Source organism: Chelonia mydas, chromosome 4 (assembly GCF_015237465.2).
Source record: "Chelonia mydas isolate rCheMyd1 chromosome 4, rCheMyd1.pri.v2, whole genome shotgun sequence".
Taxonomy (NCBI): Eukaryota; Metazoa; Chordata; order Testudines; family Cheloniidae; genus Chelonia; species Chelonia mydas.
In genome coordinates, this window is record NC_057852.1 from 112,631,027 (window position 1) to 112,703,115 (window position 72,089).

Below are 72,089 nucleotides of genomic sequence, written 5' to 3' on the forward strand. Positions count from 1 at the left end.
GGAGGTGATACGGAGGTTGAGCAGGTAGTTAAAATGCTGCTCCTGTCTCTAGCAAGAAGCCTGACTACATACAGGTAGGAGCACTATTTTCTTCCCAGGCCTTACTAGAGCTGTGATGAATGCATATTCTGGAGATATTTCTGCTTATGTGAAAGGCCTGAATATCATTAAAATTATTAGTAATGCAATGTATTTACCACCACGCTTTATTTCAAAGAGGAGAGGAAAGACACAGGCTAGTGCTCTGATCCTGCTTTAAGTCAGAAAACCGACAAAATGTTCCTTGCTCTTAGCATGAATTACACATTTCAGAAGCATTTTTCTTCTTTGCAAGAAAGTGGCCTTTGCACAGAATGTTAAAAATATATTGGGATATTATATTTGAGTTGTATTTGTATCCTTGTGTATTGACTCAAAGCAAAATGCATTTCTTCACTTCAGGGTATTGTGTTGGCTAAATAATGTGTTAGTGCACTCAAGGATACAGTATTTTTCATCTCAAGTGTTTTGAGATGATATTCATTCAAACAACATTCAGTAAAAAAATTGCCTAAGTCTGAACAGGCAAAATATATATCGCTGACCACATATTTATCATTTGTAGGTAAGGCTGGGACGTTGTAATCTTTTAGATTAGCTTCCTGTACCTATTATTTGGGAGCTTTTTTCGTTTTCAGCATCCAGATTTCATATCAGTAAGAGGTAATTACCTCGCACAGAAAATTCTCTCTGTTCCTGATTGAGGCCATGTCAGTGCAGCAGTAATGTTACTCAGCAACCACTAGGCATCCTTGGTGGTGACATCTGTTTAGTTGTCTGTTGAGGGCTCAAGTCCCATAGGTGTTGAGAAGTTTTGGCTTCCTGACAGAAGGTTGGAATAGCCAAAGCAATGGTTTAAAAATCAGCCTGTTTGTTTCTAGCACCAGTGAAAACATCCTGATGGCTGCAGCCCAACATTCTTGGCAGTAATGTACGAACTAGGAAAAAGTCTTTGTGTGAAGAATATAAGTGCAGAAAAGAATCACACTCTGCAAAACAGTTTACCTTTCCCACTTGTGACTCAGAAAATGACTAACTCACTGTGGCTTCATTATTATTGAGTTATATCTCTTATCTTTTCTAGAGTTGCTAAATGGATTACAATATTGCCTAGGACTTAGAGAAAGATAAGACAGAGCTACAGTGCTTGAGATTCCATTGTTCTCAGATGGTATATAAAAGGCGAGGATCAAAATGCTAAAAAATAAGAGGAACAAGGATTCAGCAACACTAACTCATGGGAGCAATGCTTCATCGGATGCAGTGAGCTGTAGTTCACAAAAGCTTATGCTCAAATAAATTGGTTAGTCTCTAAGGTGCCACAAGTACTCCTTTTCTTTTTGCGGATACAGACTAACACGGCTGCTACTCTGAAACCTGTCATAATAACAGCATGTCAAAAAAGATCAGAATGTGACAGAGATCAGCCAAAAAGCAGATTCATATTTAATTCCACGTAACATTTGCAAGTGATTATGATGGGGATTAAAGAAAAGGCATAGCCGTTCACGTGAGGTATGTGTGATGTTTGCCCAAACACAAATTGCAAAATAGATCATTCAACCTAAATGACTTCTATTTTAGGTTATGGAAAATAACACAGAGAGAACCAACCTGGAGCCTGATTCTCCTTTTGCTCACATCAGTTTTACGCCAGTGTAACTCCACTGACCTCTGTGGAGGTACCTATTATTTACATCAGGGCAAGCAAGAGGAAAACTCGACTGAGAGAAGGCACAGTGATACCCTCTGCAACATTCTAATACTGAGCTGAAATCCAAAATGGCAGCTGCCCTACAGCTGTCCTTGCAGTACGTATGGAGGGATACTCCTCTACATGTAAAGGTGCAGGGCCCAGAAGAGTGAATGACCACATTTACTATGGATTGCTTAGCTACATACACCATTGCAAGAAATATTTATAGGAAAATAAACCTTGTAGTATATTGCTGAATAGTCGATGATCAAAAACATTAACATTATTTAATAAAATATAAGTAGAGTAGCATTTTAGTAAAAACTGTTTTGCTAAATTATACAGCACAATCTGCTTACACAAATGGAAATTTGCTAGCAAATATCACAGTAGCTGCAGAAAGTGTATATTTTGTCAACAGCAAGATACACCTACTTTGGGCCAAATTTTGTCAGTTCCACCTGTGCCCTTCTATTGATTTCAGTGGGAGTGAGTAAAGAATTGCCTAATGAGCGAGTAAAGAATTACTGTAGAAATGGCACTCATCTACTGTGGTGTCCAGCTATTATAGCGACTGGACCTGAGATACTACAGTGATATGCACCATAGAAATACCAAACCTAAGACAGATAGCAGAAATGGCATGTTTAGAGCTGAACACATTTAGGACCTATTAGGATCCCTTTGAAGATTTGGAATATTCAGAGGTCTATAGGAATGGCTGATGTTTTCTTACTTGCCTGTTTTTAGGAACAACATGCACACTACCATGTCTTTTCATTCCATCTCTGGAAGCACAGCCCATAAAAATACTACCATACTTCAGGGAACCAGAAAGACTGATTAACTGGTCCTTTAATGCCATTTCTGGAGGTATTTCTGGCTAAGGCAGTATATATTATCAGATGGAAATATCATTGAATGACCATAGACATTACAGGAACTTTGAATTTGTGGTATGTCATTGTACACTGGTGTAACTGGCATGACAAGCAAGCTGATTTTTATGTGACACTATTAGGAGTTTGTATTTTGATGCCCTTTGGTTTTTTTCCTTTCAGTGTTCATCTAAAAAATATTTCAGGGAAGCTGAGATTCATTATTTCCTTGGGCCTTTGTTTGTTAGCTATTTACCAAGTCATTCCCCCTACTTGTAAGCCCTCTCCCACAATCAATCTTTGGTTCATTTATCATTTTGGCCTGTTAATTTTTGAAATAATGCAACTTCTCCGATGACATATTTCCTTAGTGTAGATTACTTCTTGGATACCTTTCACATTTTTTGTAGTGTTAATTCATGATCATGTTATCTCTGAGGTCTTTTGAGACTGTGATAGAAACCAGCTGCACTATGTTGCTTGAGACTATCTTTATTTTTCCTTTTGTTTTGGGGATTTTCTATTTGCCTCTTTTTTTCATGTAAATTTTAGGATTGCTATTTTGGGTAGCATCAGAGTTAATTATACAGCAGGAGTATGATTATAAAAAATGACAGGTTCACTAGCCCATACCTTACAAAGAGAATTTGCCAAGGTGAGAGATGAGTTAAGTGATGTTGGTAAATAAGATGTAAGTCACTGTACAGTGGGGTAACCCTCATACTGAAGAAATGAATCCAACAAGAGGAATTAAGAAGGTATATGAAATATGTGAAATCTGCCATTCTGAATAACTTGAGTATGTTTGGTTAAATGTCTTATTCTGCACATAACCAAGAGAGATCCTTTTTTGCATCCCAGGATGTCTGCCTGATGCACTTGGACTTATCTGATATGCGCATTTCACTATAAATCTGGTCCTGTAAAGCTTCTACATATGGAAATACCCTTTGTTTGCTGCTGCTCTCTTCTTTCCAGCTTCAGAGAATTTTTGAAACCCTCTCTCCCTCCATGATTCTGGTATAGATTATGGAATGAGAGGATTTGGTATTGCAAAAGCAAAGTCATTGCTTGCCTGTGCTATAGTGAACGTTGCTGTGTGAAACATGACTGCCATACCTGATGATAGCTTTATCTAAAGCACAGTGTTTTTATGTTGTTTAATTCTAGTGGCTTTATTGATTATAAAATTAGAAGCTAATACTAGCTAAATGGAGAGTGCTTAATAAACCAATGTCACTTGCTTCTACCTGGATGTTTATGAATCAAAAGGTACTTGAGTTATTGGGCGTGATTCTTCTCTCTCTGACATTTGTGCAGATCAGGAGTAACTCCAGTGAAGTCAGTGAAATTAATATACACCCAATCTCTCTCTCTATATATTGTCAGTTCTTCCTGCCTCTTTGAATTCAGTACGTCACTACCAGTTTGAGGCAACCCTATTCTAGAATGACCACCACTAACAGGGAGAAGCGCGCTCTCTCTCTGTCTCTTTCAGGCATTTCATCTTAGGAAAAATACTGTGAAGTGCAGCATAAACGAGAGAGGATGGTCTCAGGGCACACAATATTTGGGTTCTATTCCCAGCTCGGCCACAGTCTTCCCATGTTACATTGGGCAAGTTACTTTAATCATTCTGGCCAAAAGGATTTCCTCTGCTTCTGCAAATGGCCGGGAGCATGAACGAGCTGATCTCTCTTGGAATGCTGCCTCTGTAGCACCTTTCCCTGTTCTGTAGGGACTGAGTTTTGAGGATTAATGCCCTGGAGCTGCTTTCCTCAGCATTCTCCCCACCAAGGGTTCTCCAAAATTGCCTTGATGTGAACAATATGATTTTAATAGAGTTTCTCTTTGGTCATTTCCTGTCCTCTTCATGATCATATTCATAGTAACCCTCTCCTGTAGCATATCTTTAATGTCCCCTTATCATAGAATCATGGAATATCAGGGTTGGAAGGGACCTCAGGAGGTCATCTAGTCCAACCCCCTGCTCAAAGAAGGACCCCTTGTCCTCTTGTGCCCCCTCCCCTGCTCCCCTTCACCTGGTTCCATGTCTCCTGCTTTTCTGGACACTTCAACACTTGGAATCATGTGATTTATGTGAGAATCTCAACTCCCCCCCCCCCCTTTTTTTTTTTAAATTTCTAGTCCTCATGGTTGCAGAAAAAAGCTGGAAAACATGACTCTAAAATTTCAAAAGCCAGAAGGCAAATAAAAAGAATCTAAAATTTATTATTTTAAAAAATCGCATAATTTTAAGCCAGTCTCATGATATTTTTGGGCTCGATTCATGATTTTTGAATGGTTGGGGTTGGCAACACTGTAATATACCCTCTGAACCCATCTCAACTGAGCGTCAACCTTGAAGGATTTCTTAGTACAGTAGTCTTTTACTCCCTCTCAGTGGGACAATCTAACTCTAAATTTTCCCCATCTGTAAAGAGGAGTGAATATTTGTTTACTTCACAAGCATCTTCTGAGCTTTACTTCATCAATATTTGAACAGTGGTTTAAGATTCTAAGACTGAAAATGCCTTCATAAGTGCAAAGGTGATATTATCATGATTAGGTTTTGCTTTTTATCTTTCAGCTACAAAGCATAATATTTCTTTTTTTTAAATATAGAAATCTGGAGAGCATTTCCACCAGATTAGCACAATGATAAAGTAGGTCAGGTTTGGGGTTTAAATGGTATGCCACTGTCCCTTTTGGTTTCAGTAATAGTTTGTCGGTGGGATTGCAGAGATGTTTATAGGTTGCTGTTATTTTTTCCATAGTGAGATAGCTTCCAAGATGCCATACAGTTTTCCATTTTAGTGATATGTTGGAAGAATGAGTTCTACAACTGCTAAAGCTATTGTTTTCCTGGATGTGGATTTACATTTCTTTTGCTGTCTGTAAGAAAGCAGGCACGTAAGGAGATATCATCACTCAATGTGTATGAGTGGCTAGTTTTAACCATGAAATCAGTGCTTATCACTAGAACAGTTTGTTATAGTTCTTAAGTAGATAAATACTTAATAGGATTGTCAGCTATCCTTTCAAATTCCACAAATGAAAAATATCTGCTTATTATCTCCTTTCATGAATCTGGCCCTTTGTATTACATTCTTGAACCAGCAATACGGTGTTCAAGAGAGGTAATTGTGTACTTCTCAAGTTTAATAATGTTCTTCTCCTTGATTGTACAAGTGTTTTTATTTTGTTCCAGATTTCACCAAGGCCAATATATGTATATAGAGAGAAAGGAAGTTGTCAGTCTGCAGAGAGGTATCTCTGCAGACGTAGGCAGGAGGGTATGCTATTTATATGGGTATTTGGAGCATGATATGAGATAATTGCTGGGTGATATTGAAATTTTATTTCTAGTCCTCTTTATTTCACAGCTTTGCTGAAGTGGTTTAATTAGCAGCTATTAGAGGTGATAATTCATGCATCAAATCTGAAGATCACTTATGAAAAAAGAGTCTCAGTGTGCCATCAAGGCTAGAAAGAAATATTGTACTTGCTATTTGTATTTCTTAAACATGTTTTACCATGGCCAGTAAGTCATTTTGTAATGCCACATCCTCCACCCCAACCCCGTTGTTATGCTATGTTATTTTCTGTGGCCTGGGCTGTGGGTACAGTATATGGTGCTGCCAGTGGACCTGCAGTGGCAGACAGTGTCATGGCTGCTGGGGGCTTTGGTGACTCAGGACTGTCACCTAGCCTGAGGGTGTGTGGGCACTAGAGCATTCCTCAGGGTACAGGGCAGCATGAGGATTGTGGTGTTGAGGCCTTGGATGAGGGAACATTGACAAGACTTTCAGAGACTTTGAGGCAACACACTACTGATTAAAAAAATGTAGACAGAGCAGCTGGAGGGCGTTGCTACTAGCATTGCCCTCAGACCCTGCCAAGAATGAAGTGCACCAGCATCTGAAGACGTTCACATTGCTCCAAAGAGTTTCACCATGATCAGGAGCACGTAGGCTGTCCAGCTGCAGCTCTGGGGTATTGCTGAGACTCATCCAAGGATCATTTGTCTCCTAGTGGACTGGGAAAACATTTTGGGGACAACAAGCCCTAGTGAAAGTCCCTTTCCCAGGCCATATGGACAGGGGGAGGAAGAGCGGAGCTTTTGGGGTAGCTTTAACTTATTCTCCAAGTCCATTCAGCCACCATGGAGGTATACTACTTAGCTATGGAACCTGTTGCTTGTGATCCTTCATAACGGTATCATTCATGTGCTGTCAGATTGTGGGTTTGTAGATGTTCCTTCCAGTGTGATGACCAGAGCTCTGATGTGCAAGCATGTGAAGACAGTTTTCATTGGCTTCTTGCAGCGTGTGGCGTGTCACTGTTCTCCCATGTGGTACACACATCTCCGTGTGTGACTATGCATTCTGCCATCAATGTGGTCTTGATCTCCTGCTTTTTCTCTTGTTGGCTTGCATCTACGAGCATGGAGACATGTCCTGGGATTATGACCTGATTACATTCTGCTCCAGTCTTGACCGTATGTCCTTTTCTATCTGTGCTTCTTAGCATTTTGTTTCCATGTTACCAAAGTGTTACAGGGTAGCTCGCGTCTTAAGAGCAAAAGGGCTAGGGCTAGCCAACCTTGATTATGGAAAAAAATCAGGGTGATTGCCCTATAAAGAGCAGCAGAAGGGAAGGAGAGGTAATATCTGGCGCTGTCAAGAAAGCTGAGGTGTTTAATACCTGTTTTGCTTCAGTATTCACGAAAAAGGTTAATGGTGACCAGTTGGAAGTGATAGAAGAGAAGAAAGACCTGGGTGAGTTGGTTGATCACAGGATGACTATGAGTCACCAATGTGATGTGGCCATGAAAAAGGCTAATACAGTCCGAGGATGCATCAGGCGAGGTGTTTCCAGTAGAGATAGGGAAGTGTTAGTACCATTAAACAAGGTACTGGTGAGACCTCCTCTGGAATACTGTGTGCAATTCTGGCTTCCCATGTTTAAGAAAGATGAATTCAAGCTGGAACAAGTGCAGAGAAGGTCTCTTAGGCTGATCAGAAGAACAGAAAACCTACCTTATGAGAGGAGTCTCAAAGAGCTTGGCTTGTTCAGAGTAACCGAATGAAAGCTGAGGGGAGATACAGTTGCTCTCTATGAACACATCAGAGGAATAAATAGCTGGGAAGGAGAGGAGTTATTTAAGTTAAGCACCCAGGTGGGCACAAGAACAGATGGATATAAACTGTCCATCAACAAGTGTAGGCTTGAAATTAGACAGAGGTTTCTAACCATCAGAGGAGTGAAGTCCTGGAACAGCCTTCCAAAGGGAGCAGTGAGGTTAAAAAACCTAACTGGTTTCAAGACTGAGCTTGATAAGTTTATGAAGGGGGTGGTATGATGAAACTGCCGACAATGGCATGTAGCTGATCTGCAACTGCCAGCAGCAAATATCTCCAATAGTCAATGATGGGACACTAGAGGGGGAGGGCTCTGAGTTACTACAGAGAATTCTTTCCCGAGTATCTGCCTGGTGGATCTTGCCCACATGCTCAGGGTCTACCTGCTAGCCATATTTGGGGTTGGGAAGGAATTTTCCCCCAAGTCAGATTGGCAGAGACCGGGGGTGAGGGGGGAGTGGTTTGCCCTCCTCTGCAGCATGGGACATGGGTCACTTGCAGGTTTAAACTAGTATAATTGGTGGATTCTCTGTAATTTACAGTCTTTAAATCATGATGTGAGGACTTCAGTAACTCAGCCAGAGGTTAGGGGTCTATTACAGGAGTGGGTGGGTGAGGTTCTGTGACCTGCAATCTGCCGGCGGGCAGACTAGATGGTCATGATGGTCCCTTCTGGCCTTAAAGTCTATGAAATGCTCTACAAAATTAACATTAACAACAAGGGAGAAGAAATACAAGCCAAAATAGGAAAAGAGCCGGTTAAAGACTATTTAGATAAGCTACATGTATTCAAGTCGGCAAGACCTGATGAAATCTATCCTAGGGTACTTAAGGAACTAGCTGAAGCAATCTTGGAACCGTTAGCATTATCTTTGAGAACTCTTGGACCAAGGTCCCAAAAAACTGGAGAAGGGCAGCACCAATCTTTAAAAAGGAGAACAAAGAGCACCCAATGAATTGTAGACCAGTCAGCCTAATGTTGATACCTGGAAAGACACTGGAACGAATTATTGAACAATCAGTTTGTAAGCACCTGGAGGATAATAGGATTATAAGGAATAGCCAGCATGGATTTGTCAAGGACAAATCATATGAAACCAACCTAATTTCCTTCTTTGACAGGGTTACTGGCCTACTGGATAGAGGAGAAGCATTAAATGTGATATATCTTGATTATAATAAGGCTTTTGACACAGTCACACATAATATTCTCATAAGAAAATTAGGGAAATATGGTCTAGATGAAATAACAATAAGATGGGTGCAAATCTGGTTGAATGTCTGTACTTAGAGTACTTATCAGTGGTTTGCTGGGAGGATGTATCTAGTGTCTCTCAGGAGTGGCGAGTGTATTTATAAAATTTTCAGATGACACCATGCTGCGCGGGGTTGCAGGCACTTTCAAGGATAGGGTTAGAATTCAAAATGACCTTGACAAATTGGAGAATTTGTTTGAATTCAGCAAGATGACATTTAAAAAGACAAGTGCAAAGTACTACACTTAGGAAGGAAAAATCAAATGTACAGCTACAAAATGGAGAAAAACTGTCTTTGTGGTAGTAAACTGAAAAGGATCTGGGATTATAGTGGATCATAAGTTGAATATGAGTCAACAATGTGATGCAGCTGTGAAGAAGGCTAATATTATTGTGGGCATGCTTAGTCTTGAGAAAAGAAGCCTGATGGGGGACATAATAACAGTCTTCAAAATATGTTAAGGGCAATTACAATGAGGACTGTGATCAATTGTTCTCCATGTTAACTAACGGTAGGACAAGTAGTAATGGTCTTAATCTGCGGCAAGGAAGATTTACATTAGAGATGAGGAAAACTTTCTAACTATAGGGGTAGTTAACCTCTGGAATAGGCTTCCAAGGGACATTGTGGAATCCTCATAGAATCAAAGAAGTCTAGGACTGTAAGGGACCTCGAGAGGTCATCTAGTCCAGTCCCCTGCCCTCAAGGCAGGACTATGTAATAGCTAGACCATTCCTGATTGGTGTTTCTCTAACCTGTTGTTAAAAACCTCCCTAAGCAATTTGTCCCAGTGCTTAACTACCCTGACAGTTAGGAAGATTTTCCTAATATCCTGACTAAACCTACCTTGCTGCAATTTAGGCCCATTGCTTCTTGTCCTATCCTGGGAAGTTAACAAGAACAATTTTTCTCCCTCCTCCTTGTAACAACCTTTTATGTACTGGGAAACTGTTATCATGTCCCCTCTCAGTCTTCTCTTCTCCAGACTAAACAAAGCCAGTTTTTTCAATCTTCCCTCGTAGGTCATGTTTTCTGGACCTTTAAAAATTTTTGTTGTTCTCCTCTGGACTTTCTCCAGTTTGTCCACATCTTTCCTGAAATGTGGCTTCCAGAACTGGACACAATACTCCAGTTGAGGCCTTATCAGCACGGAGTAGAGTGGAAGAATTACTTCTCGTATCTTGCTTGCAACACTCATAGAATCATAGAATATCAGGGTCGGAAGGGACCTCAGGAGGTCATCTAGTCCAACCCCCTGCTCAAAGCAGGACCAATCCCCAACTAAATCATCCCAGCCAGGCCTTTGTCAAGCCTGACCTTAAAAACTTCTAAGGAAGGAGATTCCACCACCTCTCTAGGTAACGCATTCCAGTGTTTCACCACCCTCCTAGTGAAAAAGTTTTTCCTAATATCCAACCTAAACCTCCCGCACTGCAACTTGAGACCATTACTCCTCGTTCTGTCGTCTGCTACCACTGAGAACAGTCTAGATCCATCCTCTTTGGAACCCCCTTTCAGGTAGTTGAAAGCAGCTATCAAATCCCCCCTCATTCTTCTCTTCTGCAGACTAAACAATCCCAGTTCCCCCAGCCTCTCCTCATAAGTCATGTGTTCCAGTCCCCTAATCATTTTTGTTTCCCTCCGCCGGACATTTTCCAATTTTTCCACATCCTTCTTGTAGTGTGGGGCCCAAAACTGAACACAGTACTCCAGATGAGGCCTCACCAATGTCAAATAGAGGGGAATGATCACGTCCCTCGATCTGCTGGCAATGCCCCTACTTATACATCCCAAAATGCCATTGGCCTTCTTGGCAACAACGGCACACTGTTGACTTATATCCAGCTTCTCATCCACTGTAACCGCTAGGTCCTTTTCTGCAGAACTGCTGCCTAGCCATTCGGTCCCTAGTCTGTAGCGATGCATGGGATTCTTCCGTCCTAAGTGCAGGACTCTGCACTTGTCCTTGTTGAACCTCATCAGATTTCTTTTGGCCCAATCCTCTAATTTGTCTAGGTCCCTCTGTATCCTATCCCTACCCTCCAGTGTATCTACCTCTCCTCCCAGTTCAGTGTCATCTGCAAACTTGCTGAGGGTGCAATCCACACCATCCTCCAGATCATTTATGAAGATATTGAACAAAACCGGCCCCAGGACCGACCCTTGGGGCACTCTGCTTGATACCAGCTTCCAATTAGACATGGAGCCATTGATCACTACCCGTTGAGCCCGACAATCTAGCCAGCTTTCTATCCACCTTATAGTCCATTCATCCAGCCCATACTTCTTTAACTTGCTGTCAAGAATACTGTGGGAGACCGTGTCAAAAGCTTTGCTAAAGTCAAGGAACAACACGCCCACTGCTTTCCTCTCATCCACAGAGCCTGTTATCTTGTCATAGAAGGCAATTAGATTAGTCAGGCATGACTTGCCCTTGGTGAATCCATGCTGACTATTCCTGATCACTTTCTTCTCCTCTAAGTGCTTCACAATTGATTCCTTGAGGACCTGCTCCATGATTTTTCCAGGGACTGAGATGAGGCTGACTGGCCTGTAGTTCCCAAGATCCTATTTCTTCCCTTTTTTAAAGATGGGAACTACATTAGCCTTTTTCCAGTCATCCAGGACCTCCCCTGATCGCCATGAGTTTTCAAAGATAATGGCCAATGGCTCTGCAATCACATCCGCCAACTCCTTTAGCACTCTCGGATGCAGCGCATCCGGCCCTATGGACTTGTGCTCGTCCAGCTTTTCTAAATAGTCCCGAACCACTTCTTTCTCCACAGAGGGCTGGTCACCTCCTCCCCATGCTGTGCTGCCCAGTGCAGCAGTCTGGGAGCTGACCTTGTTCGTGAAGACAGAGGCAAAAAAAGCATTGAGTACATTAGCTTTTTCCACATCCTCTGTCACTAGGTTGCCTCCCTCATTCAGTAAGGGCCCACACTTTCCTTGACTTTTTTCTTGTTGCTAACACACCTGCTAATATATCCTAGAACAGTGGTCTTTTTACACCCAAGGTCACTTTTTGAATTTAAGGGCAACCCAGGATCTACCCCTTCCTTGAGGCCCTGTCCCCCTCACTCACTTTCAACAGGCTGAGGCAGGGGTTTGGGAGGAGGTGAGGGGTGCTGGCTCTGGGAGGGAATTTGGGTGCAGCAGGGAGCTCCAGGCTGGGGCAGGGAGTTGGGGTGCAGGAGGGGATATGGGGTGCTGGCTCTGGGATGGGGGTTGGGGTGTGGGCTCCCACTGGGTGGCACTTGGGTGGCTCCTGGTCAGGGGTGCAGCAGGGCTAAGGCAGGCTCCCTGGCTGCCCCAGCCCCACGTCACTCCCAGAAAGGGCCAATGCATCCCTGTGATCCCTGGTGGGGGGCAGGTGGCTCGGCATGCTGCCCCTCTCTGCAGGCCCACCCCCGCAGCTCCCAATGGCCACAGTTACCCGTTTCCATCCAGTGGCAGTGCTTGCAGGCAGGAGCAGCGCGCGGAGACCCCTGGGCCACTTCCAGGAGTGGTTTGGGCCCGGGGCAGGCAGGGAGCATGCCTTAGCGGCAGCCCTGCTGCACCACCAGAGATTATGATTGACTGGGAGGGTCTCCTTTCCCTTCTTTTTGCAACAGTGTTACACTGACTCATATTTAGCTTGCAATCTGCTATAACCCCCAGATCCCTTTCCGCAGTTTTCCTTCCTAGGCAGTCATTTCCCATTTTGTATGTGTGCAACTGATTGTATGTGTGCAACTTCCTAAGTGGAGTACTTTGCATTTGTCCTTATGGAATTTCATCCTATTTACTTCAGACGATTTCTCCAGTTTGTCATTTTGAATTTTAATCCTATCCTCCAAAGCACTTGTAACCCCTTCCATCATTGCAGGTGTTAAAGAAGAGGTTGGACAACCACCTGTGAGAGATGGTCTAGGTTTACTTGGTCCTGCCCAGTACAGGAGGCTGGACTTGATGACTTCTCAAGGTCCCTTCCAGTCCTACATTTATGTGATTCTGTGAAGGGGGGAAATGCTCATGGATTAGAGACTGCTAGGAGTGAGAAGGCTCTGAAGATTGTCCTGAAAGTTAGAACTGAGACTCCAGCCAGATGTAGCCTGCCAACACAGGAAAGGCCCCAGGCAGAAAGGTCTGGGAAGATGAAGAAAAACCTGTATTTGTGTGGACTTCTGGGTGGACTTAGAAACTTTTATTTTGAATATTTGTTGATTTAATTAAGTGCAGCCTGAGAAGGGATGGGACAATAATGTTTTTTAAATTTCATGAACAGTCCACTAGGAGGAAACTGAGGCAAGCTGCTTATAGCATGACTCTAGGGCATGAGGGAGTACGTGGATGCAGCCAGCCCAGCTACACAAAGGACATAGGAATTTGGGCTTGGGAGTTAACAAAGGGCACGGTCTTTGTGGATTTTAATTCCTATCATTGTCATAAATATAAAGGGAAGGGTAACAACCCTTATGTATGCAGTAACATAAAATTCCTCCTGGCCAGAGGTACAGAATCACTTGCATGTAAGGGGTTAATCAGTTCAATTAACCTAGTTGGCACCTGCCCAGAAGGACCAATGGGAAAAGAAGATACTTTCAAATCTGGGGGTGGGAGAGGTTTTGTTTGTGCTCTTTTTGTTTGTTCCCTCTTGGGACAGAGAGAGAGACCAAGCAAGTAAACCAGCTCCTAAAAAGATACCTGAAATGTTATGTCTAAAATTACAAAAACTGTAAGTAAAGGCAAGGAAATGTGTTAGATTATCTTTTGTTTTAGCTTGTGAATTTTCCCTGCTAAGAGGTAGTTTTATTCCTGTTTTTTTTAACCTGGAAGTTGAATCCAGAGTGGAGTCCTCTGTGTTTTAAATCTTCTGTTACTCTGTAAAGTTATGTTCCATCCTGATTTTGCAGGTGTGATTCTTTTACTTTTTTCTTTATAATAAAGTTCTTCTTTAAATAACCTGATTGATTTTTAGTGTCCTAAAAACCCAAGGGTTTGGTCTGTGCTCACTTTGTTAACCTATTGGTTAGTATATTATTCTCAAGCCTCCCCAGGAAAGGGGCTGAAGGGGCTTGGCGGATATTTTGGGAAAATAGGGACTCAAAGTGGTCTTTTTCCTGAATCTTTGTCTAAATCACTTGGTGGTGGCAGCAATACTGCCCAAGGACAAGGAAAGGAATTTGTGCCTTCGGGAAGTTTTTAACCTAAGCTGGTGCTTATAAGATTAGGGGGTCTTTCATGCGGGTCCCCACAGCTGTACCCCAGAGTTCAGAGTGGGGAGGAACCCTGACAATCATCAAAATATTTTCTTAGTTTATTATGATTATATCATACTTAGGATACAATAGAGCACAGACACCTCAGTGAAGGTCTTGGACACATTGTACTTAGTATTGTGCAAACCTATGCAATAGTCTCTGCCCTAAAGAGAAGTCCAGGTATTGATATTGTTTTACTGTCTTAAAAATTCTTACTACAAGCTAAGACTTTTAAAAAAAATCAATCCCCCCAAATAGAACTCATTTTAAAATGGCAGAAATAGAGGAAAAGCAAAGTAAAGGGGAGACTAAAGAAGAGAGCTACAGATTTAATTATGGAAAAGTGTCAAATACTCAGAAAAATAAGAATTGAAATAGAAAAGAATGGTACAGGGAAAAAAAATTATATTGTGACTTTGTGGGGATCACCCAGATTGATAAGGGGTGCTGTCATCACCTGCCTTGTAACGTTGGGTACCTTACTGCTGTACTGTCATGGCTCAGAGCCCTGACACCAGTAGCTGGCCCACAAGCATAAAGGTGTCAGCCTGGTTCCACCAATCTAATTACTCCTTGCAGGGTGACCTCAATAACACTTCTAGTCCCAAATCTCCCCAAATCTGTCTACCCCAAGTTCTTAACTACCAGACACTCTGACTTTTCCCATCTGGTTCCTCACCCTCAAGGTGTGAAAACTGCTCCTCGTTATCAATTCACTTTGGCACACATACTCCACACAGTTTGTACACCAGAGACCTACTTGGGGTAAAATTAAACAAAATGTTTATTTAACAGAAAAACCACAGATTCAAAGATAAAATAGTAAGGAAAAGCAAACACATCCAAACTACACAGAAAATAAACATAAAGATTCCACCTCAGGCTTTACACTTCTATATTAGCTAAATTCCCTTTTCTAATACAAGTTACCTGTTGCCTTTGAATAATTTCCCAGAGTTCCCTGTGTCCTAGTGACTTCAAGACTGTCCCTAAATTCTGAATGCTCTCCAGTTGAAACTCCTTCAATTTTTAATGTTTTGTCCCCCTCAAGCACTATAGATTCAAAGTGGAGAAATTCCCTTCTTTCTTAAAAAAAGGAGTACTTGTGGCACCTTAGAGACTAACAAATTTATTTGAGCATAAGCTTTCGTGAGCTACAGCTCACTTCATCGGATGCATGCAGTGGAAAATACAATAGGGGGATTTTATATACACAGAGAACATAAAACAATGGGTGTTACAATACACACTGTAACGAGAGTGATCAGGTAAGGTAAGCTATTACCAGCAGGAAAGGAAAAAAAACCAAACCCTTTTGTAGTGATAATCAAGGTGAGCCATTTCCAGCAGTTGACAAGAATGTGTGAGGAACAGTACCTGGAATGTACATGGCAGAGGGGCATTGCTGGCACATGATGGCATAGTTATCACATTGGTAGATGTGCAGATGAACGAGCCTCTGATAGTGTGGCTGATGTGATTAGGCCCTGTGATGGTGTCCCCGGAATAGATATGTGGACACAGTTGGCAACGGGCTTTGTTGCAAGGATATTCCAATGCCCCTCTGCATGTACACTGGCCAAACTGGACAGTCTCTACATAAAAGAATAAATGGACACAAATCAGACGTCAAGAATTATAACATTCAAAAACCAGTCGGAGAACACTTCAGTCTCTCTGGTCACTCGATTACAGACCTAAAAGTGGCAATATTGCAAAAAAAAACTTCAAAAGCAGACTCCAATGAGAGACTGCTGAATTGGAATTAATTTGCAAACTGGACACCATTAAATTAGGTGTGAATAAAGACTGGGAGTGGATGTGTCATTACACAAAGTAAAACTATTTCACCATATTTATTTTTCCCCTCTACTGTTCCTTACACATTCTTGTCAACTGCTGGAAATGGCCCACCTTGATTATCACTACAAAAGATTTTTTTTTCTCTCTCTCCTGCTGGCAAAATAGGTCACCTTACCTGATCACTCTCCTTACAGTGTGTATGGTAACACCCATTGTTTCCTGTTCTCTGTGTATATAAAATCCCCTTACTGTATTTTCCACTGCATGCATCCAATGAAGTAAGTTGTAGCTCACGAAAGCTTATGCTCAAATATATGTGTTAGTCTCTAAAGTGCCACAAGTATTCCTTTTCTTTTTGCGGATATAGACTAACACGGCTGCTACTCTGAAACCTTCTTTCTTAGTTTTCAGTGACTGGGGTTTCTTTTCAGTTTCAAGTTGTTTCAGTGTTTTCCCATTAAATTTAATGGTCCACCATTTATTTGTCTTTACCTGGGTTGTACAATGCTAGGTGGTTGGAGCTAGTTGGTCTGGATGGAGAGGCAATGCCTCCTTCCCCGACTGCCCACTGCCCCGCTGCGAGGTGGAGCTGAATGTGGCAGCACAAATTATGAGCCCAGCTTTATTACTACACACATACATGAATCATAACCACAGTCTATATACTTGTCTCATAATGATCATCAAGTTCAGACCATCATAAGCTTTCATAAAAGACCCTACTCAACGTATAAAGAAAAGGAGTACATGTGGCACCTTAGAGACTAACCAATTTATTTGAGCATAAGCTTTCATGAGCTACAGCTCACTTCATCGGATGCATAAAGTGGAAAATGCAGTGAGGATGTTTTATACACACAGACCATGAAAAAATGGGTGTTTATCACTTCAAAAGGTTTTCTCTCCCCCCACCCCACTCTCCTGCTGGTAATAGCTTATCTAAAGTGATCACTCTCCTTACAATGTGTATGATAATCAAGGTGGGCCATTTCCAGCACAAATCCAGGGTTTAACAAGAACGTCTGAGGAACAGTGGGGGGGGCGGGGGGTGGGAAAAAACAAGGGGAAATAGGTTACCTTGCATAATGACTTAGCCACTCCCAGTCTCTATTCAAGCCTAAGTTAATTGTATCCAATTTGCAAATGAATTCCAATTCAGCAGTATTTTTACAACACAGTAGCATTGCATACAGTCAGTTGATCCAACTGCTTATTATTTGGGGTTCAACCTGTTTTCCCCTTGGGCTGTCTGGATCCTAATTGTCACAGAGATCAAGAGATCTCAGAAAAAGTTACCTGATACAGAATGAAGAAAATAAAAAAAGGAAGGATAAGAGAAAAAAGTAGACAATACAGAATCATTCCAAGGAGACATAAAAAAGGAAGGACAAAAAATAAAAGTGAGGGGAGAAAGAGAGAGACTACTATGTATATAAAAATAGTATCAAGGAAGACACTACAAGTAGACAAGAAAGAAAGACCACATAACTTTAATTCCAGCCTTTCCAATGCTGCATGTCTAGAGTTACCATCTAGTAACCATCAGTTAGAAAATTATATGTTTTAAAAACTAAAGTCCTCGTTCCTGTTTTTTCTTTTACTTCTTCAATGGCAAAATTATTTTTTGAGGGGGGAAAACCTCAGCACCTGTGGCTTTCATCTGGATCATTCACAAAATTAAATGTATGTTTAACCAGGGATGGCTGTTTTACTCGCATTTAAAGAAAAAGACCCTATTTCTTGATTTCCAAGGACATGATGGATAGCATTACTGTCATGTTTATGTACATACTGTTCACACCCTATCCCTCAAAACAGAACGGGTCAAATTTATGTTGACCCTAGTGTCGTTCCATTGAGGTCATTTGGCTCAGTGGATTGTAGAAACCACAACAATGCTTTCCTCCTATGGCCTGACCTAGCAAAGCACTATGATTGACTTTAAACATGTGAGTAGTCCCCCTGAAGCCAATGAGACCATTTAAGTGCTGTGCTGGATTGGGACCTTCATTTGTATCTCAGAGTGTTGAATTGGTTTAAATTCCTGAGCCAATGAAGACTCCAGGGCTGTGCCAGATCAGGGCAGGCTTGAGCATTTCAGGGAGGGTTACTGAGGGCTAGCCTACACTGGCAACGCTAAAGCGCTGTCATGGCAGCTCTCCCAGTGCTCTAAAAAATCCACCTCCACGAGGGGTGTAGCTCCCAGCGCTGGGTGCACTGTCTACACTGGCGTTTTACAGCGCTGAAACTTGCTGTGCTCAGCAGGGTATTTTTTCACACCCCTGAGTGAGACAGTTACAGCTCTGTAAATTGCCAGTGTAGACAAGCCCTAAGATGGCTGTGTGAAAAACACTCAGCTTAGTTGACTCATTTTATATCAAGAGGGTGCTTTGGGAGGAGCTTTAGATTCCTTGCTGCAACAAAAGTAGATCCCAGCTGCTTGGTCCTTTCAGCCCTAACTGGGGGCAGGGATAGCTCAGTGGTTTGAGCATTGGCCTTCTAAACCCAGGGTTGTGAGTTCAATCCTTGAGGGGGCCGTTTAGGGATCTGGGTCAAAAATTGGGGACTGTTCCTGCTTTGAGCAGGGGGTTGGACTAGATGACCTCCTGGGGTCCCTTCCAACCCTGATATTCTATGATAATTCTAACAACCTGCGTCCATCATGTTAAAACAGTTTACATGCCCAAGGCTATCATCACAAGTAAAAAGGCTGATAACTTCCTTTCTTAAGAAATGAAAGCTGAGAATCTCCTTTACATGTTTAATTCCCCTCAAACTGGGACGTCTGTGAGATTCATGGGGCCCACCAGCCAGCCCTGCTAATATAGAGGTGGCCAAAATGTGACCCTGGGCCACATCCATCTCATACAGTTTACAAAGTAGCCCAGAATCCCCCTCATACAGAGATGTGGTGCATGGGGTCTACAGGTCCCCACAAGCAGAAGTCCACTCAATTAAAAACGGAGCATAGGATCTGTGCATCTCTTTGGGCTGCACCTCTGTATTAAAGATGAAGTCAGTGGAAGCTGTGTGTTGCATATATGAAGAGCTATTTAATGCTAAGTACTCTGAAAAATCAGGTCCTAAGGTCTGAAATTGGGCACACAAAATTAGTGGATTCTAGGAATTTTGTTGAGGTTGGGGTGTTTTTCATAGTTAATGAAATTTTTTTCATGGTTTTCATGGTGCTAAATGGCACCCTTAGTGCTTTCATGTGGGGAAGGAGATGTTTTATAAATAAGTCATTTTATTATTATTTTAAATTTGATCTCTTCCTGCCTCAGTTCCCGTCTGTAAAATAGGGATAATACCACCCTTTCTCCTTACAAGGGTGTTGTGAAAAAAAGTTAATGTTTGTGAAGCACTCAGTCACTATAGTGAGTCCCATAGAAAAAGCCCATGAGGAAATGAATAATTCTGTCTTCAGAGTAGCGTGCAGTAAATAAGGCATGGGGCCACACATTGAATAAGGAGAAAACAAAATGTTGGATAGTGCTCACTTAGTGAGGAGCTATACTTTTTGTGCATCGAAAGAGGAAAGAGTCCTGTGGAAAAAACAGTATGCGATTGTGCAGTTAAAGACGACCATAATGCTGAGCAGCCAACACCTAGCAGCATGAAACCCCAGCAGGTGAGACTTGTGAAATGAGCTCAAAAACAAGGTGTCAGGTAACTGGAAGAATGGGTTTTTTTTGTTTGTTTGATTGATTTTGGAAGGACTCATGAGCCTTGACGGGGGGGGAGAAAGCAGGGGGACAAAGAGAAAGAGCCAGAAGTGGAGTCCATCGCAGCTTGGCTGGCCCATCAAGGCACTGGTTTGACTAGGATGGACTATGGCTTAACTTTTGCCTCTCTGGGCTAACCTAAGGACTTTCAGATTCTGTGCGCCAAGTGACTCAGAAATGGTTGCCTTGTTTTGCCAAGGCTGCCTGTATTGCTGTGAATACTCACTGAGAGAATTGCACCCGGGAGGGGCACAATACAAGCCTCCTGCAGGAGTTTGGCTTGGCTGGGTTTGCAGCAGGAAGCCCTGGAGAGAGACAGGGAATGCTGGTGCTGGTGCTGACGACCCAGTCTTGGAGGCCTGCCCCTGTGGAACTGGTCCTTGGAGCCCAGCACTCTTAGTGTTCTTATATCCATTTATCTAGTTCATAGAATATCCCTTAATGGAAGCAGCTCTTCAGTCTCCGCCCCTGCAAAATTTCTTATCAGAGAGGTCAGACTTAAAGTGAAGTTAGAAGACACTCTCCCTCCCTTAGGAAAATGACTGATTGAATTGATGGCTCTTGCTCTGTGCCCTGAAGATGGTTACATTTCAGCTCAGTTTATGCCACAGTTGTGGGCCCTCCATCAAGTGAGTTGTGTTCCATCCTCTGTAAGATGTATCGTGGGCTCTGTCACCTGAAGTGTCCTGGGTAAGTGCAGCTGCCATGGGTACAGAGTGAAAGGCAATTCCTGAGACAGTGATATTCCAGCCCTTTTAGAGTTTTTGTAGATAATGACCAGAGTCTTGATAAGCAGATAATGTATTGTGTGAAACACTTGTGTAATATGTTCTGTGTGCTCTAGCGCATATTGTACCAGATTTTACTTTCATGTGAGGTTGGGTCAGCCTCTGAAGAGCATATCTGGGCTGGAAATGACAAAGTAATGGAATACTGTGGCTAGCTCCTCCTCCTACAGAAAAGCATGCAATCTCTTGGCTTGTCATTGTTGGGAATGGCAGTTTTGGCCATTGCCTGAACCAGGAGTCCAAGAGCAGAGATGAATACAGACAAGTCATACAAGAAATACTGAGTGCATGAAAATTAGAAATAATAAAAAAAAAAACTATCCAAAGATTCTCAAACCTGCACAAAGGTTCAGTTGGAATTCTAGGTCAGGGTCCAGATTTGAGTTTTGTGTGAAGGTTTCTATTTTCTAATTTGGATACCTTTCCTCCTTGGATGCTGCCTCAAGACACATGCTTAATGGTGGTTTCTAGAGTTGCTGGTAGGTTCAGAACATGGGAATTTTTTTTTTTAATGAAAAAGAAAACTTTTCAAGAATATAAAAAACCCCACAACAACGATAACCTAAATCCCCACCCTATTCGTGCTGGGGCCAATGTGATCAAGCAGATAGGTCACCAGAGTGGAAGTCAGGGTGTCTGGGCTTTATCCCCAACTGAGTCATTGACCTGCTGTGTGATTGGGGGGCAGATAACTAATGCTGATACTTTTAAAAACTTGTATGGGTGCAAGTGGACTGGAGAGCACTCCAGTTGGTGTTCAGCAGGTTTTGAGAACAGATTGTTAGTCCTGCCCAAGTTCCCTGAGCACTCAGGGTCTGAGAGTTCCAGCAGGACTGTAGCAAAGGTGTTGGCCACTCAATCAAAAAATGCACTTGGGGCCATCACACACTCAGCTAGGTGCTTCTGATTTAGTTGTATCAGGGTTAAGATTAACCCAGCAGGCACAGGCTAATCCATTTAAGCATCAACCATTCATTGGTTTCTCCAACTCCTCTCCTGATTAAAACTCCCAAACAAAGAAGAGGGACAATCAGAAAGACAGATCTATTCTGAGATGAGAGGGTACTTGTTAAGGAGCTAGAGCTGCAGCCAGAATAAAAACATTGTATTAGGTGGAGGTATTGGGAAGGAAAGGGATGTGAGGATGGGTGCATCTTGAATTCTGCATTTGGTGGGGGAGCGTGCACCAGCCACTGGTGTCAGCTCAACACCTAATCAATGTAGGGTGTTAAATGATGAGGCGAGTGTGTGAGGAAGAAGAGGACAAGATGCAGGGGGCACCATTATCTTCCACAGGTGGTCTGTGAACCAAAATCTTGAACTCACCAAGGTACAGAAAATCCAGTGGTACAGTTTCATGATGGAAACCATTATGCACCTATGCGAGAAGCTGAGCCGCACCCTCTCAGTCTCTGTCAGGGTCACTGTTGTTCTGGGTGTACTAACCACACTGTTCATCTAGAGGACCATTAGGAACAGCATAGGGAATAGGCAATCTGCTAACCCCTAGACCCTGGAAGACTTCCTAAACACCATGGTAAAGATTCCATAGTTCTCATCATGGACAGAAGCAGACAGCACCAGATAGTGTAGGAATTCTGTGAGATTGTCAACTTTCCTTTAGTGCTAGGTGTAGTAGAGAGTAATACAAAAGTGTCTTCTACTGTAGATGTAATTTATTCTTTATTTCTGTTGCACCTAACAGCTTCTATCATGTACCAGGGCCTCATTAGGCTAGGCACTTTAAAGACACAGAACAAAAGGACAAAGCTGTCTACAGCAACAGGAAACACACACTGCTTAATGAGCATGGTGCGTTTGTGTGTGTGTGTGTGTGTGTGAGTGAGATCATCAATTGTAGCTTAGGGTGCAGGCATAATATAAGCAATATGATGGATTGTCCCTCCTCATCAGAGCAGTACTTGCATGTCTGATGTTTTGGGTATTTCCTGGATCTGTATGACTTCTCTACAGCCCACTGGTAACCACACAGATGCTGCCCATTCAGTGCTTGAGCTGTAGAGCAGTGGAGAGGCGCTTCCATTTAGCAACAGGTGGGCACAGCAGTAGCTGGATACCATTAATTACGGAGGTGGCTACTTTTTGAAAATTCCAGTGACTGACTACTTAGTTGCGTCAGGTCAACGTAGGTGTCCATATCAAGGGCCCACATTCACAACTCCTGCACCGCACAACTGCAGCTTTGATAATTACCCTGAATTCCACAGCATCCAAAACTCAGGTTTCACATTCCTTATTGCACATACAAATAGCCCTGTTTGAAAGCTCCCCTGTGCGCATCATTGTTCTTCCATTTCTGCATCTGCACCTACCCTTGTCAAGTACTTTGAGATCCATGACTGAAAAGTACTGTTCAAATGGTAAATAGTGGTAAATATTATTAATAGTGTGAATTACGAGAGGTTCTTTATTTTCATAGAAGGGAAAATGTGCAGAAAACGTGTTGTAAAAACATTACAGAAAATCGAAAAATGGGCAGAGTGGGAAAATTTATATTTCTAGAATTGTGCAACTGTGATTACTTAAAGCTGCAGCGCTGCAAAACAGAACTGAAATTGCCATAACTATGTATCTATTGGTGCGAGTGTACTGGTAGCATTTTAAAGCATAGAATAAGGTATCTATACTTGGAATCTTGGAGGATATTGTGGTTTGGGACCTAAGTATTTTCCACCGTACCTTTCATTTGATATGTTATTAAATTGACTTTAACATTTATTTGCTTGGAAGACACAAAAATTCTCCCCAGGGCAGCTGAGTTTAAACAAACAATTTTCTACAGGCCCCCAAAGTGGCAATCTGTGGAGCCAGGGAAAGGCAACATAACATTTGCAGCTTCTACTTAAAATAGAAAATTACTGTTATCCTGAAGCACAGTTCTCTAAGGTTCTCATTGCTTATTATGCTTAAATAGTAAATTATTGTAACTCATCCCCTCCCTACAAAAGACAAAACCCACTGAAATATAAGCTCTGGGTGGAGTTCTGTTCTGGAGAGCAGCTCACAGCAGGAGTTTGCCTGGGAGTTCGCCTGGAGTGAGCCCAGTGAGGCTTACATCTTGCCAACGTCTCTGAGGAAGCTCATAGTAGGTAGGTGATATGGAAGGGGGGGTTCAGCTGTTGTGACCTGCACTGGATGTGCCATGTTTGTCTTTCTTCCACAGGACAGAAGCGACTTTGTCTGTACAAAGTGCAAGCTGGTCTCCATATTGGAAGAGAAGATTGAAGGTCTGGAGCAACAGGTAACGACCCTGCGTTGTATACGAGAGACTGAGGATTTTCTGGACAAAACTCAGGATAGGCTTTTAGGGGCACAAAGCTCTAAAGATATAGAGCAGGTTGCACAGAGGAGCCAAGAGGCCAGTGAAGAAGCTTGGCAACATGTGACCTCCAGAAGAGGTAAGCGGAATGTCCGGGTTCCAGTAACACAGACACAGGTAACTAACCGCTTTCATGTTACCCCCTGCCCCTACCCCTGAGCCCCCTCCCACACACGCAAACTGCTGCTGCTGGCCCAGCTGGGCAGCCCCTGAGCCAGCACCAGCCGCTGGAGAATTATGGAGGTCACGGAAAGTCATGGAATCCGTGACCTCCATGACAGACTTGCAGCCTTACTAATGATCATACATTTAAAGGAAAACATCACTTGAAGATATTTGATGATGCCTCAGTGCTCTCCTTGGAGATATTCGGACTCTGTGGTGTTTAGCTGCTGACAAAAACAACAACAAGAACCCACCAAAACCACAAGTGTTGACTATTTTACTTAAAACTCCTGGGGTTAAATTGATCCATGGACTGCACAAGGTTTACGTCAGGAATGAACGTACTCCCAGAATAAAAAGCAAATTGTGCTATGGAAAGAATCATAGAATTATAGAACTGGAAGGGACCTTGAGAGGTCATCTAGTCCAGTCCCTTGTACTCATGGCAGGACTAAGCATTATTTAGGTCATCCCTGACAGGTGTTTGTCTAGCCCCCTCTTAAAAATCTCCAATGATGGAGATTCCACAACTGCCTAAGCAATTTATTCCAGTGCTTAACCACCCTGACAGTTAGGAAGTTTTTCCAAATGTCCAACCTGAACAGCCCTTGCTGCAATATAAGTCTATTGCTGCTTGTCCTATCCTCAGAGGTTAAGGAGAACAATTTACCTCCTCCTTCCTTGTAACAACCTTTTATGTACTGGAAAACTGTTATTATGTCCCCCCACACCAGACTTCTCTTCTCCAAACTAAACAAACCCAATTTTTTCCATCTTCCCTCATAGGTCATGTTTTCTACACCTTCAGTCATTTTTGAAAGAAGTGATATTTAAACATTCTTAGGGCCTGATTTTGCTACCCTTATTCATGTAAGAGAGGTGGACTTAGTACCTAAAAAGAGAAGAGCTCATTTAAACACAGCGAGTTACATTACAGGCTCCTTGACTCGGAAAGCCTGCACCACGCCCTAGATGGAGGAACAGAGCTCCTCTCTAACTGAATCTGAAGAGAGTCCTGGTTGGGCAGGTATCCAAGTTTAGCATCAGAGAGGGTGTCTCTGGCTCCTTGGTAGGAAATCACTAAGAGAGTGGTCAACATGCACTTGGTGTAGTTTCTGCTTCTTTAACCCCTGGAGCACTGGCCTGCTCTATTCTGCTGAATCATTGTATTCCATTTCCCTGCCAACCAGACACTACTAAAATGGCACCGAAGCACTGGACAGCCCTGTTGAGGGAACAGAGACTGACTCTAGTGTTTTTCTGGATCATGAGACTAGGAGAATCTTGCAAATTCTTTCTGCGTAACATCTCAAAGGGCTGGGCTACACTAAAGCTTTAAGTCAACCTAAGTTATACTAGTTCAGTTACGTAAGTTACGTAACTGAAGTTGACGTAACTTCGGTCGACTTACACATTGTCTACACTGCGCTATGTCGATGGGAGATGCTCTCCAGCCAACTTATCTTCCACCTCTCGGGGTGGTGGAGAGTGCTCTGCCATCGACTTAGCAGGTCTTCACCAGACCCGCTAAATCGACAGTGTTGCATCGATCTCAGCAGTGCTGATTTAGCTGGAAGGATAGACAAGCCCTAAGATACAGCCTTTTGTATCCATCCATACAGCTAAAACTCTCTTCCAAGCTCAGTTATTGCAACATCCTTTTCTCTTGCTTTGACAAATGCAGTCTTGCCCCATTCATATCCATTCAGAATGCTGCTGCAAAGTTCATTCTCCTAGCTCCCCACTTAGACTATGTCACCCTCTCTTTGCATCCCTTCACTGGCTCCCCCTTCTCTATCACATTAAACATAAGCTGTTTGTCTTCTCTTTTAAGACCTTTCAAGCCTATCCCCATCCTACCTATTATCTTGTATTCACTATTGTATTCCCATCCATGATCAGCCCATGATGCTACCCTCCATTGCAAACTTGTTACGTTTTCAAACAAGCACCATTGTGCTTTCTTCCACACTGCTCCTCACACTTCAGAGGAGCGTCCCATAAACATCTGCAAAGCTGCCTAATTATCCTCCATCTGTTTATTCGGGGTTTATAGAGCTCCTGGCGCTATGTGGTTCTGGTTCACGACTAGGACTCGTAGGTGCTACAGTCGTACAAATAATAAATATTATCATTTTTCTTTCTGCAAGGACACTGACCCTAAATGGGCCTTTCTTTATCCTTCAGCTGATGCAGCATTCAGCTGTTCTGGAGTAAGGCCAGCTGAAATGCTGCTTAGTCTGGCATGCTTCTAGGTGCCTTTAATGAGCAATACATTTTTACACAAGTTTTAAAATAAAATAAAAAAATCTTGTGATAAATAGAAGAGGACAAAATTCACATAGGCGATTCTAGTCTGTGTAAAATAAGCCCACAGTTTTTGCTGTGATTTCAAAGACATTTGGCATTTTCACCAAGACTAATTCTTTCTTTCCCCCAAAATTTACCATGGTAAAATTACATGCCTGGTTCTTTGAGTTGAAAACCATCCATAGCTAAACCTTTCACATATGCTGTCAGGCAGCTGCTTGTTTTTCATGTCAGAAAGGTCATGCCAGAATGGTCAGAATATAGAACAGAGTAGATAGAAAAGAAATGCCATACAGCTATGCACAGGCCACCCTTTTCAGGTTTTGTGCATGAAATTACAATATCCATGGACATCCATGTATAAAACAGGATAAGACCATACGCAGACATTTTAACCTCACTTCCCTAGCAACCCAAAAGTGTATCACACACAGTAATTATCTTCTCTATGTAAGGCTTAAGGACTTTTTTTTTCACAATGCACAGTGCTTTTGCTGTTTCTCTGCTGGTTTTGTCACTCTCCCGCAGAGTGATTTAAGAGGAATCCCACATCAAGTTCATGTCTAAATTTAACCTATCAAAGCTGGTAAACAACAAGAATAAGATTTAACCTCTTAAGTGTCCATGACGTAATGCCACCAATAATTAGTGTTCATACAAAGTTATTTGGCTCAACGAGCCTCTTTCTTATCCAAGCAAGATCAAAAGCATTTTTCTGGACATTTATATGACTATTCCATTTAGTATGTACTCCCAGTTCCTTTCGAGAAGGCTAATGTGTAGAAATAAATGAGTGTTCTCAGGCAGATTAGATCACCTTCTTTACTACACCCACTTCCAATCAGACCATGGAGCTAAGATTTGAAGAAGTTCTTTGTTTTACTTAGCAACAGGCCTAAACCAAAACTCCAGCTCCAACCACTCTTGAAATGTGGAAAAGTTTGGATTCAAACTTCATGGTTCTTCATCCTTTTTAGCTTTTTATACTGATATTCTCTTGATTAGGTTAAATTGAAATGGTAAAAAGAGAATAAATGAATCAGGCCCCTAGTAATTGTGAAGTAAAGGTCAAATCCTGCCCTGGCTGGCACAGCAACAGAGATACAGCTGGTGTGCCCTCTGCCATAGGGATTCTGCTGGTCCAGAACACAAATGTAGGCGAAGGGCTGGGACACCATATGGGATGCACTTTGCTCCACATTGAGGAAGAGCAGCATGCTCATGCATTCTCTGCTGACTAGTGATTGCTACTGATAGGGCATATGCATTAGCTTCCTTGGTATGTTGGCTACCCTGCATAACTGGGAAACCATGGCTCTTTCAGAACATGCTGCAGTGAATGGTTCATTAGCCTGGCTCACTTGCTCTTGTAATTTATGGAAGGATTCTGCCCTGTTTGTGTGGGAGGAAAGGAAATGTATGCTTCCTCTTCTCCCACCCCAACTCTCTTTCCATATCAGCACAACAGAAGTCATAACGGAGCCCCAAGCACTTTCTAAACTCTCAGTAATATTTTACATATCTCCAGAAATAGGGCCAAATCTGGGTCCCTTTGCAGTTCATTGCAAAAGTCAATTTGACTTTAGTGGGACTTGTATTTTGTCTAAATTCCTTAATATATATTATTTCATTTGATAATCCCTAGTGCTTGACAAATAAACAGCTCACACTGTTGGGACTGGATTTAGATAGTCCCAAAGCAGGTAAGGGAAGAAGCTTGGAGAGTAAAGAAAATACTGCTTTACCATAGTGCTGACAGCCCACACAAGAGCGAAACAGGAAAGCTGAACTGGGCACTCCTTTCAAAAGGAGGCGGTGGGGGAATCTTACCATCAAGTCTGGCAGGTTTCAGAACACTGCAAGGGAGGGTGGAGCATTCCCTCTGATATTGGTACGTATAGTAATTTAACCAACAAACTTGTAAACTTTGCTTCCTTCAGAGTAGGGCTGGCGAGAACACAATATTCCTTTTCACAAAAGGTGTCAACATTTGTTTTCATTCTGCATCAATATGAAAATGAAACCTTTCAAAAATGTTCATGAAAAATGGGAGAGAGACCGACAGACAGAGCAGACTAGTCGATAACCTGGTATTAGGGCATACACTTGGGATGTGGGAAGTTTCAAGGTTCAAGTCTCTCTCTAACCCTCTCTCACTGATCTTGGTTTTGACCAAAAATTCCATTCTGAACCTCAGAAACCTTTCCAATGAATTTTTTTTCCCAAAACTGATACATTTCCGTGAAACATTTCAGTTTTGATGGAAAAAAAAGTTTTATTGAAAAATTTTATCAGATCAGTGAAAGCATTCAAGACCTTATGTTCAATTGGGCTTGACAGTGAAATATATATGTCATAGTTCAGTTTGCTTTGTTTTCTTTCCTGATTATCTGTTTCTAAATACTTAAATTTTTTGTGTTGTGTTTAATTTGTTCCGCAGAACATGTAACTATTTATTTGGCCAAACCACTTAATCAAATTGACTAGCAGGTCTGTGTAGGTCCAGTTCCACAGTCTGGCTTGCTTTTCCAAACAGGTCTGGGCCTGGTTAATATTTGAATGAAAGACTACCAAGAAAAACTCAGGAGCCTCAGGAAGTGGTATTGGTGTTTCAGAAGATGGAACTATGATTTCAGTATCTATCTGTGCATTTTTAATACACTAAGCACCATGATAGGTACCAAATGTAGACAAAGGCTCCTGCCTTCCTACACACTTTGATTCAATTACTGTAAATGAGAAGGTTTTGTTTTGTTGCTGCTCATCACAACTCTCTGGAATCTGTCAAAGGAATGAGTGATACCAGCTTATTGCTGTATCATCCCTCTTTCTCCATCCTGTATGTGATTCAGCAGCACCTTAGGATCAACAATGTTGAAGCAGATCAGTGAGAGCAGAGGTGATTGTCTTTTATCCAGGGCCATAGCGAGTTCACCCACCCATGCCATCTCCATGCTATACACCACTTAGAGACTAGACCCTTACAAAGGGTTTGGGATGTTGGCAGAAATCAGGTATTGCTTTAGTTTGCTCACCACTTTCTATTCCACTATGAAAGGGAACTTGGAGATTGGGCAGTAGTGAGGTCACTGGATTCTAGAGAAGTGGTCAGACTATCATATGCTTTCGTCTGATTGGTAGAATGCTTTCTCTGAAGGAGTCATTAATGATCTTGTTCATTAGTGGACCTAGGCACTCTTCACTTTCACCAACACAGAGAGACAGAGATTTATCTATTCTATGTTATATAGATTCTTGTACTGTACTCATCATTGAGCACCTTCCAGTGGTGCATTAAGTGACATGACTAATATCTGTCATGTGTTGTTTGTTCTTACAAATAGCTCATACAAAATGATGGGGTCTAAGTTAGTTGTTACCACTCAAGGAAGAGATCTTGGAGTTGTTGTGGATAGTTCTCTGAAAACATCTGCTCACTGTGTAGCAGCAGTCAAAAAAGCTAACAATGTTAGGAACAGGATAGATAATAACACAGTAAATGTCATATTGTCACTATATAAAGCCACGATATACCCACATCTTGAATACTGTGTGCAGTTCAGGTCACACCATCTAAAAAAAAATTAAAATTGGAAAAGGTAAAGAGAAAGGCAAAAAATGAACAGCTTCCATATGGGGAGAGATTAAAAAGAGGGGGACTGTTCATCTTAGAAAAGAGACGACTAAGGGGGGAATGACAGAGGTCTATAAAATCATGAATGGTGTGGAGAAAGTGGATAAGAAAGTGTCATTTACCCCCTTCACATAACACAAGAACCGGGGGCCACCCAATGAAATTAGTAGGCAGCAGGTTTAAAACAAAAGTACTTCTTCACACAACACACAGGCAACCTGTGGAACTCGTTGCTAGGGGATTTTGTGAAGGCCAAAATTACAATTGGGTTAAAAAAAGAATTAAGTTCCTGGAGGATAGGTCCATCAATGTCTATTTTCCAAGATGGTCAGGGATGCAACCCTATGTTCTGGGTGCCCCTAAGCCTCTGACTGCCAGATGCTGGGTCTGGATGGCAGGGGATGGATCACTTGATAATTGCCCTGTTATGTTCATTCCTTCTGAAGCACCCGGCATTAGCCACTTCCTTCAGGGTACTGGGCTAGGTGGACCATTCGTCTGACCCAGAATTGCCATTCTTATGTTATATTCTTATGAACTCTAATCCTCCCTCCAGAGAGAGAATTGTATGTGCAGTGGAGTGGAGTGTTTTGCTAGCGGGTTTTTTGTTTGCTTTTAATGTGCAAACTCTTCTGTATTTTCATGAGTCAAGACAAGGTCAAAGAAGTGTGCCTTGGACTTGGAGTAGAAGCTGGTGAGGTTTTTGATGGTTCATACTTACCATGGGAGTTCATTCTAGGTTTGGACCAGTCCCTGAGAAAACTCTATTCCTGCATAGATGAGTTTTACTATTGTGAGAGAAAGTTCCATTGTGCCAAAGGAGCAGGGTTGTTGACCAGTTTTCATCCCAGAGCTTTAGGTGATAATATCCTGGGCCCATGTCATTGAGCATCTTGAAGATAAGGACTGAGACTTGAACTTGACTTGCTATTCTATGTAAAGTCAGTGTAGAGAGACAACAGGTGAACTCAGTATCCCCAGTAGTGATTCTGTGTGTGTGACTGAGCGACATTCCAAAAAGAAGATGGAATAATAGCTATTCTCTGCTCTGATATAGCTTACTCTGTCCCAGCAAGACCATCTCCCTTTGGTCTATCTTTTCATCAAGTAGGATGAGATCTCCTTGCAGCAGCTGTGTCTGTTGTTGAGTGAAGGCTGTCAGGGTTTATTAGCTATGTAAGCAGGGTGAGAATGAGCTCTCCTCTGCCCTCTATTGGTAATTTGAAGGGTAAGACCTCAGAAGCAGACCATATTTCCATAGACACACCTATTTTGTCTAGACAGCAGAGAGACCTGCTTTGTCAAAGTGATCAGCTTTGGCTGTTTTTGGTTAAAATTCACTTTAGTCTTGGATGCAGGGGTAATGAAATGTTAGCCTTATTGTATGACCAAAGGGGAATAGAACTGTACTTAATATGCCCTAACTGAGGGGGTCACCCTAACTGTAATCTAACTCACTGAGCGGGGGAGTAGTGATACCAAATCCTCGTTAAAGTCACAATGGGTGGACACAGGTATTCCTACCTAGTTGTGTAGACTCATTAAGGAGTCCTTGATTCCATTTGACTGTTGTGTTTAAAAACAGAGCTGATTAGACTCAACTGAGAGTCCTCATGTCCGCTCTGTGATCACTATATCAGGTCTAGGGGATCTGTTGTGGTGACAGTGGTGTGGTGAAAGACAATGCAAGCAGCCGTGAGGTTCCCTACTACCTAGTGAAACTGCTAAGAGCTGAAATCACTAAGAACTGGGCTAAGTGATGGAACCTCAGAGCATGGCAGCGGTGAGCATCAGCAAAGGTGGCAGAGACAACAGTGGCAGCAGCCAAGGATTATGGTTTGCATACTTTTGAGTCATTGCAGTGTTTTCACAAAGTGATGCTGAGTTCCCTCTCCCTTTAAATAGAAGTTTTCTTTGTTATATACAGACTTAGTGCTTGTGAGTGGGGAAGTATTGGCTCTTCAGGGCGTCCAGGGGTGGTATTTAGTTTTCCCAGTTTACTGGGTGGGGCTCAAGCCAGTTCTGTTTTGTAGTGGGAACTTCTAGATATTTATCCCAGCATTGGTGATGCTGACACCACCTGACAGAAGGGGTACAGCTATTTAGCTGTTCTGAACAATTCCAGGGTTTTAAAAATAAAATTATTACATGGGGGGCAATGTAAGGAGCATCTCTCTAGGTGCTTTTTTGAATGAATTTTCAGTGGTGAGGTGGGGAGATTTACTGACTGTAGTAACGGATTAATGTAGTCATGGTTATTTGAACATCCTATGAGCAAGTGTTTATGTTAGTATTTTTATTGAATTTGAGATGCCCAGAAATCATGGCAATAAAACAAAGGGCTGGATGTAATAGAATTTGGTTTATAGGGATATTACATTGTGAAGAGAACAATTAAATGTCCCTATTAACAAAGCATTCCTAATTACATAACCGGGCTAAGGGATTTTTTTACTTTACATTGTTGATTTTATTCTGCATTGGTTTTGGACCTGCTCATAGTAAGGTTACAACAAGTGTTTATCTTGCCTGTGTGGGTGGGACCAAGAGCGGTTAAAATCATATTATTGAACCATGCTGCAATCCTGTAAATTTGGTACCCCAACCTATGTAGTGCACTCAGGTCCTAAAACAATCTAGTAGAAACATTAGAATAACTTATTCTAATGTTATCGAATGATGACATTCTTTCCATTCCACTGGTATTTCAGGAGGATGTTAAACAGCAGTTAGAGAAGTTAGACATTTTTAAATCAGCAGGTCCAAATAACTTGGATCCAAGAGTTTTTAAAGAGTTGGTGAGGAGCTCACTGAACCGTTAATGTTGATTTTCATTAAATCTTGGAGAACTGGGGAAGCTACAGAAGACTGGAAGAAAGCTAATGTGTCAATATTTAAAAAGTGTAAATAGAATTACCTGGGTCATCATAACCTTGTCAATGTCTCACTGATCCTGGGCAAGATAATCGAGCAGCTAATACAGGACTCAGTTAATAAAGAAAGAAAGAAGGCTAATATAATTAAAGCCAATCACCATGGGTTTATGGAAAATAGATTCTGTCAAACTCACTTTCTTTGTTTGACGAGATTACAAGTTTGGTTGATAAAGGTAATAGTGTTGATGTAATGTACTTAGCCTTCTGTAAGGCATTTGACTTGGTATCACAAGACATTTCGATTAAAAAACAAGAGAGAGATCAAATTACCATAGCACACATTAAGAATTAAAAGTTGGTTTTACTGATAGGTCTAAAAATGTAATTTTAAATGGGGAATTATCATTGAATGGGTGTGTTCTGCCAGAGTCCCATGGGGATCCATTCTTTTTTTATTAATGACCTGGAAGAAAACATAAAATCTGATAACGTTTGCAGATGGCATAAAAACTGGGGGAGTGGTAAATAATAAAGAGGACATGTCACTGATACTGAGCAATCTGAATTGCTTGGTAAGCCTGGTGAAAACAGTATGAGTTTTAATAAAATGTAAGCATCTAGGAACAAAGAACTTAGGCCATGTTTACAGGATGGGAGACTTTATCCTGGGAAACACTGACTCCGAAAAAGATGCGGGGGGTGAGTAATCAGTCGAACATGAGCTCCCAGTGCAACACTGTGGCTAAAAGCGTTAATGCAATCCTTGGATGCATAAAAAGTGGAATCTCAAGTAGGAACAGAGAGGTGAATTTTATGTCTAAATTTGGTACTGATGCGAACACTGCTGGAATACTGTGTCCAGATCTGTTGACCACAATTCAAGAAGAACATGAGAACGGCCATACTGGGTCAGACACATCTACCCCAGTATCTTGTCTTCCGACAGTGGCCAATGCCAGGTGCCCTAGAAGGAATGAACAGAACAGGTAATCATCAAGTGATCCATCCCGTCGCCCATTCCCAGCTTCTGGCAAACAGAGGCTATGGACACCATCCCTGCCCATCCTGGCTAATAGAAGGATGTTGATAAATTGGAGAGGGTTCAGAGAAGAGCCATAGGAATGATTAAAGCATTAGAAAACTTGCTAATAATGATTGAGCTCCTTGACTCTGTTTAGTTTAATAAAGGGAAGGTTAAGAGGTGAGTTAATTAGTCTATAAGCACCTATATGGGGAACAAATATTTGTTAATGTGCTCTTCACGCTAACAGAGAAATGTATTACTTTCGATTCGCTGGAAGTTGAAGTTAGACAAATCTGACTGGTAATAACTTGTAAATTTTTAACAGTGAGAGTAATCAACCACTGGACCAACTTACCAAGGGTCATGGTGGATTTTCCATCACTGACCATTTTAAAACAAAAATTTAATGTATTTTTAAAATATGTACTCTCGGAATTATTTTGGGGATGTTCTGTGGACTATGTTATACAGGAGGTCAGACTAGATGATCACAATGATCCCTTCTGGCCGAGGAATCTACGAAAAAAACCATTCCTTCCCCAGCTGTTTCGTACTTTTCTATGCAGTGAATATTGATTTTTGTTTGTTTGTCTTGTTTGCTCTGTTTCACAAGGAGCAGAGCCCTGAGAATATACTTTGTTTACTTCCTTGTTTACGTTATTGGCGACATTCTTTACTAAACGCCCTCCCACATCCTACTTAGCAGGAACATTCAGCAGAAAAATCAGCACATGCCTCATTTTTTATTTATGTTTTGCTATTTACCTTCAACCTCAACAGGAGGAATCCAGCCCTCTCGGATGCTCAGCATCTCCTGAGAAGTGCTGAGTATCCCCTTCTCCCACTGAAGCCAAGATAGGACCCTAAATTAACATATTAATTTTTGTTCTATTTTGTGCACCGTAATTCATACAGTTGAGACATTTTAAATTCACACATACAGTAGTCACACTGCTGAAGTGTGAATTAATATACAATTCACACCCATCTTGTCTTATATTGATTAAATAACACTGCACTCGTCAGATGCTTACTATTGAAATATTTGTGCTTACTTCTCCAAGTTGAAGTCAATGGGACAATATGTGTGAATAACTGCTCACCATTGGGAGTAAGGAGTTCACAGTCCGGTCTTTGTTTTTTAATATGGCTCGATCTGAGCTGACTGAGTATATTGCTGATGAGAGAAGGTCATTTTTTGGATCTTATGATTTAATAAACACTGTCCATTCTGTGGCCTTTGTAACAGTTTCAAGTTAGTGTGATTACATATCTCTGAATATAGGGATTTGTAAGGCAAAATGGCAGAGAATTGACAGTAATGGTGCTGATAATAAAGTAACTGCTTTAAATGTGCAGTTCTTAGAAAGCTCCTGTGGTTACCTGCAGCTCCCTGTTTGGGCTAAATCTCACACAATGAACAAGTTCCCTCCTCTTGTAGAGGAGAGGTTGTGCATCATGGGAATACCTGGCCATAGTGCATTGTGGGAGATGTAGTCTGGTTGGGGAGCACGGCTCACAGAGGAGAATGGGAACATTACACAATTGAACTGCAAATCCAATGAGGCACCATGGCAACCTTTCCAAATTGAAATATTTTGGTTTTTGGCCATTTAATGAAAAATTATATTGCTCCATGGAAAACAAACACTTTTTGCAAAAACTTTTTAGTTGAAAACCCAATTTTCCATTGAAAAACAGTTTTGTAGGAAAACTTTCAAACATCCCTACTGATTAGTGTGAAAATTCCAAAGCCAACACTCAAAAAAGCCCAAACCCTTGTCAAATAACGTCCACTCTTAACTCCTCCCATAGAAATCCTGTTCAGAAGATGGGTTTAGACACTCAGTTATGTATCTCCCCAGACCGAAATTTGGCCAGGGCACTGTGACTAGCACCTTTACTTTTATGAACAATGCTATGAAATCTTTAATAGTCACAATATGGACTTCAGCTTTAAATCTCATCCAAAAGATGTCATTGGAAACAGCACATTTTGTCCTGTGTGGCACTGTCTCAGTGCTAACAGAGTGGGAAGATTATCTGCTACCCTTATCACCTAGGCTTTATATGTGCGTAGTTTCTCACTATCCAAGGACTAACCCTACTTAGGTTATCAAAGCTTATGAACTCAGACACAGCCTAACGTATTGCAGCATGGCTACAGAGTGAAAGGAGGGTTAATAAAGACTGTGGTGTGAGACTGATATATTTTAATAGCATAGCAGGTTCCAGTTTTAAAGCGTATTTCTACTTTATTTTTATACCTGTTATTTTCTGTAGTATGAAATCACGGTCCTTGCAAGGACAATGTTAGATTGGCAATGTGTGGAATTGCCAGTAGGAGGAATTTTTGATGTAAAACCAGGCACATTTGTGTGGTTCATCTGTATGAAACATCTCCAGGATTCCTCATTTTGTAATCTTCATCGCACATGGTTATAATGTTTTGATGGCAATGTAACCAAGATGCCATGCAGACAATGAATGGTTGGATCTTAATTTCTGAAAGATATTCAGATACTCAGTGCCAGTTTTCTTACCGTTTGACTCCGTAATGAATCCTGATAACTGTGTAGGCAGTGCTTACTGCTAAGTACTGGTGAGATTTTATAATACGTTGATTAATGGTTTTGGACTTGAAATGGTTTTTACAATAGCTGTACCTTGCGGTTGCAGGTGTTTCATCTGGAGCTAGTGCAAACCATTCAAAGAAGTCACTGGCAGAGAATACAGATGTTGCAACTGAGCAGTATAATGAAAACTTAAGCCAATGGTACTGGTGGAACTTAAGTTTCCTCGTTACAATAATCTGATTTAGCAGAGAACAAGACCCACTTTGCGATAGCCAGCCAGGTTAACAGTCATATCAGACATCCAGGTTCTCAGGCTTTGCAATGATGAGTGCCATAGAAATACTTAATCATAATAATAAAAAACTCACATTACAAATGGATAACTAGGCTTTGGATGAAAAATCAAGGTAATCTTTTCAATGATCTCATTCGTTTCCCCTTACAGCAGAGGTGCCCAAACTTTGCCCAACTGAGGGATGAACTGGCAATTTAGCTGTATAAATATAATCAAACTTGCCAGAACCTTTGAGGACTACACCTAACTTCTGTAAAATGAATTAGATTGCTGCTGTCCTCACTCTTCATATGATGATTTATCTCTTAGAGACTGTGGTCTCATCCAAAACCCATTGCTGTCAATGAGAGTCTTTCCATTAACTTCAGTTGGTTTTGCATTAGGTTCTATAAACTCAGTATGCAATGATCCACCTAGATCTGCAGCCTGAGCCTATGTATTAAAAATGGTGACAGTCACAGGACATATTGTAGAATTCCATGTACTGACTACTGTCCACATCTGCTATATTGATTCTCGTGAAGGACCGATATTATTACTGGTATTTGTTTCAGGAGCAGAAGAGAGTGATCAGGGAAGATGTGGTAAGATAGATAATATAGTATGTGATAGACTTGTAAATGATGAGTCAATGTCATAACAATCTCCCATATTAGATGTAGAAAGTTGCATAAAAGTCAGCCAGTGATTCTTCTCCATGTATACAACCTACACATAATGAAGGATACGTACAGAGCTGTGCAAAATACTTATATTCAACTTTGCACGTAGCTTGGATTTGAGGTTTGGTATGTCTTGTGAACATTGTAATGGGTGAAGGATATTTGCATAGCTATAAAACGTTCTGACCTTCCATGAACCACTCATTTTCCAGCCTTCCTCTCGCCCCATCCCAACTGGCTGAGCATAGCTCTTAGAGTTTGAGTTCCAGTGCTAATACAGTACTTAGGTTTATAAATTTAGAATTTGCTTTCCATTAGTAGTCCCTTTGCTTACAATTAATTTTTCCTTGGAATTGCCTACTAATAAACTCGTTCACTAGAGTATTCATGGAAACCAAACACAAAAGAAGTGTGAACACAGAGGCAAATAGCATTATTAAAAGTGACTATTTTTTTCATTGAAAACTTTTTTATTACATTCTCTAATCTGTGCACATGCATAACTAATCAATTTCAAAGTTGTTCTGGCCTGAGATTTACTGGATCTTTCTCATTACTTGTTCCCAAGGAATATTAATCATGAAAAATGATTTTTGTTTTAATAAAAGCTACTGGACCAAATTCTGATCTTATTTACACTGGTACAAATCCAGAGTAACTCCATCCAGGCCAAATTGCACTACTATTCCTGAGATTGGAATCTGATTTATTTACTGATTATTTGAGAGCTTGACTGTGCTTATCTGGGACTTATTGGGATTTTTACTAACTTCAGTGGTAGCAGACTTAGATTCTTTATGTTGTTTAGATTAATTTTTCAAATGAAGAAATACCCCACTTTTTGTCTGCTTTATTCTTATTTTAAAATATGCACCACCATTCCCTTTTCCTTTGACTCTCTTGGGTTATTCACAGTAACATCCACTGAAGATAACACTGGTTGTGGACTTCCTTCATGACACAAATCTATCAAATATTGCTAACTTGTTTCTAGAGCCTTTGTGCTGACTATATCTTTATTTGGCATGAACCTCATTTTACTTTCTGTCTTTCTTTTTTTTTCCTTTTAGCCTCATGGCCTTCACTTTTCATTTTCATGAGGACACAACCATACAGTTTTACATCAGCACATTAATTCCCAGATATTAGCCCTCTTTTCTTTTCAAAGGCGGATTATATAGCTCCTAAAAAAACCCACCTTCAATTTCTGCTCCTCTTCACCACATTTTAAAAGAACAGAACAAATAAATATATTTATCACAGGTTTAAAAGCCTACGTCTTCTACAGTAATAGGACAAGCAACAATTTTCTCCAAATACAAGACATGTGTGACTTGTATATTTAGATTTTAATGATATTTGGATTTGGTGAGGATGGGTGAAAATTGAGAACAGAATCTAGAGATGGAAAATATCTGTTGAGTCATGTAATCTATTACCAGCCTAGACAGGATTGTTTCTTTTGCACACTAACTAATATTTAATCCAGTCTAGCTTGAAATGTGTGATCTTAGTTTTTAAATAACTGAATTCATATTTTGATGTCTTTGTATCTAATAGGACTTACATATGAACTGTGATGGGCAAGATGCTGAGGTCACCATCATGCCAAGAGCTTCAGAAAAAAAGGGGGAGAACAGAGATTTTTTTTTTCATTTGTAAATATCACGAGTGTCTATATCCTTTGTTTCAGAGTAGCAGCCGTGTTAGTCTGTATCCGCAAAAAGAACAGGAGTACTTGTGGCACCTTAAAGACTAACACATTTATTTGAGCATAAGCTTTTGTGAGCTACAGCTCACTTCATCGGATGCATGCAGTGGAAAATACAGAGGGAAGATTTTATATACACAGAGAACATGAAACAATGGGTGTTACCACACACACTGTAATGAGAATGATCAGATAAGGTGAGCTATTACCAGCAGGAGAGAAAAAAAACCTTTTGTAGTAATAATCAAGATGGGCCATTTCCAGCAGTTGAAAAGAACATGTGAGGAACAGTGGCAGGGGGGGAATAAACATGGGGAAATAGTTTTACTTTGTGTAATGACACATCCACTTCCAGTCTTTATTCAAGCCTAATTTAAGTCCAGTTTGCAAATTAATTCCAATTCAGCAGTCTCTCGTTGGAGTCTGTTTTTGAAGTTTTTTTGTTGAAGAATTGCCACTTTTAGGTCTGTAATCAAGTGACCAGAGAGACTGAAGTGTTTTCCAACTTGTTTTTGAATGTTATAATTCTTGACGTCTGATTTGTTTTTCATGTTCTCTGTGTATATAAAATCTCCCCTCTGTATTTTCCACTGCATGCATCCGATGAAGTGAGCTGTAGCTCACGAAAGCTTATGCTCAGATAAATGAGTTAGTCTCTAAGGTGCCACGAGTACTCCTTTTCTTATATCCTTTGTGAGAGAGGGACAGAACACAGCAGCACAAGGTTGGCATTGGCTAGTACAATAGAAGCCCTTTTAAAAAAATCAACATTTGCCATTTGTGGCTATAGGTATATCTGGGGAGAATTCGTACTATCTCAGATATCACTGTATCATAACTGTAGGCAAATATTCTATATTTGGGCTGGTCTGTATTGGTGGATTGGCAGCTGGAATTCCACATACAAGATAGCAGCAGCAATAGTGAGTTATTAAACTTCTGTCATTTCTTTGCAATGGCAAACATCACTCCAGTATCTCAGCACCTGCTAGGCTGTTCATTTTGGGGGGATTCTGCTGCTGCTTTTCTCTTCAGGAAGTGAAGGGCTATTATGTCTTTGGCTCATGTGTGAGTGCACAGGGAAGAAGAGGGAAGGCACAAGGAGGCTCCCTCATGCCCTTGTGAATTGTAGCTGTGTCCCTGGTGGGAGTTCAGGGGCTGCTCCTTCAGTGCAACTAGGGGTGAAAATCACCTGAAAAGGGACGGAGAGGAGCTAGGCCAAGCTCCTCCCCCTGCCTCAGGTTACAAACAGCACAATCTGCATGAACTTCACCGTACACCCAGGAGCTCAGGGAATTTCGGAGGTGCAATTCCTGAGTTCTCCCTGAGGCTGTGTGGCTGCACACCATCCCCAATACAAGGCTGTAATTAAATGGCCCAACCTAGTTCTCAAGAAATTCTTAAAGGTATAAAGAAAATAGTGCTCTGCTTAGCAAGTCATATCTTGTGCTGCCCTTTCCTTGTTGTGGGGAGGATCCAAACATGGGGAAAGACCATGTCTCAAAGATCCTAAAAAGCTATCAGCTCGTCTCCGTTCCCCTCAGGAAAACTCAGTTTAGGGGAATTTGGTCACCAGAGATCATGCAGGCACTGAGTCTGGTTAGGTTGTAGCTGTTCTTTGGCACTTTGTACTTCCCGCTGCTATGACTGAAATTTTTCAGATTATGAAAACCATAGCTCTCTGGACCTAGATGTAATAATAGCCTCTCTGGATTTAGAGTATTCAAAATAAATTCAAAACTAAGCTTGCACAGCAGTCACTGTAGAGGCAGGAAGCTGAGTTTTGGGACTTTGACTGACTAAGAACATCCAGTGGTCAACACTGTCCAGACTGACATACTGAGTGCATTAAATAACCTTGTGGTATTCCATTATCTCTAATTTGCTTCTGCCTAAACCTGTCTGTTAGTCCTCATACTACAGTACTGCAAAGACAGACAGCCCTCGGCATGCTCTCCTACATCCTTGCACAACTCCCTATAATGAAACCAGATGTCTACTGAGGGAGTTTCCAGTTGTTATAATGAGTTAGGACTATATTTAGGAGGACTGCACAGCTTTCCCCACAGACAGCAAGAGTGGCTTTCAGTGAAGGCAGCAACAGCAGACTGTTTCCACTTTCTGCCAGTATCTAAAACAGAGTTGGGAAATGAATACTGTAACAGGACGGTTCTGGAGAGAAGTCCAGCAGGCAGGTGCCGGGAATCATCTGATCCAGCTGGACAGTATTTAGTGATTGTGTTGGTGATTCCCAGCTGGAGCATATAAAGGAGGGCTCCAGCTCAGTGTGGTTGCTTGGGACCAGGAGGGGGCTGGGAGTTCACTCTTTTGTGGCTGCAGCAGAAGGCTGTGAGAGGGCAAACTAGCCCTGCAGACCTCCCTAGGCTGGGGATGGTCCAGTCCATTAAACTGCTAGAGAGCCCCGCAATCTCAGTCAAGAGGAGGACTGTTGTTTTTTGTTATTATTCCACTAAAGAATAAACAGAGCTCTGAGGAATCATAGAATCATAGAATATCAGGGTTGGAAGGGACCTCAGGAGGTCATCTAGTCCAAACCCCTGCTCAAAGCAGGACCAATCCCCAATTAAATCATCCCAGCCAGGGCTTTGTCAAGCCTGACCTTAAAAACTTCTAAGGAAGGAGATTCTACCACCTCTCTAGGTAACGCATTCCAGTGTTTCACCACCCTCCTAGTGAAAAAGTTTTTCCTAATATCCAACCTAAACCTCCCCCACTGCAACTTGAGACCGTTACTCCTTGTCCTGTCCTCTTCTACCACTGAGAATACTCTGGAACCATCCTCTTTGGAACCACCTCTCAGGTAGTTGAAAGCAGCTATCAAATCCCCTCTCATTTTTCTCTTCTGCAGACTAAACAATGCCAGTTCCCTCAGCCTCTCCTCATAAGTCATGTGTTCCAGTCCCCTAATCATTTTTGTTGCCCTTCGCTGGACTCTCTCCAATTTTTCCACATCCTTCTTCTAGTGTGGGGCCCAAAACTGGACACAGTACTCCAGATGAGGCCTCACCAATGTCGAATAGAGCGGAATGATCACGTCCCTCGATCTGCTGGCTATGCCCCTACTTATACATCCCAAAATGCCATTGGCCTTCTTGGCAACAAGGGCACACTGTTGACTCATATCCAGCTTCTCGTCCACTGTCACCCCTAGATCCTTTTCCGCAGAACTGCTGCCTAGCCATTCGGTCCCTAGTCTGTAGCGGTGCATTGGATTCTTCCATCCTAAGTGCAGGACCCTGCACTTATCCTTGTTGAACCTCATCAGATTTCTTTTGGCCCAATCCTCCAATTTGTCTAGGTCCCTCTGTATCCTATCCCTACCTGCCACCATATCTACCACTCCTCCTAGTTTAGTATCATCCGCAAATTTGCTGAGAGTGCAATCCACACCATCCTCCAGATCATTTATGAAGATATTGAACAAAACCGGCCTGAGGACCGACCCTTGGGGTACTCCACTTGATACCGGCTGCCATCTAGACATGGAGTCATTGATCACTACCTGTTGAGCCCGACAATCTAGCCAACTTTCTACCCACAGAAAGAGCTACCAACTGAACTGGACATAACTGATTGTTTGTCCCAGATGGGTGACAACCCACAAGTACAAAATGGCTGACTCAGATACAGGGGGTCACTAATTTTGTCTGGGATAACACCTTAGTGTTCATAGTATTCCCTATATTTAGGATAGGGTACATTGTGAATATTGTGAATGCTGTAATAACTGGAAGCCTTGCAGTTTTTTAATTAATAAGGCAATTGAAAGGTTTTTAGGGAGAGTACTGTGTAATAGGTCACGTAACTGAGAGTCTGAATCCAGCCTGAGATTATTGGGGTGCTCTTCGCAGACTGACAGACCTTTCTGTAATCATGTGTGCTGTGTTCTTCAAGAGCATATAGTAAATCTAGCAGTCAATTTGCAAAAACTTAAAATCATCAGACAATAGGACTTTACATGCCAGTTCACTTCATTTAGTCCAATATCCTGACTCTGACCAGTACTAGATGCTTCAGAGGAAGGTGCAAGAAACCCGGAAGGGCACAATCAAGGACTAATTTCTCTAACAGTTGGCGGTTGCTTGTGTCCTGAAGCATAAGAGATTATAGCCAATCACTTTTCATATAGATCATGTTCACCACCAGTCTTTGGACTGCTTTTGTTTCTGCTATTCCTTGTAAGAAATCAGGTGACCAGACAGAACATAGTATTGTAGACAAGGGTATACAGCATTTTATACAGTGGCAGGATAACACTGACAGTTTCTGTCCCATTCTTTATACAGCCCATCATTTTGGTTGTTCTTTTGACTGCTGTTGTACACTGAGCTGAGGTTTTCACCGTTTTTGCTGTTCCCAGCCAATGGGAGCTGCAGGGGTGCTGTGCCTGCGGACGGTCAATGTAAACAAAATGTCTTGTGGCCCGCCAGCGGATTACCCTGTTGGGCTGCATGCCCAAGGTTGCTGACCCCTCGTTTAAATTATCCAGTGTACCTTGCATTTGTATTTCAGCTGCCATATTGCTGTGCAATCACCTGGCTTTAAGTCCTTTTGAAGTTTGCTGTATATCTTCTCTTATTTTAACTAAATAATTCTGTCATCTTCAAATTTTGACATCTGACTGTTTGCCTCCTTTTTCAGATAAATATATTAAGCTCAGGTCCTAACACAAAATGGCACAGCTTCTCACTGTTAAACTGTTCTCATGTTAAAAATTGGCCATATTTTTTGTGTTTTAGCCAGTATCTGAACCATGACAGAACTTTAGTTCCCACCCCAGGACTACTTAGTTTTTCACAAGAGGCTATTAAGAAAACTTTCTTAATGGCATTTTGAAAGCCTAAATACTTTTTATCTGCCAGGTCCTCCTTTATCCACTGATTGATTGACATTCTCACTGAATTACAATTGTCTAGAGAAGAACAATTTTCCTTTGCAGAAGTTGTGTGGATTTGTCCCTATCATATCTTGCTCAAGCTGATGTTTTATAATTCTAATGATTGTTTCAACCAATTTGCCTGGTACAGAAGTTAAAGATCCCCAGTGTGTAATTTTCAAGATCTTCCCTAGTATATATTTGTGATCCTGCAATCCTGTGGTATAGTAGCTGATTTTAATGAGTGCATGTTTCTGTAAGCAGTTGAGCTGCTATATTCTTTCAGAACTTTTGGATGAATGCCATCAGTCCAGTTGACTCAGTGCACTTTATCAGTTTATTGTAGCATTTCCTCTTTTGACAGCTCAGTCTGACAGTGCCTCAACTTTATTCCCTGGAAAGAGGAGGCCTTTTCTGTGGTCAAGACTGATGTGGAATCTTACGCATACTATAATGCCATTTCCCAATGTCTACAACTTAATTTCTCTTTACAGGCTGTCTTTCCTGTACAATTTATGGCCAAGTATTATATTATCCCATTAACTTGTAATTCTTCCATGTGTCTGAAACAGGGCCTGTTCCATTGCCAGACAGCCTAGTTCACCTGTTTCTGCTTTGATAGTTCTTGTATTGGTAAACAGACAATTATAGCTTTTATATTGGCAATGTACCTATTCTTATTTAACTCCTTTTTCTGACAACCTGAGTTCTGTGATATCATCCTGTTCCAGTGGAACGGTAGTTTCTGAGCTGTTCTTTACTAGATGAAGAGTTATCATTGTACTGCTGACATCCCTTGCAGATATCTGATTGACCCAAGTGTTCTTCTGTGTCTTTGGCATTTTCCCAGCTCCTTGTTTTCATAATCCTCCCCCCACAACTTATAAATGTTATCTACCAGCAGCCTGGCTCCATTTTGGTTAAGGTGGAGCCCTTTCCATTACTACAGGTTTTCTCCCCAAAGGAGAGAGGTTTCTCATTGTCTAGTAGGTGTAAACATTTCCTATTTACACCATCTTCTCATCTGTTCACTGAGATCCTGAAGTTCTCCTACATAACTGGTCTGTTAATACGGGAAGCATTTAGTAGAAAGTGCTGAAGATGCTCTCGATTTAAACCTTTTCCCTCGTAATCTGAATTTAACTTCCATGACCTCTCTCCTGTACTTCCCTATGTCATTTTGATTAATATATACCATGATCATGTGATCCTCACTAGCACTCAAAATCCACATTTTTAAAGTGCTAGTTGCCTTTTTACATCAAATATAATATTTTCAGGCATTTAGGATTTAAAAAATATTTTGTGGTAATAGAAAATTTAATCTAAATTTTCAAATAATACCGCAAATAACAGCTGTTAATGGCAAAGTCAGCTGAATGCCAAAAATATATGTGAGAACAAGATGGTATCATTTCCTGTAAAACCTATTACTACATAGGGAAAATTGTCACTTATCCCAACACAGGCTGTGCAAAGATCAATGTTTACACTTCTCTGAATCACATATGAAACAAACGATGAGAAGAGAAGATTCACCATCTATTTAAAAACACCGGTTTCTATTTTGGACATAACATGTAAAATTTCTGTTTAGCAATTTCAGTTAATTGTTGGATTAACATTTTTGGGAACAGATTGCAAACTTCAAAATGGAAAAGATCATTTTAGGGAGGGAACCAAGGCAGCTGTCAGTGAGCAAAAATTAACATAAATTTGCATAACAGATGTACAGTAAGGTGTCTATGACAGACAATCACTGAATATTAATGATACAGACCACGACATCATTTGCGTAAATGCTGTCTGCTGGGTATTGAAGCTGCTGCGCTATTTGCAGAAGACAAAGGAGCACAGAGCTGAACAGATGCACCAAATACATCGATGCATCTTAATTTATGACATCCTCATGAAAGACCTTGTGGTGCGATTTCAGGTTTTATTACAAATAATTCAGAGATAAAGGAACTCTGTAATTATCCTTTCCACTCCAGTCAGTTCTTTCAAAGGAGGAGGGGGCTCATTTGTGATGACTATTGTGATTTATTTTTGTGAAAATCATCCTTATTAAAAAAAACATTACTGAAAGTCAAATATTCAGCATTTAATAAAAGGTCACCATATTAACAGGCTGCATGACACCTGCCTCCTGGAGAACCATCACCACCACCCCTGGAGTTCTACATCAGACAATTTTACCATGTGGCTCAACTGTTCTTGCAAGAAGCAAAATTGGAAAAGAGGGTAGCGCTGATTTATGCAATCAACAAATTCTTCACATTGGTTTTTCAGTACACCTCAAAGGCTTTAACAACTGGTTATGTGTGGCATTTGATCATATGTGTTCAATGTGCCACTGCAAACCACAGTGCATTTAGAGGCATCAATTGCATGTACTGTACAATACACTGCACCCAATATCCTATCAGCTATACAAATTGAAATACTTTATTTATGTTCCAATAGCACCTTTATGTTCCAGGAGCACCTAGAGGCAAAGTTGTTGGGCCACTACTTATAATGCTATAAGGACAATGAGTGGGAAAGGAGAAAAGCAGCAGAAATGTAAGGCTAGGGTAGAAAAATGGAGAAAGGCAGAGAATGCTTCTGTACTATGCTGTTAATTCATTCTCTTTTTAATGGATTCCCCTCCAAGCCTGCGCTACCATCAGCAAATGAATTGCTGAAATGATGGATCAGCAGTAGCTCACATACAGTAATACGCACACGGTGTTCAATTTTGTCCTTGCTAGCTGATCAGTAGCAGCCATATTTTTTCTTTCAAGGGATTTCCTCTTCCCTATAGAACAACAGGGAAAATAGTCTAGCACTCACCTTGCTTATGCTCAGTATTTGATCCTCCATTTTCACATGCATTTCACTCAGAATCCTGAGCTGATCCTTAATCCAGTTACCTGATAATGGCCTTTCAAGGCACCAAAGAGCTATAGGTTCCATTGTGAAACTGAATGGAATGTGAAAACCCATGAAGTTTATTATGCCTACAAGGGGCATGTGGGTATTATTTTATTGAACACCCAGTGTATGCCCATAGGGCAGTTAACACCTTATTTCACATTTTGTAAATGGGCAAGAGTGGAATAACTGCAGTTTTATGTATTTCTGCTCAATTTTACACTTGATATTCCTTTTAAAAATGTCCTAAACCAATATAAGAGCATCTTAGTAAGAGGAGTATAGTCAACGCATAATACATTAAGCTGAGCAACAGCTAAAATAGAGTTTCTGCCTTTACTACAAGTCTTACTAGATTACTTCCCAAAAAACACTTCCACTCATGTCAATAAACAAACATTTCTGAAATCTCTCATAGTAAGCTTTCAAAATGAGGCCACGTTATAAGCTGAATCCTGAAACTTAAGCAAACTCAATGAGATTTTTGCCTGAGAAAGGGCTGTCAGATTTGACTCTATATTTTGGATAGACACATACGCTGTTCAGTCTGGATGTGTGTACATTTCCAGCAAAACTGAACTCCACAGCTGAGAAACATAAAAACTGAAGCTCAGCTCAGTAACACATGTGAGAAAACCTTAGGGCAGCCCAACAGCTTGACTCAGCAAATCTCCAAATGGAGCCAAGACCATGAGGAATTGAAAGGGATGTAAAACAGGTGAGGCTAAGGCCTTATAAGTAAGAAAACAACTTAAAAATAATATCACTAATAAGGAAACCAGCGGTGCTGTTTTAAAGGAGGAAAATGTATTCGGGTACATCTACACTGCAATAAAAACCCATGCCATCCCGTCTCAGAGCCCAAGTCAACTGACTTGGGTTCGTGGGCTCAGGCTGTGGGGCTAAAAATAGCAGTGTAGATGTTTGGGCTCTGGCTGGATCTCGGGCTGTGTCCCTCCCTGCACCCCCAATCCCGTGTCTCAGAGCTCGGATTCCAGCCCGAGCCTGAATGTCTACGCTACAATTTTATAGGCCCTGAGCCCAAGCCCTGCAAGTTGGAGTCAGTTGACCCAGGCCAGGTAGGCCATGCTGTGGGTCTTTGACTGCAGTGTAGACTTCCCCTCAAACTCTTTTTTGAGACATTTGTCCATCTCAATTAAAGAAGAATTGAGTCCCACCTAGAAATGTCCTATAGGTGTTAAAAACAGATGGGGGAATAAGATGGAGCAACACGGAGACCTGCTATAAGTGAACAATTCTACTGAAGTCAATGGATTGTTGCCCTCTGACATCAGGTCTGAATTTGACCCAGGATATTTAAGCATCAGCTTGACATTTCTCATGGATGAATGTGGAAATGTTGCCTGACAGCCTTGCCAGTAAGCAAGAATGTAGTTATGGGATTGTGGCACATGTGTCAGAAATAATAAAGATATAAACCTAGGTGTTATCTGCTTAATAGCACTAGATGTAAATCATTTAGTGGTAATGGGAGATCATCACAAAGGTATCTTACAGATACCAAAAAAATCACAGGACATACTAGCAAACCTCAGGCTCTTCTATGATCTTGGGTATGATGGAAAGATGGCAGCTGAGACCAAATATTGACTCTTCCCTTTGAAATAAACAGAAAACTGCTGACATGGTATCTTTGAAGCATTGGGAGAAAGGCCAATTGATGCTCTAAGATGTTGTTGAGAAAGATCTCATCTGTATTTGTTTCCCAATCTTTCCCAAGCATTTTAATGATGCTTAAAAGAAAGAGAAAGCCAGGGCTTTTCCAGTAATATGAAATATTTAAATATCAGAATTGATTTATGTCAAATACAAAGTCATTCCTGCATTATTCCAGTCTAGGACCTTTGAGATCACTTTCATTATACCACAGAGAACAATGAGAATGGGTACAAATGTAATACTAATGTGGAACTATCCTATGAAGAAAGACAAGAAGGCAGCAATTATACTCAGGAACTATATAGCAAACTCTATGTCCTTAGGATTGGTGAAATACCAAATTGAAATCTCTCATTAAAGGGGAAACATTACCAACTTGTTCTCCATTGCTTCCATAAAATAAGTTGGTGTGTTCAATGCAAGAAAGCACCAGGAGTACTCAGCATGCTGAATAGCAAGGAGAAGCAAGGTCCTTGAAATAGTTACATGATCAGCCATCAAACAAGATTTGGAAAGAAATTTTTCCTTGGTGTCAGACTGATAGAACTTGTCCCTTTGACATTACAGAAAGGAGTTTTCACCTAGATGAACAAATAATTGAAAACCTCGAGAAAATGGTGGTGGGAAGGAGGGAAACATAGCCCTGCGATATACCATTAAACTAACCAGCAACAGCTTATTTTGAAGGGGTAAAACTAGAGATCTATTTGCCAAATTATTTTGAATAACGCACAAGTTAATAAAAAATGGATATCTCATGCAATTCATGAACAATTATAAAGGGGCTAAATATATTGGCCAGACCTGTTCACAAAAATTAATCTGACCAGCTCAATTTGGGACTGTTCAGATCAAGGTTTTTATTTCAGTTCATAATACAGATAAGATATTTGCAACAGTCAAATTCTTGCCCAGACTTCAAATGCCCAGAATTCCGTCATGTTCAGGTCTGAGGTCTTGATTTTATGGCTGATGTCTAACTATGTAGCAGTGAGCTGAAGAATGTATGGTCTTAGTTTATAGTACATGAACTTTGTCTTCAGTGATTTTCCATTAGCTCCTTCTCATACTGCATGATCCTTAAGAGAATGTATAAACCTTAGATTTTGTCATTTACACAGTACTGCAAGAGGTCCAGGTCACATTGGCATTGTATGAGGTATTGTATGTGATGGTGCATGTGACAAATTTTTAAGATTTCAGTTTTTGTTGAAGGGTGAGGGAGAGGTGAAGAGGATGGTAGGAAAAGAATTATATAATTAACTGTCTCTTTTTTTGCTTGAAGTTAAAATTTATTCTGCATGAGGCCTTCAGACTTCCATTTGTTTCTGTATCAAGAAATGTTTCCTTGAAGACACGTTCACTATCATATCAGGCCAGCAGTAATTTTGCTTTTGAAACATTAAGGGAAGCTAGTAAATGGCAATAAAGAAATATTGCATTACATACAGAATTTTACCAATAGATGATGGTCTGGTCATGCTCTCATTGATTTCAGTGGTACAAGATTAGGCCTATAGACAATTGTCCAGAAAAAATCCATTCTCTTGAGCTTCATATACTTTATGAATTATAGAGAATGTATTCTAAAATAAAACTTCAAAGATCAAGATAGGTAGGCTTGGAAAGATTAGATTCTTATTGGTAAATGTCAGTAAACATCTATTTCACCATGCGCACTCATGACAAAACTATCATCTATGGACATTTTTTTTTGAAATTTGCAGATAGGCAAAGTAAGAAAAATGTTGCTTGAGAACTTATTATAGTTCGATTTAAGGATATTTATCTGGTATACTTTGACATGTGATGTTGACAATATGTGTTTTAATGGTTATAAAGCTTTAACTTTTTGAATCTCAACCTCTATTGTCATTAAATAATAATTGTTTCACTCTCCCCGTGAAAATTTAAATTGATAAAAACGGGGGGAAAAATCCTTAAAACGCCTAATTTTGAGCAATTGTGAAAATTTAAATATATCAATATACGAAAAAGAAGATTCAAAAATAAACATCAACATTATCCCTTGGAATTATATAAAATAAAAACTGAATTCTGCCAAGCTTAAAGATAGGTCACAAACACTGACGGGTGTACAAAATATTTACAGCAGCATGGCTAATCTTCATCATTCAAGGAAGTGGCCTTTTTGTTGCAGATTTTCAGATGTGATCCAGAATTGTTGAAAAAACTAAAATTTCATGATTTTTTAATTCAAAAATTAGAGGTATTTTAATGTGAAATGGGCCTTATTTCATGCTTATATTCAAACAATGCCCTCAAGCTCTGAAATTTCAAATTGTGAAATTTAATTTCAAAGATATTTTTAACTAAAACATGTAGAAAACTTAATTTTGCATGTTTTTGATGCAAAATCAGCTACTTCATGAAAAATTTGTCAAAGGTGAAAATGGCTCTCAAAAATGGCCAATCATAAAATTACAAATATTTCATGACATTTCACAAACATAATTTCATCATTTGTATACTGCACTATTTGTAACTCATGTGACTGATCTGATGTCCACATATCCCAGCATTATTTCATGTAACTCAGGTCTGTGAGCTGTCTTCTTTCCTACAGAGACAGAAGTTCCTTCATATTTTTCAAACTCAACAAAGTAGTGTCTCCCACATCAAATACCAAGCTCTGATACAAGAGTGAATTCATATGATCCACAGATATTATCTTAAAAGCTTAATAGCTACTATGTACTTATCAATAATGAGCCTTATTTAGCATATTTGATCATGATTATTAAAGATGAATGTTATGTGTCACTTCATTACCAAGGAAAGATCCAGTAAGGGAAGGTCTAGTTTTTAGCCAGACCTGTCTTTATAGCTTAGGGGAAATTCTTTTTGAATTTATGAGTTCAAGATCTTGTATTCTACTCAATCTGGCCACAGGAGAATTTTCTTTTAGGTACCTTATAAAAATTGTTTCCTTCAGAACAGCTGCCCTGTCAGCAGTAGAGTCAGCAAGATTGCATATGCATACCTCTCTTGGTTCACCTCTGCTGCTACAGAACAGCTATGCACTCCATAAATCTGATACCTACAGTTCTGGAAAAGTAATTATTTTTAACAATTTTTGTTCAAATAGCACAAAATAAAATTCAAAGGCAGAGAATATGGTAGCTTTCAACATACACCCATTACCCCCACCCACGTTATCCAGGCATGCATGGCGACTGTACTGACTGCCTAGCACAGAAAATATATCCCTTCCAAGATGTATTTCCTCTATCCATGGATTGTTCTTATTGGGCCTGACTCACCACTGCATAAGTCCATGTCAGTGGAGCTACACCAGTGTAAAACAGGCAGTATTGCAGTAGCGAATCAGGCCCCATTATATCTCTTTATTTTCTCTACCCAAAAGTTACCAGATTCTTTTCCGGATAAGACTAGTTTGATCCTCTGCTGTATTGAGTAACTTTAGGTGTTTTCTATGGATTATTATGATTGCATTGCCTAAATTAGAGATTGGATCAATGGTTTTGATTCAGGCCAAACACTTCCAAACTTCAGAGCAGTCCAAGTGTTTGCAGCTCAGGCACATCTCTGACTGAAACAGGAGTACGTCAGGTGCAATTTTAGGTATAGCCTAATAAGATGACCTTTTCTGGCACTATGTCATAAGGGAGCACTGCTGGAATAATACAGTGACAGTGTAACTATAACTCTTCTGCCAAGCACCAATAGCAACAAAAAGTGCCAGGTTCAAGCTGTCCTGGGATCTTTTTCTAAAATAAATAAAACTATGGCTTGAGTTCCCCGCCCAGTACTCTACGCCTACTTCTGGCTCTATGAGATTAAAATAAAATCTCCTTGGTTACCTTTGGGGGTGATTCTTTTCCACTCCTAAGGACTCAGGAATCCTTGGAAACATCGAACCACAGCTACCTTTTATTTGGGGAAAGGGGAAAAACCTAACAACAGAAACATAGTAACCAATATATATCAGCATACATTTGTTGGCTTTTGCTCATTCTATTGTATCCGGACCATGGCCAACAGTTGAAATGTGTTAATAGGTCCAGAACTTAGTTACAAATAATTCCCACCCACCTAATGCCTCACTCCCAGGCCAATTAGACTCAGTGGTAGTCACAGGATGGCTTTCTTCTCCTGGACTGCTGCAGTCTAATGCGGGCCACACCATCAGGTTCCACCCAATGTGCATCTACCCGATCTAGTTCTGTGACATCAGGTTTGCTACCACTGGTCCAGTTGACCCTTGCTGTGAAGTCAGCTCTGCATTTTTCCTGCCACTAGTTCAGTCTGGTCCTGGTCCAGTCCTGCAGAAACACTCACACAAGGTTTAGAATATCTGGGTGGGGAACCCACAGCAAAACAGGACCCTTAGATAGAATCTCTGCTCTCTGGGATTTCTGGTCTCTAGGACAGAGCTCCCTCCTCTTGTTCAACTCAAATCTGATTCTCACAGCAAGAGCTGCCTTTTCCTCTAACTAGGGAGCTGAGAGTTTCATCCTTTAAGCCTTCTAACTCTAGTGTTTACACCTGCCTTGCCATCTTCCACCCTCAAGCTAGTCCCCAAATGCTCATTTTCAGCTGCGAATGAATCAAAAAAGGAGCCTCATTGTTGTTCAGTCACCTGCAGCGAAGCACACTTGGATCTCAGATGAGCTCGAGAACCTTTTGTCCGCTAGACACTGCAGTAGATCCTCAGAGCATCGCTGCAGCCAGCTCAGAGCTCCTGAAGGAGAAATGACGGAGTTAGGGAACAGAGTGGATTGGTGCAATAAATGGTGCAGTGAATGAAAAACTCTGGGGAAGAGCCAAACTCCATCTTCACCTAGGCCATTAAGGCACCAGTAACTGCAGCAGGTATTGTACACAAGGGAATATGGTTTGTTCAGCTACAGGTGATAGGAGCAACCAGGATTCAAAGGCATGTAAAATATTATATAACCGTGTTTTGGTTTCAGAATTGGCTCACCTTCTCTCTCTCTCTCTCTCTCTCTTTATATTACCCTGTTGGTGTTCTTTCTTTCTTTCTTTCTTTTCTGCTTTGGGGATTTCCTCTGTCTCTAACCACGTGCATAACAATTTCCATTGAAGCTGAAATGTGTGCACACATTGCCACCTGTCATGGATTTGATTATAATTTTTTCTTTTAGTATCTGCCAGTTCTATCTCTTTGCTTTCTCATGCACTAGTACAGTCTGTTCTCCTAGCCCCGTACCTAAGCACACTCTTCATTTATTTTTAATTCTATGGTTTACTTGCTGCATCTGAAAGAGTGCCACTGTCAATTTTATAACAGAAGCTTTGAAGCCTACAGGCAAATTTTTGCTCTTAGTTACTATCTCTCCTAAGGTTTTCTATAGTGCCCATCTTTGTAGTATCTAAATCAATGGAATTACTTTGGATTTACATATTCCCTTCAGTATTTCTGGCAGTGTAATATTTCAGTGTTGCTGAAATGTTACTATTTTTAAAAAAACTTTTGTCTTGCTAGTTAAGCTGCAACCACCCTTTCTGGTAAGTATCTATGCTCTGCTAGTGTTCCCTTACCAGCCTAAGTATCTTTCTTCATTTGCTATGCCTGTATTCACGGGTCAGTCTTCATTATTGCTCAGATATAACTGATTCTACAGAGTCCCCAGCTTCTTATTAAAGCTCCCTTGTGAATCTGCTTCCTTTTACTTTAACTATACAAATCATTACCTTTCTTAAAATAGATAGATATGTAGGTATATACATATTCAAGTGATAATACTCCTATCAGGAAACCAAATACCCTATCCATAGAACAGGTATAGTATAGACAATAGCAAATTAAAGCTTCAGTTCCCCCAGACTCTTTGACTAATGTGCTTCAATATGGATGTGCAGTGACCACCTCCGTGGACAAGACAGTAGTTAATGTTTATCCTGATTTAAAAACTGGGAGAACAATTTGCAACAGTTTGTTTTGGTGATTTCAGCCTTTTTTTTTTCTTTTCAAGTTTGTTCACTAGCCAAAATTAGTCAAATGTTTTGTGTGAACAGATTTCAGACTAAGGCTTACGCATGGACTCCTCGCTGGGAATATTTTTCAAGTATACATCATTTGATATTAAAACTTTGTGATTGGCCATGTAGGCCAGATGGTATTACTTTCTATTTCCTATCTGGAATAAGTGATTTAACATTTATAAGCTATACTTGTCTATTTTGTTTTGCCACAAATTGAATTTAATTTCACAATTAAACAGATGTCAGTGACAGGCCTGAAATGGGCTCCTTGTGAAAGTTCATTCAAATGTAACTTCATTCACCCCAAAAATCATGGAAACCAGTAGAGAGTTATGAGAACTTGCTCTGAACAAAACTCTGTTTAGAACTCATCCCACTATTTGTGAATAATTTTTCTCACTATTCACTCAGATCTGATCCTGATACAAGGTGATCTGGTTTCAGGGCTAACCTTGGGACTTCTCTTCCCCAGATTGTTAAAGTTTGGGCTCCCATTGACTTCAGTGGATATTGCATTTTGCCCTAGAGGTCCTTCCTGACTGGATCTGTATAGAGCAGTGGTCCTAATGTACCTTCTGAGTAAGTCTCAGAGCAGGTCTTATGTTCAATCTTGCTGGAGCAAGGGAAAGTGTATCAGGGAAGATCAACAGCAGGACGAGAGGATCAGGTAAAATATGAAGGAGGAAAATGGCAACCCCAGAGTAAGGTCATCAGAACCATGTGTAGTCAAATCATTGGAGGGTTTAACTCAGAACTCATACCACAGCCAGCTGTAAGCATGGGTGAGAGCTTGAAATGTAATGACTACCCCAAGCACCTTCTCAGGCAATAGGATCAGAGGGGGAAGCAATTCTCAATGTCTCCTTTCAGCTGTGCCACTGTGAATCTGAACTGTAAGCATAATTCTCACCAAACACCACTGGGCCTTAAAGAGAGAGGGGAAAAAAGGAAGCTTACGAAACAGATGAAAATGACATCGTAACTGAGAGACAAGGTGGTTGAGGTAGTATCTTTTATTGGACCAACTTCTGTTGGTGAAAGAGACAAGCTTTGGAGATTACACAGAGCTCTTCTTCAGGTCAAGAAGAGCTGTATGTAAGTTTGAAAGCCTGTCTCTTTCACTAACAGAAGTTAATCCAAAAAGAGTATTATCTCATCCACCTGGTCTCTCTAATATCCTGGTATTAACATGGCTACAACACTGCAAATCATAACTGAGAGTCAGTGTTGCCCATTGGATAGGGGACTCAGGAGATTTGGGATCTATTTCTGGCTCTACCGCTGACCTATCGAATGACCTAAGGCAAGTCACCTCTCTGCCTTTTTTCCCTCTTACATCTTTTTCTGTCTTTGTCTGTTTAGATGATAAGCTCTTTGGGGACAGGACTGTCTCATACTATGTGTTTGTACAGTGTCTAGCACAGTGAGGTCCCAATCTCATTTGGAGCATGTAGATGTTACTGTACTATAAAAATAACCAATACAAATCAATGAAAACGCTTGAAGTGGTTAGCAATTTATATGGCCCTTGTTCTGGGACTTCCATTTTTCTCCTGGATGTTTTCTCAAACTAATAGATATGTTGTTTTTCCAGTTTAGCTGGAATTGTTCCAGTGAACTGCTGGCATTTGAATTATCCATGAGGGTCCTGACTATCATACAGTTTGCGCCATGGGGAAAACGTTTGCACATTGGAATGCAATAAGGTCAAACAGGGAAGACTGCAAATGCTACAACTGCTTTCTGGCTGGAACATTCTGTGCATCTCCATTTTCAGAAGCAATTCAAAGTTCTTCTTTGGGAACAGGCAGAAGAGAGAGCACTTTACTTACATCAAACACAGGTTCCTAAAAGGCATTCACAGTATGGAGCAGCTACTGTAGCATTTGTTATAGTTGCAGCATAAATGGAGAATTATATTGAATATCAGGTGAGCAGCTTCCAGATATAAAGTAGATGAGCTTGCAAGAGGGACTCTTTCTTCCCTTGGAATGGAGATGAGATTACATAGCTCTACCCACGTATAGCATAGATTATAGAACTCCCCCCTGTTGCTACTATAGTACATCTATGAATGGCAAACAAGGAGAAAAAGGTTGGACTCCCAAAGACATAAAGCCTCACTTTTAGGGCAGGTCTATAATTGTTCCCACAAAATTAGAGCAGAGTCCTTTTCAAGAATCAATCCCTAAATGTCCAACAGCATTTCCCATCGTAATCTGAGCAAATCTGAGGCTTGATCCAAAATCCATTGAAGTCAACAGAAAGACTCTCACTGATGTCAATGGACTTTGGATTTGGTCCGTGCTGAATAGAGGGTGGGTTTTTCAAAAGCATTCAACAGTGGCCTGACTCTGTTGGCAGTGTAGAAAGTGGTAAGATTGACTTCAGAGGGAGCAGAGTGAGGGCAATGCAGAGTGCTTTTGAAAACCCCACCTGAAGTTTCGTTTTCACAAAGGTGGAAAGTGGCTTTACAATACATTTGTAAACATTGCCTCACTGAAACAGGGCCAAGCTGTTTAATTTCCTTTAGGCAATCAATTTATTTAAAATGCACCTTTAATAAAAATAATATATTTTAGAATGTTAAAGAAGTGAACGTACAGTAAACCTGGGTTAAAAATTAACTTTGTTTTTCTTTAGCATAACTTAAATTTCTGACAATTGGAAGGCAATTAGATGTCAAGCTAATTAAAGTAGCATATTTTATCCTTATATTAAAGTGAACCTTATGTTCTGAAGTGGTTTCCTATTCATTCAAAGCACTGAAATTGGGCCTGAAAGAAAGGCCTCACATCTGCCTCTTCAAGGTCTACTCCCCCTCTAAACTCATGAATAATCATTGTCACCAGCTTATCACTGTCAGATTAGGGGCTTAGTATTACATTTTATTTAAACCTGATCCAGATGGTTGCCAAGAGATTTTCAGGCAAATGAACTGTGAGGCAGACTATCATCAAGAAGCGTTTTATTGTTCATGCATATGAGTGCATTCCAGGTCTCCAAAGTGCTTTACTGTACTGCTGACAAACACTTTTTTTTTCACCTTGACACCTATCAACTTGATCTTCATCAGCAGTTTGTCGATATCATTTTTTACAAAGCTAAATAAGCAGTCTATGACCCATCCTTCATCAGCTATTTAATTCAGAGTTGAATTTACGGAGTCATTCAATTAGCAAACTAAATAATAGAAGCAGGAGTTATGAAGCTGCTTACAAGCAGGAAGTTTTAGGGAAGCAGGAAGTGACTTAGTGCGACCTGACATTGTCCAAAAATTGACCACCCAGTAGACACAGTGAGGCAAATATTTCAATACTTTTTTTCTGTTACTCTGCAGTATTATCATCACCTATAGTGGGCCCACAGTAAATGCCTCTCCCATTGCAAGAAAACTGAAAGTTATGTCCTCTAATGATTGGCACAAAATAATGTTAACATCTTTATCTGCAAGTCTTTAACTCTGATATAGAACAATATAATAGTATACAGAACTGCGTGTTTGAACAGCTCATCACATTCCATTTGAACTTGGCTTTCATTTGCTTTATGAGAACAGCAGTTGCGTTTCACCTACCTTTTTGGTTTAACCAATATGCTATCTTGGAATTCCTATGATTTTTCCTTTCATTGTGGGAAGTGGTTCACTTCCAGTTCCATGAGTCCTGCATTAATTGTTTCAGATTTTTATTTGATATATTACTATGGTAAGGCTGCCATGTTACTATGATAAAGGCTCCTTGTGTTATCTTGTATCATGTATCTTTCAGGCCATCTTGTACTGAATCACTTTATTTCTGCACGGAACGGATGGGGTATGCACCCTATGCTAGCTCTACAAGGGTTAACTGGAGCTAGAGAGCTCAATTAAGGCACCTGGTTGTGCCTGTAAGGTGGGCCAGCTTCAAATGAAGATGAAGCTCAGCTGGGGGAAGAGCTGGGTGGTGAATATAAAGGGAGAAATATAAAGGAATATAAAGGGAGGAAGCCAAAGGATATAAAGGAATATAAAGGGAGGAAGCCAAAGTTAATGGGAATTGTACTGGTGAAAGCACCAAACAAATATATGAGGGAATTTGATAGCAGACTATAACATGATGTTAGAACTCCACATGCTATTCAAGTTAAAGTGTGGATGCAGAAGCTGAAAGACAAGGAAGAGCTAAATGATGTCTAAACTTTTAGTCATGGGAAAATTAGTTACGGATGGAAAGTTGCATGTCCAAACATGGATTTAGATATTAACTTAAGAGTAAAAAAGCCGAAGTTTACCAATATATAGATGAAAAGTAGAGTCGGTTGTGTGTCATATATAAAGATGGGTCCCAAAAAGAAAAAAAAACAGGAAAAGTAGGGATGGCATATTGTGTATTAAAGTTGGGAATAAGTACATCTAAAAGAATATCTGATTTTGTAGCTGTCATGACAGCTGTAGTCGTAGCAATTATGTTAGCACTAAATTAGATCTGGGAAGTACGCCCAGCAGCAGCGGTCATTTTTTCAGATTCAGTCTCAGACCTTATGGCAATAAAAAAGGCTGTCTTAGTATGCAAAAGTGATTTAATCAATGAAATTCTATTTCTAATAACAGAGTGAGTACAGGTGGGGATACATGTAGCATTAGCTTGGATTCCAGCACATATTGGGATAACAGGGAATGAAATGGCAGACAAAGCAGCTAATAATGCTGTAAGAAATGGAAAGATTGATATAGAAATACCCTTGAGTAAACAGGAATTCAAAAGCCTACTACAGAAAAATTTAGAAAAGGAATGGCAAAAAAAAACTGGAGTAATGGGAAAAAAGGAAGAAGATTTTTTGAATTGTGCCTGAGAGTTGAGGATAACGACATACTTCAGGGCCTGGATAAGAAAAATGAAGTGATTTTGACTAGAATACTAATTGGCCATTGTGGCTTTGTGATGGGGCGTCCACCCCAGACAGGAGTGGAAGGGGTTAATGGAGGCCAGATGGGCCTATTAACCTAGTAAATTGGAAGCTAAGAAGAAAGCCTTAATTAGAGGAATAGGCTCACCTGTGCAGGAACAGGAGGGGCCTGTATAAAGCCAGGTAAGCTGGCTGCGTGGAGTGGAACGGGACGGGACGGGACGGGACGGGACGGGACGGGACAAACCAAACCAAACCAAACCAAACCAAACCAAACCAAACCCCACCCCACCCCACCCCACCCCACCCCGAGAGGGTGGGAGCTAGTGATGTAGGAAGAAGCCCAGGGAAACAGAAACAAAGGATAGGACTGCACAGGGAAAGTGGCTGCTTGTTTTAGGGTCCCTGGTCTGGATCCCAGCATAGAGGGAAGGCCTGCGTTCCCCTGCCAGCCACTGGAGAGTGGCAAAGGGTGTTAGAGATGCCAGCCAGCTAGCAGGTCTGGAAAGACTGTGAATTACCTGGAAGGGGAGCACTTTAGTGACCTGGCCAGAGAGCTGAGCTACAGAAAGGAAGCTGTAGACCTGGGAGTGAGACAAGACAGGAGAAGACAACACTGGAGGGAGAGCACAAGCTGGTAGAGCTAATCTCCAAGATGGTCAACAGGAGGTGCCGCTCGCGGTAAGTAGACCTTGTGACAAGTTTAAACAAAGCTATTTTAAAAAGAAATAGACAGACGGACTGTGTGTGTTCTGTAAGGTGGAAAAAACAATTGATCACCTTTTATGGGTATGTAAGTGCTCTGATAAAGAAAGAGAAAAGCTTTCTGAGGAATTCAAATGTCTTAAAACAACAAAAGTTAGGTTATGTTGTTTAGTAAAAAATATCAGGGAAGTGGGATAGTATTAGAAAGGCCTTGTTACATTACCTGAAGGACACAGGGCAAAGTGAGAGAATATAAATGGCTAAGTATTTAGGAATTATAGTTGGTGATGGCTATACACTATTCAGTTAAGTCTGCTTTGCTATCAAAAAAAGAAGAGTGCTATAGAGAGAGAGAGGGGAAGAGCTTTGCAGTCCTTTAGTGGTTGCTACAGAGTGAAGAGCATCTTAGAGAGAGGCAGATGGACAATATGGCCAGGGAGGGTCTGTGGGAAAAGGCCTGAAGGAAGGCCATGATAGGAAGAATTCCAGGGAGGCATCAGTGAATCTGAGGGAGCAGATCTTAGCTTCTTGCTACGGGTCCCTAGCCTGTAACCCAGAGAAGAGGTAGGGGTTCCTCTGCTCATTCACTAGGAAAGGTGGTGCAATGATGCCCTGACACAAGTGGGAGAAGGACTATTCAATTTGTTACTGGGCCTATATGGAGGAAGCCCTGGGAGGCAACCTGGCAGAGCCTGGGAAGGGGTGACGAGTTTGTGGAGGAGAGAGCCTGGGTAGGGGTGAAGTTATGTTTGTTAGAATTTAGTTTATTAAACTTCAGGTCTACCCAGTGATGAGCTGCCAAAATTTTAACAACAGGTTCCCTCCTCACCCCACGAGGGGTCGTTGCCCACCCCAGCTCCCCGGGACTCTTGCCCCATCCAATGCCTCCGCGTTCCTTGATGCCCCCCCCAGGACCCCTGCCCCATCCACCCCTGTCCCCTGACTGCCCCCAGAACCGGGCAGGAGGGTCTCGTGGGCCACCGTAGTGGGTGCCCACCCCACCTCTAAGAGCAAGAGGCACCTGCCGGGGGACGAGGTGGGGAGTCCCGGTGGTGCTTACTTGGGGCAGCTCCCAGGAAGCATCCGGCAGGTCCCTCCAGCTCCTAGGGGTGGGGGAGCGTAGCTAGGGGGGAGCAGGGGGAGCGGCCGCTCCCCACACTGATCACATCAAAAGTGGCACCTTAGGCGCTGATTCCCTGGGTGCTCTGGGGCTGGAGCACCCACGGGGAAAAATTGATGGGTGCAGAGCCTTCCCCGGCAGCTCCCTGCCCGGCCCCAGCTCTCCTCACCTCCGCTCCGCCGCCTCCCCTGAACGCGCTGCCCTGCTCTGCTTCTCCGCCCCCACCCCCGGCTTCCCGCGAATCAGCTGTTCGGCGGGAAGCCGGGGAGAGCTGAGAAGCAGGCCGCGGCTTCCCACACAGGCCGAGGGTGGCGGAGGTGAGCTGGGGCGGGGAGCGGTTCCCCTGCGTGCGCCCCCCCCAACCCCCGGGGTTACCTGCTGCCTTGGGGGGTGGAGAAGCAGAGCGGGGTGGTGCATTCAGGGGAGGAGGCGCAGCGGAGGTGAGCTGGGGCCGGTGGGGCGGGGAGCTGCCGGTGGGTGCTCTGCACCCACCAAATTTTCCCCTTGGGTGCTCCAGGGCTGGAGCACCCATGGGGTCGGTCCCTAAGGCACCACTTTTGGCTGGTTAAATTTAGAAGCCCTTTTAGAACTGGTTGTCCCTCGCGGAACAACCGGTTCTAAAAAGGCTTCTAAATTTAACAACCAGTTCTGGCGAACCAGCTCTAGCTCACCACTGGGTCTACCCCAGAAGAGGTGGGACTGAATGAGACACAAGAAGAGAGACCACCTCAGTGCTGGAGTGGCTGTTGGCAGGGGATGCTAGATGAGGAAAGAACTGTTATGCCATATCCAGCCATGAGGGGGCACACCAGCAGTGAGTTAACCGTTCCACAGAAATGCAGGTTAAGATTTTTCAAAGCAATGTAGGGGGTTTAGACACATTAACAGTAATGGAAGATGTGTCTAAATCCCCAGGCAGCTTTGAAAATCTCAACCATAGACTCTAGCAATGCTAGCATATTGTGAAATAGAGTAATGACATATTCACAATAATTGAGCCATTATCTCATTGTACTGTGCTTCACACTCTTCATGAACTAGAGATCTTCTGCATGATCACTGAATTGTTAAAATCTATTTGAGGTAGTGTATGGGGTCTGTGGGCACTTTGTCCATTATGAAGGCTACAAAGGTCCCAGTACAGCTCCAGAATGTAAAGTGCTTGGTGCTACATTAGCTGACATCGGAGGTTCAGCTGGTTGAGACTTGAAGTATAATATACATAGTGCCTGGGGTGGAGAAAAGCTTCTGGAATATTAAAAAAAAAAAAAAAAGAAAAAAAAAAGAAACCCACACATACCATTGCTAGCTAGCATGCCACCCAACTATTTTAATTAATATTCTATGGTGAGTGCCCATTTTAATTAGTCATTCAGGAAGTTAGTGGCGCAAAGGTGAGCGCAGTACAATAGTAATCAAAATAATACTTATATTTGTGTAGGGAATCTTATCCAAAAGCAGCACAAAAGACTAAATATTCAAAAGTTATTCAAAGAATCATACAATCATAGAAGATTAGGATTGGAAGAGACCTCAGGACCTCCAACCCCCTGCTCAAAGCAGGACCAACCCCAACTAATTCATCACAGCCAGGGCTTTGTCAAGCTGGGCCTTAACAACCTCTAAGGATGGAGATTCCACCACCTCCCTAGGTAACCCATTCCAGTGCTTCACCACGCTCCTAGTGAAATAGTGTTTTCTAATATCCAACCTAGACCTCCCGCACTGCAATTTGTGATGTGAATCAAGTGGTTTGTGGATGCAAATGCAAGTACTTAAAAAAACTTGGCTCTAAGTGTTTGACCAGGGCCACAAAGGGAGTCAGTGTCAAAATCAGTATTTGGATTCCCAATATTCGTCAGACTTCTAGATAGGGTGACCAGAGATAGAGGTCTGTCTCTGCAGAGGCAGTTTCAGGATGGGGTCCTACTTGTAGGAGTTACATAACTGTTGAATTCAGAACCATTTAGTTTCCCTGGTTGAGATCAGTTTTGAAGACTGGCTAAATGGAGGCTTATGGTATATCTGAAATACAGCAAACTCTTTACCCTCTACTTCTTCCTCCACCCCCAAATAAGCCAGTCTGGCACAAGCAAGGGCCTGTGCACCGTGTATACTCACTGTATCTATTTTTGAATTCCATGTTTTCTTCCTCCTCCTCTAGTCTTGCCTGAGTGGATTGAGAACCTCAGAATAATATTAGGGTTCAGACCAAATTCTCAATCTCATGATCAAGAGGATTCACAGTTCACTTCTGTGAAGATGGAACTGTGAGCATTATGCCCATTTTACAGATACTTACGTTCAGGTGAATGCAGGTCTTGCCTGATGTTGCTTAGCAAAATGGTAGCAGAGATGAGAATAGGACCTAGGAATCTTGACTCAGTCTGTTGCTGTGACCTGTAAAAACACTCATCTCTGTTACCCATTAGTCAGGTTTTTAGTCTGTGCCCCATTGCTAGCTGCAAGTACAGTGCAGGACCTGCTTTGTCACTCTGTTAAAGACACACTTTTTTTCTAAAAATGCTCACAAGATGTGAGTCAAGCAATGTGACAGCTACTCACTCTTATGTGCCTCCCAGTTTGTCCTGTCTGGGTCTGTCCCATTTAGACTAAACTCTTCAGGGCTGGTCCTGTACAATGTCAGGTGTTTTGGCAGTACTTAGCAAATACTATGGTGATGCTGAACAAATAATAATGAAACCTAAATGTTGAATCTGCCCATTTATTCACAGCAAACTTAAAACTAATAGACTACAGACAATGGTTGAAACTTAAAAATTATGTTTTCCTGTTTGAAATAAACCATGTCTTCAGGCAATTGTTTAGAGACAGTACTAAGACACTGCAGATATGTGTTGTTCTCTGCTGCTAATGGTATGAGAAATTACTGAGCTGAAGTTTTACTGGGAGGCTATTTTACTATCTAGTGTCTTATGTGTAAGTGGAGAAGGCGCTACAGTTGCCAAGCAACTATCTTGGTGGTGGTCATGTACATGAATAGTCTAGCAGCAGTGTGCCTTACTGCTAAGGTCAATGTAATGATAGGCAACATTTAATAGTGTGTGCGTTTATGCATATCTAACAGGTCACAGCCAGCAGCACAACTAAACTAACTGGCTCACACTGCATAGCCAGCTCCTTTTTGGTCATGGGAATTAAGAGACAGAAAACTTAGATGCCTTTATGTTGTCATTAAAGTTGAAACACACATATGCCAAGGGCCGTTATGATAACAAACAAACCAATCCAACAACAACAATCCTAAGCATTTAAAAGCATGGAAGCGAACGGTTAAGGGAAGGTAGGTAAAGGAAGTTTCAGCTATCTTTACCATTCATCATGTATTTTTAAATAAAGGAATGCATGAAAAATACCCTGGTACACATTCCAAAAACACACCCAGGGGCTCCTCTAGGTTACCTGCTGCTCTCCATTCAAGAGGGAGGCCCTAGCATTGCATTGCACCCTGAAGCCACTTTTGAAGTCGCGGGGGGGAGGGGGGGAGAGAGAAGAAGGGATGGTGGTAGCTAGAAATCTGATGTACCCAAATTTGTTTAATTTTCAGTGTATTTTCCTTTCCTCGTGATCCACTTCTCAGTTTCCCTCTCCTCACTTGCACGGTTGTATCTGCATGTATTTTTCTTTCACCTGAAGGTTGAAGGCTGACTACACAGATGGAGTTAGGCATTGTGACAGTCCGCATCACCAGGTAGGGTTGCAAACTTTCTACTCGCACAAAACCAAACACGTTTGCCTCGCCCACCACCCCTGCTCACTACCACACCCCCTTCCCTCTGTCACTCACTCATTTTCACTGGGCTGGCTCACGGGTTTGGGGTGTGGGAGCGGGTGAGAGCTCTGGCCTGGGGTGTGGGCTCTGGAGTGGGACCAGGGGTGAGGGGTTTGGGGTGGTAGAGGAGGCTGCAGGGTGGAGCTGAGGGGTTTGGAATATGGGAGAGGGCTCCGGGCTGAGGCAGGGGGTTGGCATATGGGAGGAGGTCAGGTATGCAGTCTCTGGGCAGCACTCACCTCAAGCAGCTTCCGGAAGCAGTGGCATGACCCCCCTCTGGCTCCATGCGGAGGTGCAGCCAGGTGGCTGTGCCTGCTGCACTCACAGCTCCCATTGGCCATGGTTCCCGGCCAATGGGAGCTGTGGAGTTGGAGCTTGGGGCAGGGCCAGCATGGGGAGCCCCCTGGCTGCCACTAAGTGTGGGAGCCAGAGTGGGGACATGCCACTGCTTCTGGGAGCTGTGCAGAGCCACATCAGGCAAGAGCCTGCCTTAGCTCCACTGCACCACCAACCGGACTTCTAACTTTAGTGATGCTGACCGGAGCTGCCAGGGTCCCTTTTCAACCAGGCGTTCCAGTCGAAAAACAGACACCTGGGAACCCTATCACCAGGTCTAGGTTGTAGGCACCTAGAAAATCACTGATTCACAAAGCCTGAGTTAGGCACCTAATCTCCTGTACCAGAGTGTCTTGAGCGGGGGGTTCATGGGTTCAGTTGCATTCACAGAAATCATGAAACCAAGGATGCAAAAACACCTCCCCAGAGGGGAGGAGGAGAATGGGGGGGGGGGGGGAATGCAGCTCCATAGGCCAGGCCCCTTGTCATGGTCATGTCACCACTATCAGCCTTGTTGCTACGTGATGTCTGAGTCGTGTGCCTCTATGGAGGCCCGAAGAGCAATATCTGCAAGTGGGTGCATGGGGGGAGGGAAGACCGACAACAGCAATGTCCCTGCATAGCCTAGTCTTTAGTGACATGGGCGGGGAAGGGGCCTGTCTTTGCTCAGAGCCGCATCTCCCACCATGTCCCAGGCGGAGGGGTCTCATGCCACCATGGGTATGCACCCATTCAATTGGGAGGCTACATCCGCCCCTGTCCTATTCAATGAATGGGAAGAGATAGGTGCCTTAGACTGTGATTCACAAAAATCAGCGTGCTAGGAGGAGCTACCAACAGCAGGGGTGTGCATTAAGCCTTGCGTCATTCAGAGAGATTGGTTCCCACAGCCAGGCTGCAGGGGGGTGCCTAGGTCTTCTTGGGATTCTCCGTTGCAAACCCTCTCGGCATTTGGTGCCAATGGTGTTTTAGCAAAAAGCTGAGGAATGGGCCAGCTTCCCTCATAACTTTTAGCCCAGTAGTTAGGAAATTCAGCTGGGATGTTGAGACCCCCTATCCTGGTGGTTAGAGCACTTACCAGTGAGTCTTTAATTATTTATCCAGAGTGTAACAACTTCAACAGGAGACTGAGGAAACCTCGTGTCAGAATATCCCATAGCCCAAAAGAGTATTCACCTGGGCATTGGTAGACTCCTGTTCAAATCCATTTTCCCCCTCAGGCAGAGGGACTTGAAGTGGAGGGGTCTCACATCCCAGGTGTGTACCCTAATCACTGAGCTCACAGATGTGAGGGAAATTGTCCTTGTCCTCCTCCCACCAAGCTGTTTTGTATGAACCTACCTGTGGGTCCCGATCCAGTAGGTGGCCTCTGCATACGTGCCTATTGGATTGGGCCCCTGCATGCAACATAGGTGGCCAAATGCCTGTCTTCCCCTGGTTTGCAAATCACTCTGGAGCTGAGGTGGGAAATAGGCACCTGGAAAGTGGCAGCAGTGCACATCTCAGAGACTGAAACATAGGCGCCTAGGGAACTTTTACTGCAAAAACTTAAGCACCAAGTGAGTTTTGGTGCTTACCGGGTTTGGTGGAAGTTTGTGCATCATAGCAGTCCCCAAACTGTGACTTAAGCCTGAATGCACAAAAGGAGTTAGGTGCCTGAGTCCTTTAAGTTGGATGTACAAATCTTATACATCAAAATTAATTAGCCCAGAAAATCTCACTGTACTACCTTTGAGCATTGCAAAGGTTCCCTTCCTCTGCTTTTGTATCTAAGCACACATCCTTCTTGGCACAATTCCTGTTAGCAAGTTAATAGTGGTAGGGGTTCTCTTTTTGTTTTTCTGGCTGAATTCAGCCAGTAAAATTCAAATGTATAGAAAATATACATAATCTAAATCCACAATGCTATGGCATATATAGTTTATTTCTGATAGCAAGACTCTGACCATCAAAATGATGTTGAAAACAGTGACTAGGACTGTCTGGCTCAACAATATATGAAAAGTTCTCATTATGTTCTAGCATGCTCCGATTTTCAAAAAGTGTCAAATGCAATTTCCTCTCTTTCTAACGCCGTGAGCCCAGTTTTAAAATGTGAACAATATTGTGGAGGCCAATTCCAAATACAACAAATGTGTTCAGAGGCTGTATCCCACTAATCTCACCTCTGAGATGAATTCTATTTTATTGCTTTCTGTAGAGTTCCTGTCTTTGGTAATGATTAGAGGCTCCATTCAAGCTTCCCAGGAAGATGGTGCCTATTAGATAAACCTCAGAAAGCTTGCAAGACTTCAGGAATTGTTGGTGTGGAGCAATGGCCTCAACACAGGATTGGATGCTGGAAGTCTTTACCTCTAAAGAAGTCTGGCTCTAACACTAACTAGTTCTGTGGCCTTAGGAAAGTCATTTAACCTCTCTGCTTAGTTTCTTCATCCAAATACTGACACTGGTAAGATGTACTTGCCGCACAGGGATGTTTTGAGATTAATTTATTAAGGGATATTATGTATTTGTATTACAGTAGCACTTAGAGCCCCCAGTTGAGAGGCAATATACAAACACATTAGTAGAGAGACAATCTCTGCCCTAAAGAGGTTACAATCTAAATAGACAATAGGCCAAGAGAGGTAAAGTGACTTGCCCCAGATCACACAGCAGGTCAGTGGCAGAACTGTGACTACATCCTATATCTCCTGACTCCCAGTCCAGTGCTCTGTCCACCAGACCTTGTTGTCTTCCATATATACAGTATAGACTTTCAAGTTGAAAACTGCTATGCAAATGTTGAGGAGTAGTATGACTGAGAACATTGATGGACTAAGAGATTTGCTGCACAGAAAATAGAATTAAAGTATCAATGAAAGGTGGATGTGGATGCAAAATTCTAAACAATTCACATTTCCTTTTGAGGCCAACTTCATAAAAAATAAAGGTGTGGGTGCAATAGGGTATACAGACCCCACAGTGACTGAGAGGGGTTAATGAGAGCTTGTGGGCCCAATCCACTCCACCCTGCTACACCTGTGCAAGGTGTCAAACCTGGAAAGAGGAGGTAAAAGAGGAAAGGCCTGGCTAAGTGCTGGCTGCCTGGGAGAGGGAATGGATCTCTTGAGCTAGTGCAGTGGAGGAAAGCCTGGCTGGGGCTAGAGCCTAACTAGAGACTACTTTTGCAGCCACCTCAGAAGAAGAACCAGCATGGGCTGGAGTCTCACTAGAGACTCCTAAATGTCCAAGCCTCCTTGGGGCAGGCAGACCTGGGGTAGGATGGTCTTTCTCTTTCTCTTCTCGTAACTACTTTGGTTTTTCTTTCTTGTGGGACCTGCAGAACAGTCAGCCTGGGAAGAGGTTATGAGAAAAGCCTAATTTCAGCTCACAGTAGGAAGCAGTACAGTGATACAGCAGAGGGTCTGAACAAACAGAACTCATCTGCTTCATACAGCATCCCTGGGCTGGAGCCCAGAGATAGACAGGCCTGGGTTCTCCATATTAGCCCACCTAGTGTGCGGGGTGAAGATCCTGGAGCCAAGGAGTGGCAGACCAAAAAAGGCCTAAATTGTGGGCCCAACATCTAGCAAGAAGCTGCCACCCATTGGTGTGTTGTACTCGGGTTTCCCCAGAAGGGGCAGGACTAAAAGTGACGTGGCCTGGAGGCCCAGTCCTAGGAAGAGGCAAACCACTGCAGGGCCAGAGTGGCTGCCAGCACAGGTGCCAAAGGAGGAGGAGCTCTGCTCTACACCGCTTTAGCAAACTTTTGAGTATCAACCACAATTGTATCAGTAGCCCTCAATCCATATGTGGCCACTTGCAGACGCTTAAGCCCCTATTTAGGAAAATGCTTATGTCTCACTAAAGTCAATGGGCACGTGCTTCAGTGTGTGCCTGAATCCCCATGTCATGTTAAGTCTTTCTGCAATATACTGTTTATTTCTGAAAAGCTTCTTGCAGATTTGGATCCTAGATACAAGAACAGGCTTGGGTAGAAGATATGCATATGGGAGTTAGTGCACACATCATAAAACCAAGAATAAAATATAGCAAAAGTGACTTAAGCCTACAAATGTTTCCATCTTCTCTTAGAAGTTTTATGGATCTATTCTCTCCTTAGTTCCTTGTGAATGTACACAGGTAACTCCTGGTAATGTCAATGGGAGTTACATACACTCAGGAGATTTAACTCAGCTCCTCAGTCATGTTGCAGAGTAACAGCCATGTTAGTCTGTATTTGCAAAAAGAAAAGGAGTACTTGTGGCACCTTAGAGACTAACCAATTTATTTGAGCATAAGCTTTCCTGAGCTACAGCTCACTTCATTGGATGCATACTGTGGAAAATACAGAAGATGTTTTTATACACACAAACCATGAAAAAATGGGTGTTTATCACTACAAAAGGTTTTCTCTCCCCCCACCCTACTCTCCTGCTGGTAATAGTTTATCTAAAGTGATCACTCTCCTTACAATGTGTATGATAATCAAGGTGGGCCATTTCCAGCACAAATCCAGGGTTTAACAAGAACGTCTGAGAAACAGTGGGGGGGGGGGAGGGGAATAAACAAGAGGAAATAGGTTACTTTTTATAATGACTCAACCGTTCCCAGTCTCTATTCAAGCCTAAGTTAATTGTATCCAATTTGCAAATGAATTCCAATTCAGCAGTCTCTCGTTGGAGTCTGTTTTCGAAGTTTTTTTGTTGAAGGATAGTCACTTTGAGATCAGAAATCGAGTGACCAGAGAGATTGAAGTGTTCTCCGACTGGTTTATGAATGTTATAATTCTTGATATCTGATTTGTGTCCATTTATTCTTTTACATAGAGACTGTCCAGTTTGCCCAATGTACATGGCAGAGGGGCATTGCTGGCACATGATGGCATATATCACATTGGTGGATGTGCAGGTGAATGAGCCTTTGATAGTGTGGCTGATGTTATTAGGCCCTGTGATGGTGTCCCCTGAATAGATATGTGGGCACAGTTGGCAATGGGCTTCGTTGCAAGGATAGGTTCCTGGGTTAGTGGTTCTCTTGTGTGGTATGTGGTTGCTGGTGAGTATTTGCTTCAGGTTGGGGAGCTGTCTGTAGGCAAGGACTGGCCTGTCTCCCAAGATTTGTGAGAGTGTTGGGTCATCCTTCAGGATAGGTTGTAGATCCTTAATAATGCGTTGGAGGGGTTTTAGTTGGGGGCTGAAGGTGACGGCTAGTGGCGTTCTGTTATTTTCTTTGTCGGGCCTGTCCTGTAGTAGGTGACTTCTGGCTCATGTTGGACTCTCATTGTTTGTCCTCCCTTCTCATGGCTGTGAGATCATATTTTTGAACCTTTGGCATGTCGTTGGATTCACAGTGGACCCTGGTGCCCTGATCCAAAGTCCACTGATGCCAGCTGGAGCCTTCCTATTAACTTCAGTGGATTTTGGCTCAGGCTCTGCTACTTGGGCAGCATTGTAGGTGCACTTTGACAAATGCAACTAGAACATGAGGCAGCCATGAAGTTGTAAATCAAACCACAAAATCTTGGCTGATGGCAAACTTTTATTCCTTTGGTTAAAAAGTCCTCCAAAGTTTATAAACTGGCATCAGCTCATCTGGCAGGCAAGATTTTTTTTGGCAGAAGCCTGATTGTGCCCATTAGGCTGGTGGTGGGGGGGTGGAGGGAAGCCCACAAAAGGTAACAATGTCACTCAGCCAGCAAGGAATGAAATGTTTATAAATGTGAGAATCTGCAAAGCTGTTGAACCTCAGGATAATGCTGCATTATAGCCTTTTATTAATTCATTAACTGTCACATTATTTTTGAGTGCCCAAACACATACTAAGTAGCTTAGAAAAATAAGCAATGGCACAAACCTTGCCCCAAAGAGCTTGCAATCTAAGGTCTTGATCCAACAAACATTTACACACATGTTTAACTTTACATTTGTGAGTTGTCCTATTGCCTCTAATGGGGCTATTTGCATGCATAAATGAAGTATTTGCATAAGCATTTAGAGGACAGACAAGGGGTCAGAGGGGAAACAGAAGTAAAGTGTTTTGTCCAAGGTCATAGGCAGAGCTGGGATTAGAACCCAGACTGACTCCCACTGCAACGTCCCATCCATTAGATCATGCTGTCTCCTGCTGTTGATATGGTTCGTTGTAGATGACGGGTCCATATGCCCTTATACTGTTTCCTGATCAGGGTATATGTTCGACGTGACACAACATGTAAGGGTCCTAGAACAAAAACAGAGAATTAGGAGAAGGGCAAAGATTACAGCAAGATTAGACAGCAACTCAGTAAGCCCTACTATTATCTTAGTGGTTCTGTGACATCAGTTTCTTTGTTCATTTCTATGATGTCACATTGCATAGGAAACATGGCAGAAGTTGATTTTCGGAAGGATTTGTATCAGCAGAAGGAATTGACTGAGAACACAGAATGAGGGAAGCTGTTCCATGCATAGGGGTCAGCATGGAAGATGGCATGGAGGATAGAATGGTGCTCCAACACCCTTTTCATAAGAACTTAATAGAGTGGAACAGAAGGGGGCATTAAGAATGGGGAAACTCTAAAGAAGATTGTGATTGGGCCTTCCGTGGGCAGGTGGCCTAGTGGCTAGATTAGATG